The following is a 72,089-nucleotide window of genomic DNA, read 5'->3' on the forward strand; positions in this document are numbered from 1 at the left end:
TTAATTTACACTCAAAAAATGAAGTATTGGGTAAGGCTGTGAAGTAAACTCATAATTCAGTTTGAAATATCTGCACCTACAAGAAGTCAATTTACCTTTACCTAACAGTTATAGAGAAATATCTACAAGCTGCAGTTATTATTTGAAGTTTATGTAATTTGAAGCAATATTTATGGCTCTATGGGTGTTTTAAAAGAATGGAAATTGCGATTTGTGCTTTTTGGATTCTCTCGACACAAACTGTAACTCCTGAAATATTTCTACTCACGTGTATTGCAAGCTCTAAATTTAATATTGATAAAGAAAGAGTGAGATGCCATTTCATTCATTATTCCAGTGCATGTTCCAGTTTATTTATTACATTATTTACAGGCAGAGAGAGAAAGAAAAAGTGACTCTTTATATACCTCCGTTGCTGCGGTCTGTTCTGTTTATTACACTCGTAAAAGTCCTTGGAATGACAGCAGAGTTGTTCCGCCACACAAATGTCGTGAAGTAGACATTACTTCTCATTAGTGTTGTGGAGAGTTAATAAGTGCTGAGGTCTTCATGTGCGCTTAGTGTTACCCAGGAGAACAACCTGACTCACATAGTTACTTACAAGAGAAAGAAGCTATACCAGAATGAAAAAAGAAACCAGTTACTCTTTGTTGGACCTAGCCGTTCACCTCCTGAGTAAATCTGAGGGGAAATTTGAGTGAAATTTCATGATAAAGACATTTAAATCTGTCGCTGAGAGATCTAATGTTCTCTGTTTATCTGCTGAGTGAACCGAGGAGACAGGCTGCTGTTAGGACACAAAAAGAAAGAAGAAAAACAGATGAAACCTTGGCAGTCGGTGACCACAAAAGAAAAACCTGAAATAGCATTTCTGATCTTTATGTGATGGGCCTCAGCACGGCTCCTTGCGGATGTGTCGCAGCATAAACATCTGTGTTCGTCATACTGTGAGCTCGTATAGGGCGTGATCGTCACTCTGCTTTGCTGCTGCTGGCTAACAGGTTGTGGTTTGCAAACATCCCAGCATCTTTGACCACAATGCAGCATCTTGCCACACACTGGCATGAACAAGAAACTATGTCCTCTGTTTTTCAAAATACAGGGAATCATTCGTGGTCTTTTGTTGTGAGCCAACGTAGCTCCTCTGATTGGTGGAAAAAAAGTACACATTGTTTGTAAAATCTTTAACTGCTGAACTTTAACATTACCTCTTTGAAAAAAAAATCCTGCAGTCTGACTTCAAATTCACATCATTGTATCATTTTAAGTCAACTTAAAGCTTCCAAATGCAGTTTAACTACTTGTGGTTTATGAGGCAACATTACATCATCGTCAGCGAAGAAATGCACATTTTGATCGTTGTGCTTCTTTCTTTCTTTCTTTGCTGCATGATAAATCAGTCCAGAAAAAATATGCATCTCATTTCTTAATAATGACTGAAACCTTCAGACAAGAATATAATTTTTGTTTTAACCATGTGTACCTTTAGTCCGGGTCATTTAAGCCTGATAGTGCACACCGTCACATACCCCACAGCTTAAAACAAACAGATTTGTATCTGCAAAATGTAGTTGGATATTAGTTGACTAGAGGTTGTACCACTACGTAGTGAGTAGAAGACTAAAGGTGTAGGGTAGTACTTGTATATAATTCATACGTAGTGTGGTAGTGGGTATATATATACTGATTTACAGACACTCCAATTTGAAGTTGTTGAATAATAGAGTACACGTTGCATTAGCCTGACACACTTGCAAAATACCTGTCTGTACACAACTTTAAATATTTTTTTACACAGAGTGATAAAGGAACATACATACAGTATAGAATAATTGGGAGTCTTTAAAGCTCTCTTTAATTTAATAGTTAAGTATCTCTGCACTGCCTTCAAAGTTTTTATTGTACACCTCAGAATGTAGCTCTTTAAAGGCCCATTTCAGCTTATTTCAGTTTGGTTCTATCAGTGACAATAATCACCAAGTTGATTGCTTTTTTTTTTGCAAAACAAAACCTGCAGGCACAACAGATTGATCAATTGAGCAGGAATTTAGATTATTATGCAACACACATGTTTTTCAGACTAATCTGAACTTATTTCTTGTGAAACAGTTTTCAGGGTTTCCCCAGGACGTGGTTTAGTGGAGGTGCTAGGTGCATTTCCCTTTTCTAAAAATTCAGAAGGTTTTTTTCAAATTTGCCAACACCGACCTGAATCCGACAAATCCTGTCGCATCTCGTCTTGTGATCAATCGAGTTACTACGTAGGCTCACTCCTTAAAGCTAGGGTTGGCATTACATTTTAGAAAAATTGAGAAAAAAGTGCAATATTTTCTTCTGACGTTAGCGAGTCTATACTTCAGGCGAGGCAAGGCGCTTCTACTGTAAAGTGACTGAAATTAAATGTTCTAAAGGTCTGGTTGCGCCAGCATTAAATTCTTTATGAAGGAATGGAAAGCCAGAAAATCCAAAATGGAGAAAGCTATCGTAGCTTATTAGCTGTGTTACAGATTTATTTTAATTCAACCGTCTCTGTGAAACAGGCCAGCTAGCTAACATGTTAGCAATTAGCTCATCAGCATCAACAGTTAAGCAATTCGTCTGGCTTCTTTTTTTAGAGACGTTAGTGCTCTCCTAGATCTTAGCGATCAACAAGGTGAGCACAATGTTATCATCACCAACAGAACCAATGTCTGAACCCCAATAAAATAAGACCCAGGTGGTAATAAACCTTTAAAACGGTGTTCCTTGACCCCCCCCCTAAACCTTCATAGGGATAGGCTTGTAGGGATTCAGTGTGTTGCTCAAGAGTACTTCAGTGGGACTTGAAACCAATGTCCTACATCCTCCTGCTGCCACAATCACTGCCCTATGTGCTCTAATCTACCGCATTTCACCTCTTCAGTGACTTCCAACCAGTTTAAATGCATGGGTGGGTGCGGAGGGACGTCCCCTACAGTACATTAGAAACTGCACATGGAACTGAAAGCCTCAGATTAGCTGACATCAGTGTAACTTTGTTGTTGTTGTTTTTTTAACCTTTTTTTTTTTTCAAAAAGAAGTTCACGTCCCACAAAGCAGATCGTGAGTTAAGATTCCACTCATGATAAAAATGAAACCCACGTATCAAAAGAAGAAAGAAGAGTGGTGTCGTTGCTGAAACCCTGCAGAGATAACTTTGCTGATTGGAGATGAAGTTTCTGGTATCAGATCTCCCGAGATAGAAATACAGCACACTTAAAAATCAGGTCTTGGTCTCATGCAGCCGGCTGTGTGTCGTCTTCTTTTTTTTTTGTTGGGTGGTCTGGGCAGTCGTGACATCAAACTGTTTTGTTTTGTTCAGATCTTTAGGAAGACCGAGAAGAATCCCAGTTGTTCATTTCAAAATCTTTGTACAGAAAAGTCTCCCATGCGGTGGGACTTTTACTCTCAACTGCTCTATATAGTGTGCGAGCACATGGGAGGAACACCAACATCAGACATGTCAACATTTGCAAAAATATATCTTCATATTTTTTTTGCCATACAGATAGTCAATATAAATAGTAAATTATACGTGGAAAATATACAGTATATGGGGACCGAACACGGATACATCGTATAGGCTGTGCCAACTTAAAGTGCTAACATACTTAGATTTTTGAACAAGCCGCAAGCATTAAGGTATATTCTGACTCCACTTGTAGAGAAGGCGCTTCAACAGCAGTGCCCCGCCCTGCAGGGCATCATCTTCATCATCACTCGCTTGAGGGATAAAACCAAACACACTTTCACATTCGTATTCTCCAGCTTGATTTGTCAGCAGATGAAATGTGAGACTGGAATGGTTTATACTTTCCTAACTGCCACGGAAACCTTGTTTTCAGAGAAGTGAAAGTGAGCCGGCATCAGTTAGAAATCCTTAACGTTCTCTCCTCACTTCAGCATCACTCTGACGACTCATCATTTATCTGTCAGATCGTTTCAACAAGCTTTTTACCAGATCACTGTCCTCTGCAGAGAAATGTACTGTTCGTGTGTGAGATAGAAAATGTCCAACAAGGTGAACAGTATTTAAAGCTAAGTGTTGAGAGTACTCTGACGCCTTTAGATCTCCCTGATCATTCACGGATGAACACTAACTTTTTGACATGCAGAGCCCCCTGAACCTGCCAGCGCGCCTCTCATACCTCGTACTTTGCTAAATCAACGTGTACAACACTGTGAAGCGGAAAAAAACAACACGATACCTGAAAACCGGCTGAAACCACACGACAAGACTCATTACAAAACAGCAGCAACCAGAGCCGGTGATGATACGGGCAGAGCTGTCTGGAGGGCGATCCAGTAAGGGACTCTGCATGTGGACTCAGGAGTCCAAGAGAGACCCGTGTTTTTAAGTGCTTCCCGAATATAACCGGGCCCCTGCGCTCATTTTGCATCCCTAACCTATAGATTATCACGCATTGGTCGTTCCGCGTTCTGACTCCCCGTCCTGTGACGTAATCTATAAGAGGAGAGCGCTGATGTGTGCGGGCTGGTTGCCGATCAGATCTTGCTGTTCTCCAGGTGGGAGTCGATGTGCTTGATGAGGGCATCGTCAGGGTAACCCATGGGGAAGATCAGCTGGCAGAGAGGGCAGCTCCGCATGTCGCTCTCCTCCGTCTCCATCCAGAGCTGTGGGGGCGACACACACACACACACACACACACACACACAGGTATTAGACAGCAGGATACATCACATGCAGGCACAAACTTCACTGGATAGTATTAGTCATCGTGTGGGAGGCAACACAATTACTACTTGGTGAGTGATCGTCACTTCAGACTTTTGAAATAGACCGACTCGTAGTAAATCCAGGTGGAAACTCTCCTCCAAGCTCAGATTCATTGTTCAGTTTCGAGAGAAGACTAGTTTCATGTCCCTGCCTCATTCGGCATTGCTCACCAGAATGAGAGATATAAGTGTTTAAAGTATCATTAGTCAGTGCCCTCCAAAACAAAAATAAAGTTTTAATGTTATTATTTGGTTACGTTTAGGAACAAAAGCAACTTCATTAGAACGAGGTAAAGATCCTGGTTTGGGTTGAATGAAGTACTTTGTAAAGGTTAGTGAACCTTCATCAATATGGATTTAAGAAACCAACATAGTTGGTAGAAAATGGGAAACTGGTCTTTTATTTCAAAGTTCAACATCTTGTTGAACCATCCATCCACTCCGACCTTCTCCGATGGACAGCAGTCATATAGCTTGTCAACAATATTGGAGCATCAATTAATATTGATTCTATGTATTTAAAACCGTTTCTACTACTCAGATACCAGCTGCGTTTTCTGCTCTCTTCTCTCTGACAGTGAGTTGAAACACTCATATTTTATGCCCGCAATGTGTCAGTTTTTTATTCCTTAGTGTCAAAAATGGTTTCAAATACTGTAATTTTTCAAAGTATTGTAGCAAAGTTAGAAATTCCAGCTGCTGGAGGGCTTTTCCACCAACATAAACATGTTACATAAGCTCATGTCGGGATCAGATATTTGCTGAAAACAACTGATGCTGCATTTTTCTTGCGAGGATAATCATGCTTAGCTTTTAAAAAACCTTAAAGCAAAAGAATCGGCAAATATTAGATGGAGCTAATGTTTGCCACAAGTTTAAGAATGCTCCCCTCAAGCCGTTTTATCGACATGATGTGTCTTGTTTGTTGAAGTTGGAGTTATTTCTTGACAAACAACCGGTAATCCGTACATCCTGTGCTTCTGTGTGCCGTCTCCTGCTCCAGCGTGGGTTGCCAGATTTGGTCAACGAGTACAATTTCTGGTTTCGGTCTAAAGCGAACCTTGCAAACCTTAATTTGAAGAAGCTGTGCACAATAATGTTTGTCAAGAAATAGTTCTGACCGACTCACTTGAAAAAGAAGATTATTGTTATTACAGTTCTTTCTTTTACAAGATATAACATGTGAATTAATGAGCTTCAGAGATGTTGATGTATAGATTGTGTTACCTGCGCACAGAGCCGTGCGAGCTGCAAGGCAAAACACACTCGATCGATATCTAACTTCTCATCTCAAGCTCAGAAAGGATGCAAGTGACTGTATTTCTGTTAAGTATTTACTTTAAAGGAAGTGGAGACATGATGGAGACAGAGGATTGTGACATTCAGAGGGAACAAGACTCATTGGCAAGCGTCTTGGTGTTAAAGAACAGTCATTTTCTGTGAACCAGCTCAGGAACTACAGTTGTGACAAAGTGACACTTTTTAAAAACTGTACACTGCTGCAACTTTGTGGTTTCAGAGCCACTCATATGGTATCCATGCAAGCTCATTTACATGTTGTTATCGTGTTTTACACTTTGTTTGAACTCACATTGATTGAAGGCCAGGACTGAGCGTGCTCTGCTGACATGTACCCCGGCTGCGGGTGGCAGCTGAGGGTGTTGGACCTCTGAGGGATGGGGAAGACTGAGCAGGACGCCGGGCCTCTCATGACGCCACCGGGCACCGCGGAGGAGAGCACGCCCAGCGTCCGCGGGGGGCTGATGGGATGCGGGCAGTTCCACTCCTCCTCATCTTCGGAGGACTGTGGGGGCTGGGGGGCCGGTGTGGAAGGCGGAGGGGGTTCAAAATGCAGGTGGCCCACCTCCGACAGTGGGAATGGCATCTCTCTCGAGTGGCGCATGGAGCTCTCCCCGAGGCCCCCGTCTCCTCCGGGGCCACCTTTATGGTGGGACGGGGAGCCTCTGTGCTGCAGTCCCCCATGAGGAGAGCCCACGTGTTGGGGCTGCTGTTTCGCGTAGCCGTCAATGTAGGGCCGAGGCTTAGGCAGGGTGGCGACGGGGTCCAGGGAGAAGCGGGGAGGGCACTGGTAAGCGGAGGGGTCGGCCACCTCGGAGTAACTGCGGCGGCCCTGGAAGCTGGCCCTCAGGTGCTGGCTGGGAGGGCGGCAGGAGTAAGAGGCCGGCCCGTCGTTGACGTCTAGCAGTGGGGAGCGGCGGTGCATGTCCGGGGAGAGGCGCTGCAGCACCGGGGAGCGTCTCTGTTGGATCGGGGAGTGGTGTGAGGGGGGCGGGACCGGAGAGTGCCGCTGCGAGATGGGCGAGTGGCGCTGAGACACCGGAGAGTGGCGCTGGTGGTGGATGGGAGAGTGACGCTGGACTGAGGGAAGAAAAATAAACAGTTTGCTGAATATGAACATGGATGAAACATTGTTGGGGATTTTGTCTGTTATTATTTTTGATGGAATATCTGAAACCTTTTTAGAAAGTGTTAGTTTATGGTGTTGTGTGTCCTTTTATCCTTTTTTTGTTTATTTCTTTCATATTATTTACATTAGTTATATGTCTCGATGCTGCCTGACATCTTGGAAAATAAAGTTATAAGAAACAGAAAAAAAGACATTTTTGCACCAAAACAGTGAGTTAATATATACTTTATCAGGAGACATTCAGGGCAGTTTTTACAAACTAAACCTTCCTGCAGTAAAGGATTCAGTTAAAAGAAATGCACATTATGTCCCTGTGTGTATTCATGAAAAGATTTAGATCTGCACAGTTTAGTGTATTTACAAGACATGTCGATGACTCAGTCCCCCTTCTAGTCACCACTTCCCATATCAAAGAGGAAACATCATTTATTGCCGGTCGGTTGAGGTGTTAAAGAGGGCGGAGGTGTTTGTGCTCTGAAGCACTCTGAAAACCTCCGAGATGGAAACAGTCGAATGGGACTCTTCAGCTCACGCTCACTCTTACACTGTAACGCCCAGGAGAGCGTTCAGGGCTCAACACAAACCCCCTCTCCTCTGCTCCTCTGGTTACTTCAACAATTCACAAGAACCAAATATTTGTTTTGTTATCAAAAAAGAGCCAAGAGGCAATCGCATCGCCTGCACCATCCTGTAACTAAGCAGACGTGGCGTTCAAGTCCCATTTCCTATATTGATGTGACAAAACACGACCTTAGGGAAACCTTTAACGGGGGTTCTGTGTTCCCCCCACTTGTTAGCCGCGTTAAAATGCACACTTATTCATTGATTTATGCAGCGTCATCTTACAGTTTGTACAAATCGACTGCTCAATGAAGGCGATGCACGCGGGGCCTTTTGGTTTGTGGGTTAGTAGCTGCACAGTTGTGAGACGTTGGATATGTGTGTGACTGCGTGCAGGAAGGGAAAGGTGTTGCTACTGTTCAACACTCTACAACGTGTCTGTTAGTGTCTGTCTTTTACTCTTAAGTGAGAAAAACTGAAGCAACAAATCACAACCGGAAGTTATTTGTTATTCCATTAGACAGCAGAGGTAAACGTGCAGAGACCTACAGGCAGAGATGGGCAGTATTTCTATTACTTGTATTTGAAATACGTATTTCAATTACTTTCAAGTATTTTGTAATTTGTATTTGATAGGGCCGATAAAAATCGAACGTAATTTGTAACAAAATACTTTAGAGTGGAGTAATTTTGTATTTAAAATACTCAAAATACTTTCTCCACGAATCAAAAAACAGTTCACGAGTTCAGTCTTCAGATCTTCAAGTTCTACGGATTGTCTGTCAAGGTAAATATTTTAGTGTGACAGACCAAAAAATTATTTTGGTGATGTCATTAAATTAAACTATTGTTTCTCACATGGACAAGTTATTTATAACTCTAACATGCTACATATGTGCGTGCGTTCTGGTTTTTTCTCCCCCTTCAAATTACAATCCAATAGCCTATCATCATACTTAACGATATAAAGTTGACACTGTCGGGTCCATTCTCCATCCATTGTGTGCGGTCCCTTTAAGAATTAGGATTTGGTAGTGACGCGGATATTCTTTATTTGAGAAAAGTTCATATTTGTGTTGTCAAATTTCACTATGACCCTCAAATTCTGTCTCTTGTGTTATCATATACTGAATGCAAGCAAAACAACAGAGCAAAATCACACTCTTCACAATCTATGAACTGTCTGAATCAATGGATATCCACGGCCCCAAATGGGCCCCAAAACAAATTGCCGGCCGCTACGTGCGCAAACATGACGCTGCCCTTGGGGCTAAGCCCCCCCTTTCTTTGAATCCTAGAAACGCCCCTGGTGACAGATGTCAACTAGCTTGATGTATAATTGATGTCTGGGTCTGGCTACATAGCCTATTGTATACACATGGTGATGGTTATAATATCAAGCTAGCGATCGATGCTAACATGCTAATGACGCTAGCATGCTGTCTAGGCTAGTGCATAGCCAGTGTTTAGCAAGTTAACTTATCAGTGGAGTAGCTAGCTATTGGAAGAGGGAGATTGGGAGCTTGTATGTTCATGATAACTTTATCAAGAGACGTCTGACCATCTAATCTTGCACTGTATTACAAGTTATGCTGTATCTTCTCAATGTGAATGTCATAATGCCATATCAATTACTGGCAGATAATATAGTTCACAGTTAACCAGGCTGTGACAGTAGGTGTCCATTTGTTAAAAAAAAAAAAAAACATTAAATATCCAATTTATTTTATTTAAAAGGCATATTATGAAATTATTCTTAGTTTTATTATTTCATACATTCTACAGTTGGCCAGGTGGACAACATGTCTCAGCAAGATGATGTTCAAGAAGGACCATCAACAAGCACAGATGTGCTTATTACACTGACATTCTGTGACTGTTCTTCCTTTTTGTGGGCTTCACCAGAGCTTTGTGTACATTATATATAATTATATTATATTATAGAGCCCAAACCTGAATGCTCTGCTATACCAAATTGTGAGAAAACGGAAAATCCAGAAAAAAGTATTTCCTATATTTTGTTACATTTTCTGGCACCAGTATTTTGTATTTTATTTTGATACATTTATTTGAGGGGTATTTTGTATTTTGTATCAAAATACATTTTGATGTATTTTTGCCCATCTCTGCCTACAGGGATGTATTAATGTTATTTTGATTAAGTGACATTTCATTTTACAAAGGGCCAGCATCTGTCTAACAAGAAAATTTAACTATTTTGGTAAATTTACAAAATATGACGTATAGATTTGATTGGACTCAATAAATAGTATGAACAAATTTCAGTGTTTTATTTATTGTTCTGATAATTGTAATCTAAATAACATTAAATCTAACATGAAAGGATAGAGTTCATTCTCTTGAGCCTTAATGCATTTATTTGGTCTCATGTATAAAGTATTTTACATGTGTTTACACTGGATTAAACCGTCAACAGGATTTGTAATTGAATATTTGCTACGTTTACTCGGGTAAAATAACTGAGTGCTTCCTCCAGCACGGAGGCACTGAGGTGACGGTGCCACAGGTCGTTTTTCCCACAGTTTCGACACACCGTATTCTTGCTAACCTGGACTAGCCTGCTCCTGCGACGCTTTCCTCAGGATCTCCGTCTGCTTGGAGCTCAGCGCTTGGAGGCGTCCCAGCTCCTCCGTCAGCTCTGTGTAGGCCAGAGCCAAGTTCACCCTGGAGGGAGGGAGGCAATTATGTCATCATCTTAATAATTGTCATTATATCACAATGTTGGTGGAATGCAATTTACAAAATGTGTAAGTTAATCAGAGTCAGACGGGATGAAACTGCATCTTAAATCCACACACTGCAGCTGAATGAGCTCTGCAGCGCTGACGCGGCCTCGCTAATTGAGAGGCTTATCGGTTTATATTTTTAGAGTGCATGTCACGGCACATAATTTTGAAGTGCATAAAATCACACCGTTTCATGCAAAGATGTGTCATGAGTCTCTCAGGGGCAGCGCTGACGGAGCAACTCTATTTCAAGAAGAGTAAACAACAACGCTTGGCTTCCATGCGTCTCTTAAACCATGGCAACAGGCTGACTTTGAGTCAACTCATTAGCTCCAAACTGATCTGAGCCCCATCATTTAAATGACTGTCAGGCAGGTGTTACACAAGCAGATGTAAGGAATAATCTCTGTGCAACTTTAAGCATCTTCAGAGACTGATGTTAACTGTTTGGTTAAAAGAAGCAGCTGTAGTAGTCGCTGCCCTCAAATCTGATAACGCACGGCTTATCTCAGATGTCTAACCAATTTTTGTAAACTCCCCCAGTCTTGACCTGAAAGTCACTCACGCGCACCGACGGCGGTAGATTAGAAAGTTGATTGCCCGACTGGCGAGACGTGAAACCCTGAAATCTAACTTGTAATCTGTTGAGATAATCAGTTTATCCTGCCAGCCTGAGTCATCTGTGATTCAAAGGTTCGATTGGTTTCATGAATGCAAAAATAAAACGGAGCTGAGACAAACTTCCACCGGATATTTGTGACTTTGACACGCACGTTCAAATCAGTTACAAACTTTTATGTTCTGCATAACTTTGGTTTTGCATGTTTAGCAAAACTTAAAAAATTCTCCATGAACCATCTTGGGTTCCTGTATTTGTCTCTGTTTTCAGGACTTTAAAAGTTTCTATTTTTAATTAATGTTTATTTCTTTCTTTAAAAACATGTTTTTAATGAGTTACTTAAAGCACTTTAAATTGACTTTTGCGTGTGTGCAATTAGAATAAACTTGCGTAACTCTATTGTCACTTCTACTCCCAAGTTTTCTCTACTTAAAAGTTTCAAGAAAAACCGTCTCGTTGTAGCCGAGTGCCAGATCGTTGCTACTCTCAGATCTGATGAAGCATCTCCGAAAAAACAATGTTCAACCTCTCAATCAGAATTTGACTCAGCTCATTCCTCCAGAGATGGTGGCAGATAAACGTCTGCATAGATGGGAAAATATGTTAACTTCCACTGCAGCACCAAACAAGAGAAGAAAAACACTTATCCTGCCTTCACAGCAAATACAACACACTGTCAAATTAAAAGTATGTTCCCCAGCACACCCGCGCACTAACTTAATTAAGTCTTCTCACTGTGTGTGTGTGTGTGTGTGTGTGTGTGGGTTAAGCCTGCTACTAGAGTATGTATTAAAATAAACCCTGCATATTTATTTTATTAATAACAGCAGATTTTTTTTAACTCTGAGCTACGATTTTAATCTGCACCTCTTTACATTTTATCTGCACTGAAAAACGAGCTAGCTGTTTTTTTAGCACCACATACAAGTTTATCCCCCCGATATTATTTAAAATAAAGTCAGGCACCCCATTTCAGGGAAGCTCACAAGCTGGAGATAAGTCATAACTTCCACTGGTTAGTTGGCTTTTGCGAGTGGCCCACCTAGTTTTCCACCGACTCTGCTATGACTCAGACAGAGTGGGGTCTCAAACCCCCTCTTCACCCACCACCTTAGAACAAACAACATCCCTCATTTTTGGTTGAGGTTGTTGGAACCTGGTGCTGACATTGAGATGATTCAGGGTCATCTGAAGTCTCCTCCAAACCTTTCAACACCTTTAGTGCGTCAGTAGGAAAACAACAATCGAAAGGTTACTTACTGGCAACTTGCATGGTGGGTGGTGCATAAAGTATAATATTGATATCGCCAAAAACGACTTCTTTCAGGTGAATCTCAGCTCCAGTTCTGCTCGGACTTCTTCCTTTTCTAATCGGAGGTGTATACGGAATTTTTCGACAGTTTAGATGCATGCACCTCTTTCCTTTTCACACTTGTACTGGCTCACTTTTCAATTTTGCTGGTGTGTTTCGACAAACTGTGTCGGGGTAGGGCTGCGACACCTCTCACAGCGAAGCAGACGTGTGAACACCTGATGTCTTTGACATCAAGTTTGTTTTGGTCTCTGCATGTCTAACAATACTTTTAGACATTTTCCTGCATGCGCCTGTTCTTTTTGCATTTATTTTTGTTTCCTTTCTTTCTTTCGCTTGTTTGTGTGTAACCGCGCGAACGTACTGTACAATGTACAGTACAGCGCGTGGGAGGGGCTTGATGATTGCAGATGCAGCATTGATGGAAGATTGGCGCCTCTGAATCGATCAGATACAAGGGTGGATGTGTGTGTAGGAGATGAAGTGAGGAGCGTGTGGGCAGGAATCCGACCTCTGACCCGTTCAGACGTTTCAAAGAAAGAGCCGTCACTGCAGCTGCCTGCGAGATCGGAGCTCCTCTTTGTTGGCTTAGAGTAATAATAAACCTTCTTTTTCAAACCTTCTGCAGCTCAGTCGCTCACATCGAGGACGTGGCCTCGAGGGGGAACTAACGGTTGAATACTCTGTGATGTGGCCATAACAAATGCTCTCATAAACTTGTTGGTTTGGCAAAAGGAAGATATTCATGGTAGTGAATTTTGGCTGCATGCCTTCGGCCTCATAAGGGGACGTGTTAAAAAACGGAGGGGGCTTTTCACACTCGCATGAGGCACTTTCAGCCGAACACAGAGAGGTGTCAAACAGTCCTCACACTAAGTCACAGTGCACCAAACATCCAGAGTGACGGGCTTTGCTACCTGGTAACTGCAAGTGTTTTTTGGGGGGGGGATAGTTATCAATAAAAATGTTCAAAAAATGGATTTCCAGAAGCTAAACTTTGTGGTTTTTCAAAAGCCAGGCTCGAACGTTGTCACTCCTTCAGTGGTGTTTTGAATTTCCAACAAAATATAGGAAGAAATTAAAATCATGTCGTGACTTATTGGAAATAGTCTCACTTTCTGAAAGCTGAAGAGGGATTAGTCAGTCGCTCTGTTTACTGTAGTAAAGGGGGGGGGTGCGCAGTGTGGCTTGTGGTTGGTGAGGGCATCCCATTCACGTAATACTAGTTCTGAGTGATGCACACAAAAAAGTCATTTCATTTGACTGGTTGTAAGATTACAGCCACAAAGGAGAGGAAAGAAACATAACGAATGGAAGAGAACATTTGTTTTGCTTTTTAGAAGGTGAAAGGAATACTTTACCCCCGAAAATGACGATTCATATATGAAATACTGTGTTACTTTGAATTCTTAAAGAAACGGTTTTAGTGCCTCCACGGTGAACAGAGAATACAAAAGTGGAAAAAAAGTCTTGATGAATTGAAGTAAAGTAAAACCGCAAAACTAGATCAAAACGTCCGTTAACAAACTCTAAAACAACTCATTCCAATGCTCACTACTTCACAAACACATGCATCTTCACTAAAACCTCACTATTTAAATTGTAAATAGACTGGATACATTTCACCGCGGAGGCATGTGAGAAGAACAAAAGTTTTCTTCAAGAACTCAAGGTGAGTAACTGATGGTCATGTTGTGGGTGAAGTACACCTTTAAAATGCTGCTGATTATCAGGGCGAAGGTTGTGTGTTAATGTGCTCCACAGCACACGCAAAACCCTCCCTATCAATCTGTGCAGTTTACTCTAAATGAGCCCAATTACAAGAAAAAGCAGCAGGAAGCAGAGGAGAGGCACTGTAGGTTCTCAGTGGGAGTTAGTGATATTGTTGAGTAAAACCAAAAGGTGACCAAGGTCTGGAAAAAAGCAGTAGTCTTCCACCACACACTCAGTACCAACCTCTCTGTGCTGCCAGAGTTTACTTTCAGTTTGTCTCCCCATCGAAACACTTCTGGGGTTTCACTGTGTGGGAGTCATTTGCCCAACCTGCTGTGGTTTTGACTCTTCATCGTACCTGTAGCACCTCGTAAACAGCCACGCAAGATGGGGCAACTTTTATAAAGGCATGAACATGAGCTACTTTCTTTTCTCTCTCGTGTGCTGTAAGCGAGTGGAAACACTTGAATGCCCACTGTTGCTCTTTTGTGTGGTTTCACTTGTAAGAGAGAGGTGGATCGATGCCGTTATAGAGGAAGTGGTTCTGTGCTGTGCTTACACTGCCCCCTACTGCTCAGACTCATCTCTCCTCAGCAAATGTTGAATAAGAAACAATGGTGTTACAGTCGAATGCACTTAGTAAATGCGGCGTTTGTGCACAAAGAAGAACACTCCTTTTAATTAATGCTGGGTTTGAACCCAGTTGGCCAGCGATGGCGAGCTCGTCTTGTTTCTAATGAGGCCTCTGGAGGTCATGTCAGCGGGAGAATCAAGATACAGATGATGCTCAACCAATATCTCTCTCCTTCCTGACACCTTTCCTTCCATCGCTCCTGGTTTCATTTCTTCCCCTCCCTCCCCTCGCCCAGAGATCGGCTGTGGTCACTTACTGCTCATCTCCCACCTTCTTTATCCACTCCACATCACACTGCTTGCACGGAGAAGTCATTTCCTGCCGAAGTAGAGCATGAAATTAGATTAGCATGCAGGTGCTGGTAGAATATTGAACAAAATCTGACAGCAGGAGCGCATCGAGGCAACATGTCTGAAGGTAACATCGTCAGAAATAAAGAGGACGAGGATAATTATTATTCAAGCACTGTGTGTGTGTGTCATTGTGCTACGGTGGACCTTTTTATGGTTTTATGTGTGTAGGTGAAGTCATCCATGAAGCCCAAATATGTTCGCAATGTTGCTCCAACAAAGAGAGAACAACTGTATTGGAACTTAGCACAACGACTGGAAACCGGGTGAAACAGCTAGCCTCGCTCTGTAGCAAGGAAACAAAACCCACCAACCAGAACCAGGCGGCAACCTCCGGTTCTGAAGAGCGAAGCCAACTCTGAAGTGCCTTAAACCTGCATTATCTCTAATGTCCAGCAGGGGGCGACTCCTCTGGTTGTCTATGAGAAAATGACTCTACTTCTCTCTTGATTTATTACCTCAGTAAACATGAGTTTATAGTCCATAAACCAACGGGCTACGGTCACGGTTACTGTGTCTACTTCCTATTAGCAGTCTATGACCAGAACTGTTTATTCCATCCGCACAAAAGCTGTCTCCCCCCGTTTCCAGTCTTTGTGCAGAGCTAAGCTCATCGGTTGCTGGCGGTAGCTTCATATTTAATGTTGTATCGATCTTCACATCTCACTCGCGAACTGTTCCTTTATGTACAATATTGAGTGCAGCACTAGATATTTACACCCTCCGCCCCTGGTGCTTTAAAGCTGTTTGAATGATGTTGTTGTTATTGGATGACCACCACTGGGAATGTGCAGCCCAGAATCCCGGCAGCACCCAATTCACACCAACGTTCAAGGTAAAGAATCTGTGTCTTTAATAGTAATCCGGGGTAATGCAGGATCGTCCGATACATCTAATGTTCTGGGGATGGATTTGACATTTCTCTTAATACTTCTCACACATCACTCAGGACAAAACAAGGAATGTATCACAAGAACAGCACTGCTTCTCTGACAACATCAACACTGACCCGGTCCCTCTGGCTGTTCTGCAGCATCCTCATGTCCTCCTTCAGTCTCTCACACTCCCCCTTCAGCTCCTCTTCCCTCCGACACGCCCCCTGGGCCTCGTGCCGCGCCCCCTCCAGCTCAGCCTCCAGCCGCTGCAGCTTCAGGTCGGACAGGGCGTCCAGGCTACGGGAGCTCTGGAGGGTCAAAGCTGGACAGTCCAGCACTGGGAGCAAAAAGAGAGAGAGAGAGAAATGAAAATACTTAATTTTCACTGCTTTTGGCCCTGACTAATGCAGCGTTCTTTCTAATCTTCTGTCCACGGTTGTTGTACAATAGATGAGTATGAGAGAGCAGAGGAGCTGACTTCTTCCAAGGGCAGCGTCTTTCACTTTGTACCTGGGTGATGTGATGTGCGTGGGCATGTTAGTGATTCAGCTCTGCTCACAAAGACTCACACTCAGTCCTTGAGCCAGAAGACACTGGAGCGGCGCATCGTCTTTTATATCCCAGCTCCTCCTGCCTCCTCTTGTGCACACATACTGTACACGGATATCTTCCCACATTCATAGACGCACACGCCGCTCTTAATCAACAATAATACCTTGCAAGCTCTGACTCCTCACACACAAAATGAAGGCGAGACACTGCAGGCAAAAACATTGTTTATCATGCACTGATCGATTGTGGGAATCTTCTTTTAAGACTGGAGGAAAGAAAACATTCAAAATACACATTTATTTCACTACTTTGTCTATTTGTGTCTGTAGATTTCTCCTAAACTCACCAAAAGTTACCATTAGACAATGCCTCATTTGCATATTTGATTCAATTTGACAGCAGTTTAATAGTATAGATCTGATTCCAGAGAGGAGAGAAGTGACAGTGACGTAAAAATGCCTGATTCTTTATGTATGAGGGGGGGCATCTGTTGAGGTGGCGGTGACACATTTCTTCCAGTTTTCCATCAGCCACCCACGACGTCTAAAGTTTAGCACAATCTACTGGACTGCATGTTTTATCTTCTGTGCTGCAGTCTCAAAATGAGGGAATCTGCTGACTTGGTGAAGCTTTAGAAGAATTAAAGGTTTTATTCACATGCTTTTTAAAAAGAATGTATTGAAAAGCAGTGAAAGCAGTGTGAGTGACCTGCCTTTGTTTGCATCGTAATAATTTGACTTGTCTCGCAGGTTTTCCAGCATTTGGTGACACAGACTGATTACAATAGAGATCACTCGGCTGTACAGATGGAAGCAACGGGCTGAACGATACTGAGAAATCCTCCAAATATACCGCACCAGGCACTGACAAATGTTTGGATTTTGGAGGTCTCTATTCCTGCGGCTGTGATTGAGGAGCTGGAACAAAATGTCCAAGCTGGTTCTCTCCAACAGGCCGAGGATTAACTTGACCTCCGTGTTTTTTTCTGGCCAGATTTTGGGATTTGATGGCAGAGAAAAGATGAGCAGTGATTAACTGAGATGGTGTCTCGGCTGGTTAAATGTATTTTGTACTGATACTGTGCTGGTACTTTGTGCTGTATTTATCTTACAGTAACTAAAATGCGTTTTAGAGTTGAGTGGTGAATGTGTGTTGTTTGCTAAACACATTGAAGCTTGACATTGAAATACAACACGCTATTATCAACCACCTGCTCCCAGAATGCACCTGTGAAAACACCTGTAAGCAGTTAGATTATTTATTTTATTTTACAGAGAGAGTTAGAGGACTATAGCTGTAAGATACTGTATTTTTTATTTACAGTACAATACTGTAATGTTAATGTCATTTTCAGTTAAAGTAAATGTGTGTTTATAAGTATTGGGAACAAACATTTGTGTTTTAAGTCTATAGACTCAGATAATAGTGTTTGATAGCAGTTGTTGACAAAGCTATTTATTTGGTCACTTTTAGAAGAGTTTGAGATTAAAATCTCTTTTTCAAGGGAGACCTTGCTTTTGCAAGAGATGTGAGACAGTTTATATTTTGTGTTCGAGTTTCGATAAATAGAGGCCCCTGTTGCACAAATTATGTTTTAACAATTGCAACAACCAGTAAACACTACGGTTCTCTCTGAAAATGGCGATAACCTCAGTAATGATGGTAGCAGGAATCGTCGTTGGCTGTGTTGTAACCATCAGAACCTATTGACAGTAAAACCAGAATACCCACACATCTCAGCTACAGATTGAGGTGATGGAGGAGATGGAGGAGATGGAGGAGAGAGGCGACCGTCACTCACTGTGTGCGTCGGGGCCGGCGTGCAGCTGCAGGTACTGCATGTCTTTGCTGTGCAGCTGCATGTTGAGTTTCTGCAGCGAGTTGTCCCTCTGCCTCAGAGCCGACTCCAGGCCCAGGGTACGCTCCACGTGCTTCTCCACCAGGCCGGTCTGCAATCACACACATTCATTTTATTCTAATCCACCAATTGCATTACGACTACACAGGATCCAAACACGTACAGAGGTTATATACCAAACGTCTTTGATGGTGGGCCACAAACAGACACAATATAACTACAAGGAGTCAAGGGCCAAACTAAAGTAAATGTGTAGTTTTTAACCAGATACACTGCAAGAAGGTCTGCTTCTCAACCAGAAGACCCCGTGTGCCATGGACAATTACATCTTTATCAAAATAACTACGCTACAATACTAGAACAGGCAGAACTGGTGAATGAAAAAGAGGTTAAGACAGATAATTTCACAAAGTGTTTAAACTTGGATGTAGAAACGGTGGAATTTATTTAAAAAACAGCTCAAGAAATATTCTAGTTTATTTTTAAAAGTTCAATAAATGGCCGGCCCTGTTCCTTTGCCACTTCTGTCCTGCGACACACAGCCAGGCCACTTTGCTTCTTTGTAAACTGCTAAAAGCCAGTTTGATATTTGTGAATACTAGTGTTATCATATCAGCGCCAGGATATGAATGTATATTACAGATGCTGATATTTAGGATCCTTGAACATGTCAACAGTTTATCCTAAACTTTGTTCTTGGTGAAATGTTCTTTTTCTTAGTTCTTCCTTTTCATTATGCAAAATACACACACGATAAAATACATATTCATAACATACAAATATGATGCAGCTTAGTGAGTGAGTGCACTGCTGGAAGGCTAAAGGTCGAGCCACAGACTCGGGGTGACATTGAGACACTGTGGCAGCTCCAACATCGTTGGCGCACCTCGTCCCCGTCATCGCATAAAAACTGCTGAGGCTGCTCGGCGTGAGCTGCTCGACGGACTTCACTGTCATATGAGAGGGTTTATTATCACAGAGGGGTTCTGGGAAAGAGCAGCCAGCCAATCTGTTCAGTTGGAAGGCGTCTGCCTGGTCTGCAGCCACGTTGATTTGTAGCTCCGCCACAGAAATGTGTTCGTCCTCACAGTTTGAAATACGCACGTGTCTAAATGAAAGGAGTCGGAGCATGAAGCTAAAACACAAATCGGTGTATGTTTTTTTTAAATGATGGAAAGTTGCTGCATCTTGGACAACAAACAATAATTGAATCATTTAGAGATTTATGTGTCCTTCCAGTCGATCATGTGTCGTCTCTGAAAGGACTTTTCTCTCTGAAGGGCTGTTGACTCAGAATAAGAAGTGATGAAACGGGTTTGCTCAGAGGGCAATTACTCTGAAATGAGCAGTGTTGTCGAGAGTGCCGAGTTAAATGCACTTCATGAAGTGACTCTTTTCTTTTTGGTCGTACTATCAGAGGGACGAATGTAACAGTAGAGAGAAAAAGCAGATGTTTTGTTTTGAAGTTTGTTACAGAAATACAGAAGAATTTATCAAGAATCTGATGTTGTTTTTAGTTTCGTTTCTGTATGACTGCTATGACGGACAGATGCCCTTTAATTCAGTATCGCACTGGCATTAAGACTGGGGACTTGCAAGAGAGAGTCTTTTTTCTAAATCAAAGCAGCAGATGCAGAGAGATATCCTACATTTCCCATAGTGCAACTTGATTGCATCCTTCATTAGATCCCCTCCACCTGCCCGTGCAAACCTTTGTGACGCAGGTTTTCAGTTTTGAATCTGCTCGGCGGTTCACTTTAAATGTGTCGGATGGTTTCCAGCTCATGGCTCTGGATTTGTGCACGCTGGCTGAGAGAGCTGCAGGAATCCTAAAACCCGGAAGAGAGTCAGCAATTTGCTGTCCGACAGCAAGATAAAGCGGTGAGAATATTCTAAATATAGAGAACACGTAAACAGATATTTCCTTTAGGTGGCAAAATTTAGTTTTGCAGCTGCAAACTGCCGGTAACACTGTGACTATGGATAAATCCCTCATACAAGCCCTTTTAAAACATCTGAACTATCCCTTTACCAAAGAGTGGTGTTCATTTGTGAAGATTGTCTTGCTGAACAAAACGTGTAAGCGTCATAATCGTTTGAAGCACCACACTTTGGGAATCCCTGGTCTAGAACATTACTGCCATTGTGTAGCGTTAAGACTGAAGTAGAACCAAAACGTCACAAACATCTCTGCCCACACGTGTCCACACACTTCTGGCCACATGGTGCTAACTAAAATATGATCATCTCTCATGTTCATCGCCAGTACATCATGTCGTCCATGCCAGCGTTTACATTTCATATTCAGCAGAATGTGAAGCTGTAAGGATTTATTAATTAATGGGCCATATGGCTTCTGCACGCGGTGCAGCGGACCGAGTCACGTCTCTGACCATCTTGTCGAGGTCCCTCTGGAGGTTGCTCTTCTCCATGTGGATCTTCTCGTAGGCCTGGATCACGTCCTCCAGCTGCTCCTCTCTCTCCTTTCTCTTCTGGAGCTGAAGCAGCGAGGTACAGACGAACAAAAAGAACATCAACAATAACAAAGGCTTGACATACATTTACCTTTTGTTCCCTTCTTTGTCAGTTTTCAAACTTCCTCCCAAAAGAGAGCGAGGGAGAGGAAATAAAACTTCCATTTCCTCTTAGAAGCTGTTGTGTAACCAAGCAAATTTAGGACACGGAAATCCTGACACCTCAGCACGCACGCCTCCCCCATCTCGACAAACGGGCGAATGATGATTTCCACAACCATCTTCAGCACTGTTTTGAATAATGAATTTCTCGGTGTCTTGCTGATCCATCACGCTGTGGCTTAATGAGGGGGTGAATGTCGCGGGATGGCATAATCACATGCTCTCTGACAGGTCTGAGAGCGGCGGCGCGGCGCTCCGGGTTGAGTGAAAAGGGGGAGCTTTTTAAAGCAGAGCGAGGAAGTGTTGAAGAATACGGTCACTTTGGACAACTGAGTGAGAGGGAGATAAACAAGAGAGGACAAAGAGGGTCGCTGCTGTGTGCAGCATGTCTATAGTAACGTATGCTTGTAGGAAAAGCGGCACCGAGGTGTTGGAAGGCTTGTCAACAGCATCGTGACTGAGAGGAGGGAGATTGTAATACCCAAAGATGTTCTCGTTATCACGTCTTTACATTTTCACCTCAGTCTGGATTGGGTGTGTGGGAGGGGTTTGTTGTTTCAAACAGACCTCTTGGGTTCAAAGCTGGTTTTGTTCTAGTTTTCAGCTTAATTAGTTAGTTTGAAACAGTTGATTTGATTGCAGTGTGTGTTTTCATCACTGAGGCGATGGATTCAAGGTGCCAGTTTGAATGTTGTTGAGAGGAGAGTAAAGACGAGGAGGGTCGCTAAAACGGCTGATATAGTTTTCCTTATTTTCATCATTTCGGCCACTGTCTGTATATCAGTTGTGATAAAGTGATGTGAAAGTGAAGCGCTATGCTCTGAGAACACAGTGGCGTTCCAGGTTTCCATGCAAACGTAGTGCAAGTTTGAACCTGAATTTCCAGAGAATCTGCAAAACAAAATGCAAATTAATTTGCGTTTCCACCCACTACTGTTTGTGTCCACTTGTTGAGGGAAGACTGATGCAGTGAACTCTATTTGTTGTCACAAATGCGAAATACGTGGGGTCTCGAGGGGGGGTCCGAGACCCCTTGATGGGTACTTCAGAACCCCTGAAAGCTCTAAAAATCATAAGACAATTATTTGTCACTTGCAATCGTCACTTAAATGTCTTTCAAACGCCTTAATGCCCAGCAGGTTTCATTATTTAAACTGCAAAACATGTGGTCACAAATGCTGTGTGTGTGTGTGTGTGTGTGTGTGTGTGTGTGTGTGTGTGTGTGTGTGTGTGTGTGTGTGTGTGTGTGTGTGTGTGTGTGTGTGTGTGTCCTGTACCAACATGCTCAGCGTGGCACGTTTCCTCCCTCAGAACCATGTGACCTTGTGTGTCCCACGCTAATCTCTTCTGCTGCTCCCTTAAACCATTTCCTTCCTCTTTCTTGCTCTCTAGCTCTTTCTATTTTGTATTTTTCTTTACCGCTACCAGTTTTACCACTGCCTTCCTGTGTCGGTCGTTTCTCATTTCTATTTCCCCATGCTCTCATTCACACGGTCATAGAAAATAGAGTTGCAAGCGAGGCGAACGAGCAGTCCAAGTACATTAAGGGCGCTGCCATTCTCCGCTCTACACTCAAGTACAGAGTGGAAAAGTAGTAAAACGGATTCCTTTGGAGTACCGTCTGTGAGTAATGTGCACACATCTTGTTTTATATTTTAAATCAAGTGTATGAAGCAGGATGTAAAACCAATCAATTTCATTTATACTTAACTTTACTTTAACTTTACGACTATCAGTGTACAGCTAAAAGACGGATGTAAATCAAATCCTTCGCACTGCTAGAAAATGGACGGGCTCAGAGTTTAGCATGATACGGAGTTACAGAGGACTGTGGCTCCACACACACGCCTCCCTCATGGGTGGATTATGAGACGGTGGGACCCTGGTCACAGACATGCATTTTGTAGCCATTTTGAGTCTCTTTGTTGTTTTGTGTCTACTTGTAGTCATTTTCAGTCTCTTTGTAGGTGTTTTATGTTTCTTTGTGGTCATTTTGAGTTTCTTTTTAGTTGCTCTGTGTCTCTTTGCAGTTGCTTTATGTCTCACGTATTTTGTTTTTCTTCAAAGAAAAGATTAGAATTAGATTTTGCATGTATTGTTAAAAGACCGTGGCTGTGATCTAAAAGGGTTTTAAAGGCATTTTTCATTTCATCTCGACTCACACGGCGCTCACAATCAGCCCCCCCCCCCCCCCCCCCCCCCCCGTCCTCATCTCTCCTCTCACCTCGTGGGTCAGGACGTTGACTCTCTGCTGCAGGCTGCCATTTTCTGAGTGCAGCAGCGCCGTCTCCTTGCTCTCAAAGGAGCAGTAGGAGTTGGTGTCCTCCCCAAACTCATTGATCATGGGGAACTGCAGAAACAGAGAAGAAGTGAATCACATTAAAGAACCATAGAATTAGACGTGTTATGATCAGACTAAGAGTGTAGAGAACAAGGATGCAGTGCTTATTTATGCTTTTTTTGTTTTTCCTCCTGTTTTCTGCAATTTTTTATGATTTCACGCTGAGATCATGAAAGATTAATCTTGTATCAACTGCTTCTGTTTGGCCCAGATATCACTCAGAGGATCAGCGTCTTTTAACTCATGTCATGTTCTTTTTTTTCCAACATGAACTAGATTTTATTTTCCCCTTCTCCTAAAGTAATCTGTGAAGTTACAGCAAGTATTACATCTGGGACGGGCGTGTGACTCGGCTGCTGTTTGTCCGTCCATCAGTTACTTTGTTGTTCCTTCTGTTCATATTTCTGAAAAGATGAATACTTTTTCAAAATGAGAGTTGGTTCTCCAACTTTCTTTTTCTTAATTTTTTTTTGCCAATCACGATATCTCAGAAATTATACATCAGATTTTCTTAAATCAGTCCACTGTGTCATTTTCATAAATATACTGATTAGGCAAAAGGGAACAGCTGGCAATATTTTATGTTTAATTAGTGTCAACAAACCCAATTAAAAGACCAAAACCAACTATAAATGAGTTTGTCTCTGAATACATTCTGACTTCCTGTCGGTGGCTCGTTGGTTTCTACTGAAGATGTAAATCTTTATAAACAGCTCACAAACGTATAGTTAGATTTTTACAAAAGGCTCAGTAGTTTCATTAAACAGCTGGTCCCTGTAGTTTTTAACAAACGTTACTTACACAGAATGAAATAGCGCATTTGTTCGGGACTATTTTCAGCGGCGGATTAATTCACATTAGGTGTTCTAGTGAGTATTTGTGGCAGCAGGACTGTGTGTGTGTGTGTGTGATGGAGTCAGAATAAACTACAGCGTGTGTGTGGGTGTGATGGAGTCAGAATAAACTACAGTGTGTGTGTTCATGGTGATGAAGGAGCAACAGTGAAGCTCACTGATGTGTTTTTAATGGAGCTCTGTGGCTCGGAGGAGAGATATCAAGCTTTGATGCACTCACAATACATATTAGACACAAAGAATATTATCATTATGACTATCATTATTATTGTTAATGTCAGTGTTATTGTTTTTGTTGTCAATGTTAATATTATTATATATCATTTACATCTTATTGCTGCACCACTCATGATTCATGGGGGAAGAGATATTAACTGTTTTATATGAAATGAGGTATAGCTGTGATGCTGCAGCATTACAGATAAACATTTATATTATGCAGAAATAATTGCATTTTCATGCAGATACGATCGATTATGTAACCATAACTATGCATTTATGGGCTGTACCGCTGTTGTTTTACTTGTGAAGTGAGCGATGTGTCTAGTTATGGTGCTAAACTGTTGTCTGGTTGCAGACTCCTGTGATAGAAAACACACACGACAAGTTATATAACTGCAAGTGGTTCGACCTAAATGAACACATTTACATTTAGAGTGCCTGCCGTAAGCAGGGAGGGTTTCTCATTTTCCGTACGAAGTCGTTGCAGCTGATGCAATGTCTATTTGAGGAGCAAACAACCCTTTTCCATTTAGCAGAACACCTCTCTGCTCAGTTAACAGTAAATGTTCGCAACAAGGGCAAAACCCCCCCCAGGAGTTCCAAGACTCCTCGTACCGCAGAGCATCGGGAGCGCTAACGACCTCACTGCAACCCATGTTCAAAGTAGCAGGAAAGCACTTCCATCTGCGTCATTACAGCAGCTGTACTCGGGCATCTTGTGTGTGGAGAAAAGCCTGCAACAACACTTTCCTTTCCTTTAAAAAAAGGAAAAAGGATTTAGCCTTTTCAGGAGCCAATATGATGATTATATTGATTGATTTTCCAAATTAAAAAAGGCACTTGCTATATTTACAGAGTCACAGGTGTGACCGCTCCGACGCCAAACAGCCAACATCTGCACCTGCTCGCCCCCAAACACCAACACCTGTCTCTTTGGGAATGGGCCCGAACAAACTGCCGCCTGCGAGTAAGTCAACAGCGATGTGGCAGCTTGCAGCCCTCAGTAACAGCTGCTCACTAACAGGACGCAGGATTTCTGCTCTGACACGTACGTCAGGAGAGGGAAGACAAAGTCAAACTGCATTTCCATCAATTTCTTAACTGGAAAAACTGGATTTACCTTCCGCCAACCTGTCACGTTGCAGTTTACATCCATGTCTGTCCTAAAATGTCATCACTTCACCATTTTATCCTGTTAAACATTTGTGTGACATTATCATAATTAGCTTATGAATTCTTGAGTTATGGCCAAGAACATGATTTGTGAAGTCACGGCGTTGCTGAATTATCACGTTCACGACAGAGTAGCCGACAAAAACACAATGCCTCCGACCACAGCTGCTGCCGGTGAGGAGGCATAAAACAATAAATCAATCATAAATACATTAGAAGCATCAGCACTAATCCTCCGCTGTTTGAATTCAACTCAAACATCACAGATGATTTAGTTTCCCCTTCCGACCTTATCGCTCGTAGACCAAGATGCAGCAACAGCTTGCATCTTTTTGGGAATTCCTCAGCATCTCAAGTACAGCAGCCTCTCTGACGACTTTTTGTCATTTGAAGCTTTTCGTTCTCTTTCCTCTCAGACAAGAAACGAGTGCTTCTCATACTCATCCTCTCTCTCTCTCTCTGTCTGTCTCCGTCTCTCTCTCTCTGTCTCTCTCTCTCGCTCCGTCTCTCTCTCTATCTGTCTGTCTCTGTCTCTCTCTCTCTGTATGTCTGTCTGTCTCTATGTGTCCGTCTCTCTCTCAGTCTGTCTCTCTCTCCCCCTCTCTCTCTCTCTCTCCGTCTCTCTCTCTGTCTCGCTGTCTGTCTGTCTCTCTCTGTCTCTGTCTGTCTCTGTCTCTCTCTCCCTCTCTCTCTGTCTGTCTCTCCCTCTCTGTCTGTCTCTCTCTCTCTCCGTCCCTCTCTCTGTCTGTCTGTCTCTCTCTCTATCTGTCTGTCTCTGTGAACAGCACAGCTTGTTAAAAGTTCTCATGAACCTGAAGTAAAGGCAGCACTAGCAGAAGGCAGAGTGGGTACATTACATCATATCATTCCTAGAAAAAGGGAAACACCACACACTCGTATTAATATGAAGAACATCCATTATTTTTTTTCGGTAATCCTCCTTTGTTCTTAATTTCAGTAATGTATCTCTCCCTTGCTCTCTGCATCGTTATCTCCTTTTACTCCCTCGTTCCTCTTCATCTCTCCGTGTCTTACGCTGCATCTTTCCGCTCGTTTAACTCCTTCTTTCCACTTATTTTTTTCCGCTTTTCCTCACTTTCTGTCCTCCCACGCTATTCCTTGACGCTACCTTCCCCCCACTGTATATGTGTCCGTTGGCTCAGCAACTGCTAAGAGGTGGATTTCTGCCTCACCTGCTTTCTCATCCAACCGGAGAAAAAGTGCTCTGGTTTCCGCCACCAGGCAATCAGGCAATCAGGCCTGGCTTTGCTGAAATGTTACTTTACTGAAATGTTATCTAAAATGACATCCAGAGTAACGTTGTGAAGAGTGAGATAAGACTTGTGCAGCTCATTTTCTCTGCTCCCTCATGACGCTCTGGATGAGCTCTGGACTCCCTTTGACGAGAGCATTCTTCATAAACACGTAGCTATTTCCCCGCTGAATCCATTTCACCGACAATCTTTGTTTTACTTTATTAATAAAACCAATATTGGATTGTCTGAAATTATAACAGGCACTTGTCACAGTTTTCTGCCATTTTATAGACTAAATAAATTGATGAACCAAGAACAAAAAGTGTATTATAATCGGACGACTGTGGCTAAGTGGATAGCAGGGCCGTCTTTCAATCAGAGGGTCGGCGGTTCAATCCCCGTCTCCGCTAGTCGCATGTCGATGTGTCCTTGAGCAAGACACTTAACCCCAAAATTGCTCCCGTAGTTGTGCCTACGGTGTAGAAATGTGATAGAATCTGAATTGTAAGTCGCTTTGGATAAAAGCGTCTGCTAAATGACTGTAATGTAATAATCGATAATGTGAATAGTTGCAGCCGTAATATCGACGCGTTGCCTTCATGCTGTCTCAAGCAAACCCAAGAAAAATCTACACACAACCACGTCTTCCCTTAACACTTCTTATATTCTGACTCTGTGTGTGTGTATATATATATATATAGTTCCTCCACATTAAGCCTACATACTACATTCCTGTCTACATTCAGCTTGTACATTTTACAATCACTGTACACCCGTACACTGGACACCTGTATTTGATGTCTTATATTATCTTTTTGTATCGTATCTTTTGTGTGATTTTCTTTATGTAGATATTTAAGAGGATTGTTGGAGGGAGCCTGAGATTTGCTTCTCTGTAATTGTTGTGCACATGACAATGAATAACTTGAAGAGCCCGTTCAGCAGCGCCGCTCTACGACCCGGGACGGGTTTGTTGACCAATCCGCCGGCTCTGCCGACTCAGTTTGCATACCGAGGTCCAATTACAATGTGGATGAAATCAGTTAAATCCAAAACCTTCAGACCTTTCCTCAATATCTATATTTCCATGTACAGATTGCATGTTATTACCAGGTGTAAGTGGGGTCCATGGTCTGTGTTTGCTCCTGTGAGCGACTAATTCAGTGTCAACGAGAGCTTATGTGTGCAGAACTCTTTTTATAGCTGCTCCGTTTGCTCCGTTGGCTCCCAGTGCTCCTCACGGTTGTTGCTCTATATTATTTTTTACTTAAACATGAGTTCTTTCTCCTGTTTGTTCCCCGCTGGTCCCGGATCAAAGCCCACCAAAGCGTGCTCGCCTTTTATCTTTGTGTACAATCTCCCTGCCTCCATCATGCTTTCAGGGTGGACGGCTAACTCCAATTTTTAAAAGACTAATAAATCAAAAAAACAAGCTGGCCTCATCCTTGTCTGCACTGGGACAACATTATTAACGGTTAATAGAAATGCTGATATTTGACTTTGTGAGCATTGAAGTGACAGCTCTTCACCTTGATCTCGTAGATCTTGAGCTTCCTCTTGTTGCTGGTGTTCTCGCGCTCCAGCAGGGCCAGCCTCGTCTTGATCTCCTGGTAGGCGCTGATGAGGGCGAAGTGGGAGGCCGAGTAGACGTCGTCGGGGGACGAGGAGTGCCACGCCACGCCGCCGCAGCCGTCGTCCTTCAGGCCCCCGGCATCGCCGCCGCCGCCTCCTCCCAGGAGCCCCAGCTCCCCTCCGCCGAACAGAGACTGCATCGCTCAGGGCCTCAACCTGGAGACAGACGGTTATTTACTCGTGAATTATTAAATCACCAGATTGCTTCCATTCAATTTAATGTACCTGCCAAGAAATAAAAACACCATTTCATAATCTCGGCATGGGTCAACTGTCGGTGCCACTGCAGCAGCGCTGACGACATCAAGCAGGCGGCTACTCGGAAACAAACAAAGCAGAACAAAGCAGTCGGTCGGATTTCTGGCACACACAGTGTGAAATATTCAAAAGCAGAGTGAGTACAGAGAGAAAGAGACGGGAGGCAGGCGCTGTTATTCCATGAGAAATTTAAAAATGACTCAGTGAATAATTGTACATTCATCAGACAAGGCCCTGAGTCACATTATCACATTGAGTTTGTTTGTGTGCACAGGTTTGATTTGGGATATTTACATTGAAACAAAGAGATTCATTCATCTCCCTGTTTCATCAGGTTGTTGTTCAGACTTTAGAAGGCGGCGTGGCGGCGCATCAAGTCGGTGCAAAGATGGACGGCAGTGGACGCGAATAGATGGAGATTTGTCCAAAAAAGCGAAGTGAAGACACCATGTGAACATGTTTTGTAATGCTTCGGCTTCATGACTCCAAACCAGGAATGTTCAGAACGACAGAGAAAAGGAGGACAATAACAGAAAGAGCTGGAGTCCTTGGAAAGTTCTGAGATCAGTCACGATGCTGAGCTGACACACACACACACACACACACACACACACACACACACACACATGTTGCCACCTATAGCAAATATCAAGTTATCACATTGTCGTCAATAAACAGTCTATCGCTGTGGTTCCCAAATATTTTTCAAACCACAGCACCCCTCCACACAGTTTATTTTTTTAATGGCACTTAGCTTTCAGAGAACACTTCTTTGTCTCTTGAGGACTGAGATGTATCAGCGTTGCTTTGAGTCTATTTACAGCCGCAGGTCGCTATCTCCTACTGTTGTGGGTCTAGAACACTCTGAGTGAGTGAGTGAGTGAGTGAGTGAGTGAGTGAGTGGCCACGAAAGACCAACGAACCACAACAAGTTAAACGGAACAAAAGAAGTGAAAGTGCAGGCGGACAGCTGAACAAAGACCTGAAGCTCTGTATGAGCCGAGGACTCCGGTGATAATTATCTGTAGGTGAGATTATAAAGTATTACAATTATGGGAATTATAAAACACTAGGATCCTTGAGAAAACAAAAGTCAGCGAGTGACATAGCAATTATCAAGTATTACTACATACTTGATAATTACTACAGGTGCATGAGTAACAGTGCATGTACGTAAGAGTCTGGTTCGTGCTCTTGTTCCATTTAACAGCACTTAAAGCAACATGAGCAGTGAAAGCCTGCGCTCCTTGAGTGGCGTGATAAATGAACTGGGTACTTAGCATGGTACCCCCCCCCCCCCCCCCTAAAGACTGCTGTCAAAAGTGATGAATGGTGCCTGTGATGTCCCCGCCCTCTTTTTTTATGCAGCCACAAAAGGGGACATTTGCACAAAAGTCGTAGTAGACGATGTAGCTGTGGAACACGGAGAGCGCTTTTCATTTACGGGTGCTGATGGAGTTACACAACAGTGATTTGATGCATACTGGAATGGATGCCTTTCTGACTCCCAGCACTGCCTTGTGAGTCAGCGATTGCCTACTGAGCTATTTTCATCTGCTCCCTTCCTCCACGGTTGCTATTTTCCTTGTGTTTTAAGAGAGAGGGGGATAAAGCCTCAGCCAATCTACGGCTCTTTTTCTTGCTGGTCTAACAGGATGATCCAAAAGCACTCCCACGAGCGCACAAACACACGTCTGTGCACATGCTGCCCAAAAATAAAAATGCACAGAGGAACAGTCGCACAAAGACAAAATGGAAGCAAAAGAAACGGTGTGCCGGTCTCTGTGCCGGTCACCTGCAGCTGCATGGAGACAGGCGTTTACACTGGGATGACATGGTATCATAAAAAAACAACAGAAACGGTGCTGCTGACTTTCCTCACTAGAAGAAAAAACCCAGTAATGGAACATGTATATTAAAAGGCTGAGCTTTCACCTTGCTGTTATGTAGTGACCACACATTAAAAAATCCTACGGACGCGGCGTTCGCCATCCGCCTACGTTCAGGCTCGAGGACATAATCATCCATACACCACAAATCTGATGAAATCGCCAAGTGGATGTTATTATTCAATTGCGTGTGGAGCACCTTTTCACAGGCTGCTTGATAATAACAGACTCATTTCCATAAAACAGCGTTTCCCAAACTTCTTTTTACAAAGTACAAACCATCCAAACCTCACAATTAGAAATGCTCCGATACTGATGTTGAATATTGGCCTGATGCAGATTAAAGTAGCAGCATACAGAAGATATCTCCTACTACATCGACCAGGTCACAACGCTTAAAAAAGGTGCACTGGTCCCTGATAGATGGCTAAATGTGGCCTCTGACTGGATGAAATAAAGGACCGGGACACGGGAACATCCATTTTGTCTGAGCTCCTCTCAGTGGCAGCACAGAAATGAGGCATTTATCTCTCACACACACACACACACACACACACACACACACACACACACACACACACACACACACACACCTCCGACTAAGCTCCCCTTTCTCGATCCCTCTCTTGCTCTCTGCTCCTCTACCCAAAATATCCCTCATCCGGCTCCTCCTCCGTCTCCATCACAAACCATCCACTCCATCTCCTGGACCTCTGGGCTCATTTGCTGAGGCCCCCCCCCCCCCCCCCGAGACTGTAGAAGTGAACGCGTATACGCTTCGCTCCCAGCCAGCTCCCTGCTTCATTACAGCGATTACCTAAAGAAGTCGTACATTACCCGAGGCCCACATGGCATACGTTGTCCCACCTAGACTACCACTAGTGGACCTGGAAAGGCTGCAGCCGTGAACTGAGCGCGTGACTCTGAGGAGCGATTGTGTTCGTTACCTACATGTGGCGGCAAATTTAACACAAAATATCTATTATTAAATCAATATTTCGGTACTGTATCGAAATTCAAAATTGTATTTTCATCCTTACTTGTTTACCTGACAGTCTGTTCAGTTCTCCAAACATTTAGCAATAGTTTATTAATATTTGGAAATAGTATTATTCTTTGAACTGAACTTCAGAAGAGAAGTTGTAACATTGATGTACCCTCGATTAAACGAGACGTACAGCAGCTGGAGTATCCAGCGCGGTACCAAGAGTTGAACAGAACAAGACTCATCCATTTAGAAACATTCTTAACCCAATCAAATCCCAGAGCTGGTGCTCTCTGTAAATAATGCAAGTCACAGTTTTATAATCCTTTGAGGAGATGAAGCAACATGATTCTTCCTTCTGTCTGTGTGGGCCAGTTAGTAATGGAGGCCAGCTGTGGACCATAATGGAGCAAATCTCTTCCTACAGATGTTAATATTGATGCTTTCTGTTCTGGCTCCTGCTTTATGGAACGACCCTTTAATGGGTTACAAGCTACATAATCATACGTTATTTATTTAGCTTGTGTATATTCAAGGTTCTGTGAATAGAGAGATGCAGGGATGACGTATTTTTGTTGTTTATTTTCCATTGGATTTTTGATTATTGAAGAAAATAAACTCTGTGGCAGATGAACGTTTATGATACTTACACGTTTTGTTCATCAAGATAATCTTCACGAATGAACACCTCTTTTATGATGTTTGAAGCGTGAACACAATCAGCAGCAGTAAGAAGCTAACGTTAGGCTATGAACTCCACCACGGTCACATGACTTCACGTCTCCTCCACTAGGCTAAAGGAGGACTAGTGTTCTAGTGAGGACGCTTAGTCGTCTCATTTACACTCTTTTTTAAGACACGTAAAAGCTTCTAAACTCACCAGAGGGGTGTTTACTGACCTATTTTAAATCAGAGAACTCAACTTTAAAATCTCTCTATCTTGTGTTAAACACAGACCTTATTTTAGACATATAACCAAACACACATTCACATTGAAGTCGAGACGTAGGAACTAGAAGTGCAAAAATGCTGATTTATTTTTGGGTTTTAGGACTCGTTCCTGCAGCACTCTGTCGTTCACACGACGAGCGACAAAGCAAAAGGCTACAAGTCATCGTCGATGGAAGTCAGCGCCTTAGAAACGAGCGACAATATATATCCGCCACGCTTGGCCGTTTTGTAGCTTTGTGGCTTCTTGTGTGAACATAGCATATTTATTTCTGTGTCTCTTTTGCATCCCAGAGCATAAATATATGAGCGCAGCAGAAATCCTGCCAGCTGGGTCGGGGCTGGGTTTTGCTGTGATAACAGAACCAGGACCAAAGAGGAAGCCGGGGAGAGAGTCTGCACAGTGTGTGATTTTAATGTTGGATCTTGTATAAGGGAGATGCAACCACTCTCTGGCTCAAAATGTTTGTCTCTCTTTCACCATCGAACCTCTAGGTACCTTTTTTTTCTCCCTTTTCGTCCCGCCCTTCCTCTGTCCCCTCCTTTCATTTCCTCCCTCCTCCCTGTCTGGCACTGTAACACAGTCCAGCTCTTCTCAAAGCCACCCTGTGATCCCCACGGGCTGAACATTTGGCACCTCTGACTCAGACAGTATGTCTGTGAATGGAGAGTCCAGGGCAGAGAGGGGGGTGTGCCCCCCCAATGCTTCCATAATGCCGAGCTTTGCTCCGCTGCACCGGTTTACTCTGCAAAAGCCTCGTGCTCACGGAGCTGGACGGTCCAACACACACACTGAGAACCTTTTAACATGCCAGCAGGTACCGATGATCCACCTCTTTGCCCATTTTTAGAGGGAGGCTTTGTCGTCACTGCCGAGATGCCACTTTGAGCTGATCGGTGACGTCACGGAGACTACGTTAATATTTTATACAGTTTTAATTTCAGTTTCAAATCTGTAGACAGCAAACCAATGAGTGATGTCACGGCTACTACAGTCACAGTCCGTGGTTTAGCATTGGCCATAGTTAGCTCGTCATATCTAATCCAATCACGGGACGAGATTCGTCAAGACTACCACCTAGAAGACACCGTGTACTCTTAAAACACATACTGTACTATACACACAGCTCAGCTCAGCAGCCACGTGCCACTGCTGTCCATAACCACACACACACACACACACACACACACACACACACACACACTATACAAAGCCTGTCAGTACAGGAGAAAAAAAACCACCTCTAACAAATACCTCGCTGCGCGCCATGATTCATCACTAGGGGAATCAGCCGTGTAGGCAGGCGGACATTGTGTGTGTGTGTGTGTGTGTGTGTGTGTGTGTGTGTGTGTGTGTGTGTGTGTGTGTGTGTGTGTGTGTGACAGTAAGGCAGCTGCCGTTCAGGAGATTGATGGCAGGGGCAGAATGGAAAAAATGAGCTGTGTTGCTGTATTTTTTTTGTCGCCCGTTTTCTGTCTCCTTCCTCTCTTCGTCCCTCACGTTTCTTTCCACCAGAGCTGTATCGAACCGTCAATCCCTTCCTTGCCTTTTCTCACCCCCTCTTCCCTTCATCTTTCTCCCTGTCATTCATCCTTCTTGGTATTCTACAGCAAAGTTTATCACAGCCCTGCTGAGTGCAGGGAGAGAAAAAAAACCTCTATCTTGACTTTGAATGAGAACTTTCTCCACAAAAGACATTATTCTCCTCATTATTACTACAACCAATCCAATACTTGGATTCCCTCCCTCTGACATCTGAGTCAAAGTCGAGCTAAGCTGCAGCCCAGAGGCAAAGAGCAGAGAGAGAAGGACGGAGAGGACCAGATAAGAAGCCCACCCTCCTCCTCCCAACCTCACTTAGCCTCCATAATTAACCGCGGCCACATAAGCGGTCCTGAACACACGCTGAGTACATGCAATACACACATACATGCTGACAGGGTGAGTGAGTTGGATGACTCACGAGCACTACTGTGTTTCCCCAGAGAAACTAAGCCTGTAATTTGGTCTCAGCTGTTCAAAAGCGCATCAAGAAAGAGAGTGTGAGGTGCTTTCTCACAATGCACCAGCAGGACGGCGTGAAAGATGGCTGCTCGGGACACAAGAGACGCACGTTGTTGTGAGAAGGGAACGTGAGAGAGCTCAGCTCAACGTATCCTCAAACAACGGTTTGTGTGTTATCCTACGAAAAAAGTTACTCCTCATTGTTTGTGCGTTTACCACTGAAAGTCCAGCAACACGTGTCAACTTCTGCTCGTTACATTTATACGGTCTTTTTAAAATAAACTTCCGTTTTCACAGGAAACTCAGTCAGGTTTAGGCAACAAAACTACTTAGTTTGACGAGACAAAAGATCGGTCAAGATTACGTGGATAACATACAAAGAAATGTCACGGGAGATCTATGAATTACAGCGCTGTATTTGTGTAGGTGTTGCTAGGAACGCTGCATGAGAGCAGCCTGAGTTAGCTGTAGAGCTGGAGACCTGGTGGACAAAGTGGATCATTTAGCAGCTAAAGAGCCGTATCAGGAGTCAGTGGTGACAATAGACTGTATATAGAAAGTGGACGTGGTCACGGTGATGTTGTTTTGTGGACTACGATTTTGAAACATTTTTGCCGTCACCATCTTGTTTTTTTGCAAGTGAAAAGAGAGGTTGAGCTAAAAAAACCTAAAACACTTTTTTCTATCTTTATAACTTTTTAATTGTTGGTTCAACAGAACGAGGTCTTTAATGACGTCTTTTTTGGGTTCTGGACATTTCAAAGACTACACAATTCATTGATTCATGTGAAAAATAACCAACACGTCAATAATGAAAAGACTGCCGCCATAATGTAGAGCTGAAGCTTTGTGATGCAATATGTAGCCTTCTGAGCAAAGGGGAGGCTCCGATCCTCTGTGGGGTGTGATGGGTCTTATGGTTTATTTATCAGTGGTTGCTGATTATTAATCTCGGGGCAGTGTGGTTCTAGGTTGGTGGTTTGGTTTAGTGATGCAGCGGTCGTTGTCGGCCGAGTTTTCATAAGCTGCTGCGATGGAGGATCAGTTGGTGAGGACGAAGATCTAATGCAAAGCGTTACAGCGTGCCATGACTTCACAACCTTAACGTGGAAAGTGGTATCAATCAGATCCCATCACACACACACACACACACACACACACTTTGGTGGGCCCCCCGCCTCACAGTAAATTCACACATTAATGCGAGCCGGAGACCTTGACAGCAGGAGCAGCTCGAATCATTCCAGCGCCAGTGGCCCCGACTCGTACTCGGCTCTCACTCTTGTCTTGTTCCCCCGGCATCTAAAGGCCTGCGTGCCTCACAGGACATCACATCCTCCTCCAAAGTGTCTGTTCCGCTGTCATGCACTGACTACAGGACTGATAGTCAAACATACAGGGTTGACACACACACACACACACACACACACGGCTATGAATGACCAAAATAATGGTACCAAAGATGCATGAAATGACAATTAATAAATATAGAGCGTGTAGAAACACAGTTGTTACTCTATCAAAATATTTAAAAAAACACATTATGTATTCATTTATTCTAAGATTTCAATTTCATCCCTATTCAAAGCATTTGAATTGCTCTCCAGAGGAAATTTCCTGAAGACACCAGATGCATGCAAAGCGCACACAAGAAAAGCATACGTAACAGACATACGCACACAGAAGCGTCATTAAATGCAAAGCATAACGTGGTTTTATGAGGACAAGGGCTCCTCCAAAGACAGCTGGAACCCATCACAATACAAAAAATCAATCTTTATCTCAATCTTTATATAACAAATTCAAATCCAATCTCATCCGATAAGAATTATAAAATATACTGTGCATGAAGCTGCAATAAACTGAGGGTCTGGCCTCTATTATTATAAGAATAAAGATCTATGAGAACCTGCTTAAGAGAGAAGTGCTTAATTGGCTCCCAGTGCTGATGTGACAGTCTGTGTGTGCTGATTAATTAATGCTGCTGCTGCTTCTTGTTGGACGAGTCCAGAGACGAGATGATGTGTGAGGGGGGGGAGGGGAACGAGAGCACTGGCTTGGATCAGAAGGAATATATGATCAACGTGAGCATTGCATTGTGGGAGCAAAGCGTGTGTGCTCCCGATGTGTGACATCATCTGTGCACAAAGGCTGCACCTCGGTTCATCCAGGTGACCTCTGAATGAGTGTGTGTGTGTGTGTGTGTGTGTGTGTGTGTGCGCGCGCTCTTCTTTGTGGAGGCTTTAGCACATCACTTTAATGCAGTCAGTGTCCTTTGCAAAGGACACAACCGTCCTCTTCCCCCCTGTCCTCACACACACACACACACACGCACACATTTTACTCAAGTACTGTACGTACTTGTACTTGACTTGAATATATTAATTTCCTGCTACTTTATACATTATGTAAAAAATGTTCTACATTTATTTGATACCTTTCGTTACTTTGTGGATTCAGATTTACAACATAAATTGTGATTTAGTATGATGGATACAGTTAAATGAAACTCACAAGCTACCTGGCAGTATATACAGTAAACATTAAAGTGATGTATATGTGCATCAATAACTATAATTCAATCATATAATGGATATTATTCTGAAATGGATATATTTTGATGCTACAGTGCAACAGTATATAAACTTAAAATAAGAACAAACTTCTCCAGCAGTAAAATGCTGAATGCAGCTTTTACTTGTAGTGGAGTACTTTTACATAAGTAAAGAGTCTGAATACTTCTTCTACCAGCAGTCACCAACACTATCTGACTGCTGAGAAGATTCATATGCTGCTGCCAGCAGAGAGAGAGAGAGAGAGAGAGAGAGAGAGAGAGAGAGAGAGAGAGAGAGAGAGAGAGAGAGAGAGAGAGAGAGAGAGATAATGACAGCAGAGTGAGAGAGAGAGAGAGAGAGAGAGAATAATGACAGCAGAGTGAGAGAGAGAGAGAGAGAGAATAATGACAGCAGAGTGAGAGAGAGAGAGAGAGAATAATGACAGCAGAGTGAGAGAGAGAGAGAGAGAGAATAATGACAGCAGAGTGAGAGAGGCGTGCAACACTTGTTGAGGATAAAGCAAACAACTACAGTAGATTACAGCACAGCTGATATGCCGAACAAAGATAGAAGAGGAGGATGAGGGGAGGAAAGAGAAGGAGGGATGAATGAGAGGTTTCACAGGCTTTCTGTTAATAGGGACATGTAGAAGGGATGCGTTCCACAGCCAATTATTACAACACAGACGCAAGCCACAACAACAGACTTGTCAGGGCATTGAACCCCATATGTTCCAGTTCACCTGTCTCCGCACACTTCACACGTATAGACCTCACCATTAACGGGAGGAACACCATTCATCCACCACACAGAGGAAAAGGCTCCCAGCTTGTTCTTTGTCAGAACATAGTAAGCTTCTGCACACATGTAACACCTCTCTATCTTTGAATCGTCTGGTGTGCAATAAAAGATGCACGGGGACGTGCTGAAAAGAGGTCTTTGAACGTAACATCAACCACACAATAAAAGAAGGTGATACGTGAACGGATCGGGGGAGTGCTACATGAGACAAAATGATGAGGAGAGTATGGAGATGTATGCTGGTGATTTATCGATATCATTGTATTGATTTGCACAGGGAATGATTGTCTGCCTCCTTTGTGTGCAGTTCATCTGGTTATTGGCTTTCAGCACTACGGACAGCAGCCCACACAAGCAGCAACACTACAAAGGCTTTTCTGCAGGAGACACAAAGTGCTTGTACACATTCTTGGACCCTGAATAGATGTGATATTGTTTTAATGAGACAGAAAAGTCTATCAAGTCTGGACTCACCAAGTTTTTCAAGTCAAAATGTTCACATTTTCATGACATTAACGTGGATGTTTCGTTAATCTTGAATGTTCCACTGGCCAGCCGTACCTGTCGATACATTTCTTGGCGTGGCTGCCACGATTGGTCAGTGGAAGAGTGTGAAACTGGTGAAAAGGCATAGCTTGCATGCTAAACACGTTTGCATTACTGCACCCTGCAGTCAGCTGGAAAAAACGCCAGAAAACAATGTTGGAATTGTACGTTTCTGCAACCACGGGACACGTTGAATGTCGACCTTTCTGAACCAAAAATAAGTTCATATCAGCCTCGTATAACTCTTGCAGAAACGCACAATATAAAGTGGTTAATGTTGAGAAACGATTGGTTAGGTTTAGTCACAAAACTACTTGGTTAAGGTTGGACAACGTAGCCTAACAAGGTAGCGTAACAAGGTAGCGTAACAAGGTAGCGTAACAAGGTAGCGTAACAAGGTAGCGTAACGTTTTTGTTGTGCAAAAACCTTTACATTCAACGTATCCGTGGTTTGCAGATACGTACAATTCCGTAATTTCTTCCTGGCGACAGGGCTAGCTGAAATGTGTATCATGTCACACACGTGTGCACAAATGTGTCCTCCTGTTATTAGAAGATAATATATAAACTAAACAGGGACTCGGTCAACATCGCACAACAGCGCCCCAAGTGGCCGAAAATCCCACAGGTCACCTTTAAACTTTGCTGAAGTCAAAGATAACCTTGATATGTATGTCCTCCTCACCTGCACTTGCAAACTAACAAGCAGTTTTCTTCCTGTTTGTCTGCCAGCGACAAGCGAGTCCTCAGTGTTTGTCCGACAAAAACACACCATCAAAGTCCAGGAGGTTGTGAATACAAAGCAGCTGGTCCTCTTTAGTCACTGAAGTAAGTCCACCTCTCTGCTCTGCAAACTAGCTCCAGCACACAGAATACAAACTACTACTCGCTGCCTCCTCTCAGTCTCGCTCAGTACTTGTCTCTCTCTCTCTCTGGCGCCAGCTGTATTTCAGCTACATATTTGTTGGAAATCTATGTGCTGTGCCCAGGTCCTGCTGCAAACACAGTGATTATCCCACACATGAAATTATTCTGTGTGGCCTTTGAGTCAATTTGACGGCAGTTTAATTGTAAGGTCTGATTCCAGGCAGGAAAGATTTGACAGTGTCGTCAATATGCCTCATTCTTTGTGTATGTATCCTCTTTACGAGGAGACATTGTTTTTCATGCATGGGTAGATTCTGAGATTTTGGTATATTTTGCTTCCATAACATGTCTTGTTTCAGACTAGTGGAAAGAAAACATCCAAAATACACATTTAGGTGTTTATTTAACTGACTGCAAATTTCTAAATTCACTAAAAGTAACCATTACATAATGCCTCATTTGCATATTTAAACATAACATTTCGGAAAACTTGTAATACAAAAAACAATTGTCTTAATGTCAATAATCAACTGGGGAAGTTTAATGCTGATATTTGTTAGTTATTTTATTTTTTACCATATTCACCTGCTGAGGATTTATGTTAAGGCTTCAAAATAACAAAAATGTTCCCACAAAAACACCGTCGGGGCATTTCAGACTGTGATATCTTTAGGTGCACCAGAGGGAGTTTAGGCAGTCGAGTGACAAGCAAGTGGGTAACCTGGTTTTTCTGAGACACAAAAAGAATCGTGTGAATCCCCAGCGGGCATGAAGACAAAACGGAATTTCTACTTCTTTCTGGAAGCAGAATATCTCCAGTGTTTCACACACACGAGGTCCTTTCTAGAGGCCATTTCCCTCTCTTTTTACTACAACTCTCTGTGGGTACTTTAGAGCCCTTCTTTCACACACACACACACACACACACACACATAGAGAGAGACGTACGGTGCCTTTTACTCCACATTATGCCTCCACGGTCGGGCACAGAGCCTCGCGTGGGCCGAGAGAGTGAGTGGTCACATTACACTGCAGTTACATCACATTCCTTCAGTCTCCTAAGCAACCAGGTGTCCCTCCAACAACAAAAGCAACTATATAACTGGGTTATGTCACCCCGAGCAGTTGTCGCACAATGTTCACACACAAAAAAAAAACACGTCATCGCGATCCTGCTGTGCGAAAAGGCGGCGGTGGTGTTTGGTGCAGTCGGTGGGGTAAAAACAAGCCGGGACAGGCCAGTGGGAGGTGTGAGTTTGTTGCTTATGAGAGCAGCAAAGCAGAGTTTGGGAAGAGGTGAGGCTTTCTTCCCTGAGAGAGAGAGAGAGAGAGAGAGAGAGAGAGAGAGAGAGAGAGAGAGAGAGAGAGAGAGAGAGAGAATGGCAAAGTGACTCATCTGAAGCCAAAACTCTGATGGAGAGAGGAGAGCCTTGATGAAGGTGGGCCGCCCATGACTTTTCTCAGAAGCAAGAGAAAAGAAAGAGTCAGTGGTCACTGCCTTGGCTCACAGATATTACAACACAGTTATGTAAAAAAAGGAAAAGACAAACCGAGTGGAGGCAAAGCGGGTGATGAAGAATGAGCATGTCACCATATTCTTTCACCGTGTGTTCAGGCAGAAATGAAAGCCTGGTCTGATTGCATACAAAGGCAATGCGTCAACCTTTTATAACCCGTTATTAAAGTTGCAGGTATCTTCGGTCTTCTAGCCTCCCTCTCTCATTCCTTCCACCACCTCCTTGTCGAGGTCAGGCGTTGCGATATTTGTGCATATCCAAAAACCTGTTTATATTCAAGTCTTTCATTATATTTAAAAGTAGGAGTGTTTCTCCTTCCGACCAGAAATGCAGGCTTTCCTTTTTGGGCATGCATCTCTGCAAACTGTTGGTAGTTATTTTGTTTATAACCACTGTACAACGCACAGAAATAGCCTGTATCGGCATATCCCACATGTCTTAAATGGCAATAAGGCCTAATTTTAAAAATCCAGCATGCTGTTTACATGACCCATTTTAAATTCGCAATTTTGTCATAATCTGAATAATAGTGGAATATTAGTGTGCATGTAAAAGTAATTGAAGTTATCAATAATTCATAGTTTTACAGGAAAACTGCACACAATTAGATATTAATTTCCCCTTTGTTTAACCTGCATATTTGTTATAATGTTAACCTCAGATTTTCTGACTACATTTATTTTTTTTGGCCACGTTGGACTTCTTCTTGCCGCCGTGTTCTTAGCAATTTTAACTTTGCACTCAAGCAGCAGAATTCACACTGGATGGCGGGAGCGACAAAGAGAAGAGTATGCAGTGAAATGCAAGAAGAGGGGGGAGCATGTGAGCTGTGTGCTTGTGAGTGCACCCCCGCCTCCAGGGGTTTCAACCTTGTGGCCTCCTGTAGGTGATGGAAAAGGATTCCTTCAGAGGCTTCGTTTCCTGGAAATATCAAAAGCTTTGATTTGGCACAGAAACGTCCTTCAGGTGTAACCGGTCTGGCAGCGTTTTGCTCTGTGCCGTGAAGCAGATTAGTCCATCTGGATGGACTTTACCTCCGTGCTCCAACAGCTGGCTGTCTGTCACTGGCTAGACTTTGGCTGCTGTTTGCTTCTGTTATTTGGGGGATTAAAAAATGAGATGAGATTAACTCACTTTTGTCAAGCACACTTCAAAAGGAGACTCTTGTCTCTCTTTTCATGCCGGCGAGCCGGAGGACAAATTATGTTTAATTGGATTTCAGTACTTCCTGTATAGCAATTAAATAACAGTCAACAGTCGTGACTCATTAGCATCTTTTGGAATTGGTCATTACTTCCTTATTGTCGCCCAGAATGATGATTTAAAAATTATAATTTCATAGAAACCTGCAGCATCGATTTATGAAACAAAACATCTGATTAGTTGCAATCTTTTGACTTAGTCAAGAGCCGGGCCTCAATTTAAAAAAAATATCAATAGTCTCGTAAACAATAAGAACAGGATCACAGCAGGTCTTTGTTCTTACCGTCCGTCCCCCCCCCCCCCCCCCCCCCCCCCCATCTTTTACCCCCAGCGACCCTTGAAAGCCATCTATGAATATTCCATCAGCCGGCAGGGCCTCTGCTCGCCCTCTTCATTTAGTGATTCGGTCTGCAAGAGGCTTACATAAAAGTCCGTAGTTATGTATATGAATGCAATCATAGCATAAGTGTGTTGCTGAGATAAAAGTCCATATTTATGGACATGAACCTAATCATAGCGTAATCGTGTAGATTCCCAGAGAGAGCAGAGCAGGAAACATTGAAAATGAGTGTGAAAAAGTAGCACAGACATTGGAGGGAAATGGAATAGGTTTTGCATAAATTAGCACTATGTGAATTATGTCAGCACTGTTTCTAAGCAGGACACTTCCTCAGTGTGTGTGTGTGTGTGTGTATCTGGTCTAATATACTGCCTACCGGTGAAGAGCCTGCAGAGAGAGATAAATGACCTCATATTCTCATGTCTGAGCCCGGCTCTCTGGTGCTCTCCGTGGGAACTACAGCATCATGTAGCCGCAGAGTTATTAATGCAACTTCAGAGCACAACATTAACTGTAAAGTGTATTCTAAATGACCTTAAGCTTGTTTCGGGGTAAAAGTTATTACATTTTTCCAGGGATAAAAGATGGGTTGTAGCATCACAACAAGCTTAACAAGCAGCCTGTCGGCGGGTTAGTCGTCACAAACTTTGTTCAAACACACAGAACTTCATTTCTAGTGGAGGAGCCCAACAGTCATTAGCAATACGAGTCCTGCAGGAATCCTAAAACCCGAAAATGAGTCAGCATGTTTGCACTTCCTGTTCACTCATCTCAAAGTCAATGTGTTTTTGGTTAGATGTCTGATTTAAGCTCTGTGGTTAACACAAGCTGAACAGATTTGAACGTTTTGTTCTCTGATATGACATCGGTCAGTAAACACCCTTCTGTTGAGTTAAGAAGCTTTTACGTGTCTTTAAAAAGAGTGTAAATGAGACGACTAAAGTTCCTCACTAGAACACTAGTCCTCCTTTAGCTTAGTGGAGGAGACGTGAAGTCACGTGACCGTGGTGGAGTTCCTTTATCGACTAACGTTAGCTTTATACTTCTGCTGATTCTATTCTAAAATCATCAAAAAGTGGTGTTCATTTGTGAAGATTATCTTGATAAACAAACACTCTAATTATCATAAATGTTTGTTTGCCACAGAGATTATCTTCTGCAATAATCCCGTTGGCTTTTTGTCGAGGGAACCAGTGTCAAGTTTCACTTTCTGTACAGTTTCCCGTCGGAAAGGTCTGCGTGACAGCAAGATAAAGTAGTGAATATGTTCTAAATATAGAGCACACTTAAACAGATATGGATATGGAAGTTTTGGAGCAGCAAACTGCCGGTAACACTGTGACTATGGATAACATCCGAACTATCCCTTTACCACCATCGGTCAAGGAAACAGACAATGCAGCTGATGAGCAGTAAACTCAGCGGAGACAGGAAACACACGTTTTTCGTGGTATTTCAAATCCAATCTTACTTTGAAGGCCAGTTTGAAAAACACTTAAGTCGAGCAGCTCTTCATTCATAGAGCTGAAAAGCCGGAGCTTTCACCAAATACCAAAAGAAATTAAAAATCCAGCCTCTTTGCTTTGGCAGAATCCTTTTCACCCTTTTTCTGAAAGAAAGCGACACATCTGATAGATTGGTATTATGGTCTGTCCTTTGTTCCGTTGATTGGCTTCAGCTTTTTGGGAATGTTTCAGTGCATTATTATGTCAGCGCTGCCTCTAAAAGGACCTTTTTTAAATGAAAGAAGATGAATACAGTGATGTTTAGTAAAACATGCTTTTACATCATGTTGCTCTCAACAAGTTGGCAGCTCTAATTGTGTCAAAGAGGACGTTCAGATTCAGGGAGGGAATCAACAGAGAGTGCTCGTCCAGACTAGAAGCGTCGCAATACACCGGTATTGACATTTACTGTTATATTTAAAGCTACGATGACATTGTATTGATGGCAGACTTTAGGTTTTGTGTATTATATTTACACACTTGACAGAATTTAATGTGTAATTTGCAGAAAGAAATGCAAAGTGTGCCACTTTCTAAACCCAATAATCGGCTGCTTTTCTTGACTTTGCGATGCTGAGGCAACACTTTGCAAATGCTTCCTTTTTGAATAAGGGTTGAAAGGATTTTGGTCAAATTATCTCTCGTCTCTACTGTGCAATTTTGTTCTTTTAAATAAGATCCACATGGTTTCATGTACGTATTTGATTTTCCAGATTCAGCAGCAGTATCCACAACATCGAACAAGTCGCTCTAACGGCGGCCGTTCCAGCTGTGATTTATTTGCTTCTGCGAGTTCATTCATTCAATAGAGAGAGAAAAACATCTCCTATTCAATCGAAGGTGCCAATGTTCTCAGTCTGATTGCGTCAATACACAACACGCACCCCCCACCCTGAACATGAAGGTATGCACACACAAACGCACCCTCTTTGGACACTTTGCAGGAGTTGTTTCAGAACATCGTTCCTCAAGGTCAGCTGGAACAAAGCAGCTCCAAAGAACACTCTAATTAAACGAAACCAACACTTGCCGGCTGTGTCTCCGATTATGAAGCATCCATGATAACGAAGCCGAACACAACCTGCTGGAACATTCACGCGGTCTCCTGTCAAGTGTCCTGATACCATCAAACACAAATATGAGGTATAATGTATTGGACAGAGTCCTCGGTATAATCTAATACCTTTTCAAACTAAATCACACCGAAAGGCCATTTCCTCCTGAGAATAAGTTCACTGGCATACTCATAACCTCACTTCACAGCGCATCATGTTTCACTCAAAAAAATGCATCAGCAACACTCATCAGCAGATAACAAAGCACATTAACAGCTCCAAGCATGGAGGAGCTCGCTGGGATCCAATTTAAAAGTGCGGGATAAAGAATAAAAAACAAGATTAACGAGGTCGAAAATGCAGAAAAGCAAGCCCAGACCCATGAGACACTGTGGAGCAGTACGGCGGCTGTGTGATTGGTGATTAGCAGGTAGGCTACAGCCATGATTCACTCCCTTAAATTAGCTCCTTTGGACACGACGCCACAGGAACTGACGAGAAGGGAGGGGCTGAATGCTTAAAATGAAGCGGTGGGAATCAAGTGAAGTGAGGAGCGTTAAGATCAGGCTCTGAGTTCTTATTGTAGCCTGACCCCTCTTTAAGGCCACTGCAGTGACTGTGACTGACAGACGTTGGCTTGGAGCTGATTATCATCAGGCCTGTATGAGTGTGTGATTCAGAGATCTGAATGCCAACAGCATGAGTAAGTAGTCAGCGCTCCTCTTTCATGGCCAGAAGTTATCAGCCCTCCATGTTTCTCTAAGAGACCAGCGTGGTGCTGCATTTCAGCACCACGTCGCTGTCCGCTCGTAATCCACTCCAGGCTTTCTTTGAGGACAGAAACAGGCCTCCTTCAAGCCTCACTGCAGGCCACAAACCCTGTGTGGTTGTGATAAAAGCAGGACTTCAGATTTGTCACAGTGTAATCTGATATAGTTCCGAGACAGAAATTATTTTTTTATCATTATGGCTTTTAGCCACGTTAATGGATTGCTATGAAATTCTGCACAGAAATACCCAAAAACACCAAACTTTCACCGGGGATACTGCTAGTGTGTCCCGCATTAAACCAGAAGTCCAAGTTGACTTATTTGCAGCATAACTTCCGTACTTCAGTAGTTATTTTAACCCAAATGTTATCTTATTTGTCCAAAAACGTTGGTACTTGAGTATTGTTGCTGCCGTAGTTATTTGAACCCAAACATTGACTTATTTGCCACTTATTTGAACTCAAACCACGATCTTTCCCTGAACCTAACCACGTAGTTTCCTGTGAAGACGGAGGTTTATTATGAAAAGACTGTATGGATGTAACGAGCGTTGTCATTGTCAACACCAGTTGCTGGACATTCGTAGGAGAACGCACAAAAAATGAGCAATATCTTTTGTTAAGATATAATACGAACCGTTGTATGAAGAGAGAATCCCTTAACTGTCCCTGTAGCGCCACCGTGAGGTTGACATGTTTGGTTTTAAGGGAAATGCCTTGACAACTTTTGGATAGACTGCCATGAAATTTGGCAGAGATTTCACATGCCCCCTCATACTATTTTTGGTATTATCACATTGATATTATAATTTCCGAGGGTGACACACAGCGTAAATTAAGCTGTGATGCCTGTATAGAGTCTTTTATAAATAATAATTTAAAACACTATCATGCAGATGTCCAGTAGTTGAATCCACATGCAAGTTTCCTATTATAGGAGCAAGCATTGCATCTCTTGCTGCTCTTGCATTCGTCTAAAGCCAGTTGTGAAGACAGTGTTTGTATTTCCAGGACAGACGGGTCCAACAGCCCACGAGCACCTTTACCTTCATTTTTTGTTTTGTTTTAAATAAATATAGATACAGTTTCAGAATAAAAAACAACCACTGGCCTTAACGTTCCTAAACATTCTCACAGGGTCTGAAATGATAATCCGAGGGAGTTCAGCTGTGATGTCTTTATAAAGGCTGAGAGCTGTTAACTCTACCGTACAAGATAATCTCACACATCATCATTCAGATATTCAGGACATCTACATTTGCGTGTAAGCTTTTTTAGCATAAGGAGAAAAGATGAGCGGCGTATGAGTCTATATTTAGTGTGTTAACAGTGGTTGTATTTCCAAGACAAAATGTTCCAACAGCCCTGTGAGCACCTCCTTTCCTTTTCCTCTGCTAACCTATTGTTTCACAGGAGAAATTAGATAACAACCAAGTTTCACTGAAGAATAAATAGGCTGAAGAATAAATAGGCTATATATATATACATATATATATATATATATATATACATATTTATATAATTGCAGTGTGGACATAACCTGATTCGTTTTTGGCTATACGATACATTTTATTAAGCGTGTCTCTCCAGTTTCTTCCTTTTCTCACATGATAACATGCATTGATAAAAAACAAGGCCAGAGAACAACCAGCGGCAGATGTGGGCTCCTTCTCGCTGACCGCCTTCCACCAGCTCTGAGCTGAAGTTGAAGGCTGCCCGCGGCCGTGGCATCATCGCTCTGTGTGTGTGCGTGCGTGCGCGTGTGCGTGTGCGTGTGATGCTGATGTTGCCAAAGCGCCAAAGCGCCGCGCGGCTCCTTTAAGGAGATGTACGCATCAGCTGTGGCCGCTGCAAAAATATTGCGCGTGCGATAAATAAACACAGCAAGATGATTTTTTATTATTTCATCTTTTACATCCCTCGTGTCAAAACGAGGCTGCCGGGTGGCGATGGCTAAACCCTGGCTGTGACATCAGTCTGCTCTGTTGTCTCCAGCACGCATTGTGTCCGTCACATGAAAGACACTGCACGGGAGATTGTGTATAAAGAGGGATAACTCACGCGCTCCCGTTGATCGATCCGTAAATGCCATCGCTCGGGAGTGTAGGAGGCTGGGGAAGAGCAACACCCCCCTCCCCCCCTCCAAAATGAAAAGGCGCTCTGTTTCCCGGCGTGTCCGGTGCTCGGTAAAAAAAAGAGGAAGCAGCCTGCTGATCCGGTACCTGCGCTCCTGTGGCGGAGACTAGCGCGCCTTCCGTAGCTGCTACCGTGCAGGACTGAGCATCACACCGCACACCGTGGAGCCCTCACTAGTGTGGGATGATGATGTCGCGGGAATACGAGCGTCAGTCTCTCCTTTTTAACGAGAACATCTATGTCTCCTGCTTGACTCACCCCGCATGTGAAGAGGCAGAGCCAATGGCAACGGGGAAAAACTCCTGTATGTGGTATTCTGAAATGAGATATGTGCCCCCCGCCCCCGGAAATTCAGATTATAGGAGCCAAGCCCCAGAGAGTCCTCACACGGCTAACAGGAGAGGGAACAAGGATGCATGGCACAGGCGAAACGCAGACAGTCCAACAGCTTACATTTAAAGCCGCATGGCTCCACCAGTGGCCGTATCCTCCATACATGAACACTTCACACCTTCTGTTTTACAGACTGTGAGGAATAAAGTGTCTGTAGTGTCTGAAATTGGCAAACCGCATGAAGTGTGAGGGAGACACCGTTTAAAATGGTCTGTGCTGGACTCCTCTGTCTCTTTCGTCCTTGACCCTGTGGGTTAATGCCCCACTTCTGTGGTGCACAGAGCCACGTGCCACTGATGAGATACTGTTCACTGATATGCCTTCATTAGATATTTAATTAACTCTATTTGATTTAGTTTTGATGCTCACACTCTCACCTTTACTTTGTAACTTTGTGAGGGATATGACTGATCTTTTTTTCAAACATTGAAAATGATGTGTAACATGCTGTGTGTCCCAGCTGGATGACTTCTTTGTTTTTTATAGTATTTGTCTCTCATGAATTATAACCATAAGTTGCATGCGTTAACATGACCTCATAGCTCTTTATAATTATAGTAAGGCACTCAAAATATGCATTATGCTTTATAACAATAGTTTTTTTGCAAGGATCTAGTGTATTGTAATTGTAGTTGTAATACATTATAATCTTTTGATAATGCATTGTAATCACTATTATAATTCTGAGTTACTTTAAGTGGTCATAGTTTGCTGAAAGTGAAGCAAAAATTAATTTGACAACGTTTTTGTGTGCATAGATTTTGTGTTTATGCATAGATTTAATTATATTTGTTCACTTTAAATGCACGCATGCATTGAGTGTCGACATACTTTTGGCCATATCGTGTAAATATCTGTTATTGTTATACTTTGTGACCCAGCTGAGCAGTTGCCCTGAATACACACGTACAGCATACAAGTACACTTACAGTTTACAGTCCTCTGCAGTCTGGACATCTTACGTCATCATGCAGTGACCCCGGAGCCTTTCGTTCCACATATTGCTCTTCCCCATACGACCTTTATTCTCACAGCTTAGATGCATGAAAGATTATTTCAACCAAGATGAACTAAACCAGAGCCTGACGAACAAGGGGATATTATGAGTTATGTTATAACTTATCATATGCACGGTGTTGCTCAGCTCCTATAATCTCACAGGAGATATAAACTGCACAGGACTTTACTGATGCTCTTCAGGAATGTGCAGCTCCATGAAGCTGCCTCTGAAAGAAACTCAGTTTTTACTGAAATCAGGAACAAAAGTTTCCTTGATGATGGATAACCAGGCTTCACCTTGGGGAGATGGTTCTTATCACACCATTTCACAACTCTTCTCTTACACTGATAGCTGCGTCGTCATCTGAGAGTCTGATGATGACACAATGATCAGGTTTCATGCTTCTGCAGGCCTGTATGAGACTCCAACAGGGCAGGAGAGCAAACACTGACAGCTACATGCCAGAGAGAAGGATAAGAAGTATACCAATATTCTATTTGATATTGCATTATATTATTTATATCACAATATAACAGTATTTTGTTTATACTATAAGACATTATCATTATTACATTATATGCTATATCATAGTATTCTCTTCTACTTCGATCACTTATTTTAGTTAAGTTTAGTCTGTTGTGTTTTCTTACCTTTCAGTCTGTCTCAGCTGTAACAGCAGATCAATAAAGCTTTATCTCAGAACAACATACTGACCAATACAATTACCTGACAGGGATAAATGTTCCCAGGCACTGTACCTTATTATGTTTATGTGTATATGTACTTATGTTAACTGGGCAAAATGTTGTACCAACGTTAACACCTCGTCCACATGTCAATAAAGTGATTGTTAAAAGGCCTCTTTATGTTCAGCTGGAGGCTAAAAGGGGAAAAACAGTTCAATGTTATTGATGCAACACTGCTGTTTTTATCTGACTACCAATGCCGTCGTATTTATTAATGAAATTAAACATAAATAAATAGATTCTTGTCTGTATTGAAATATGTTTGTTTGTCAAAGCATCAAGACGTGAATTTGCACTGATGGGGAAATACTTTTTAAACTATGGAATTGTTCATATGGCTTTTGTTTCTTCCTGAGACGTCTTACGGCGTTAAACAGAGAAGATGAGCGCAAGAAACGAAGCTTCCAGATCAACTTCAGGGATATTAAAGTGATCTGCTTCCATCATTTGTATCCTGGGGCCATACGCCATCACATAAATAACATGCTTGTAGGTGTTTCTTATATAACGTACATTCATTTTCATGTTGTGATGAATCTACTGATTCATTCATTTTATTTCACTGCCGTTTATTCATTCTCTCTCACAGCGGATTGAAGCCAATCCAGCACACAGCGGGCAGAAAGACAACTGTTGACACGACGCCATTCATCCTCTATGGAACATTTTTGATGTCTACTTTAAAAGAAACTTAGCAAAGAAGCAGCCCATCAGTAAAGGAATAATAATCATTCTACAAGTCTTCTTTAAGAAAAATTCCCAAACAAAAAACATTTCAATTGGTGTTTCTGGGTCAAAGGTTATGAGAGGTTATATTTAAGTCATTTATTATTCATGTCACTGACTTGTTAAAACATGGTAGGTTGCATGCTACAGTTCGATGCCACATCTGCAGGAGTATCTTAAATTCAAATAAACAATCGTATTATTTTCAGGTCCTCAATGTTTTATTACAGTATGGACGTTTTGTTCCACTGGAAATCAAATCTAAAAGATAATGTAAGTCGATACAAAACTGTACGATAAATATCAGAAGCATGCCCTCTGTTACACGCTTCACACATGTACGGTTCATCTACCTCTCCAATAACCAGCAACTGACGCGCGTTCTTTCAGACGTTCTTTCAGACGTTCTTTCAGACGTTCTTTCAGACGTTCTTTCAGATGTTCTTTCACCTTTGATTCATTATTCATCCTGATGTCAAATCATTCACGTCTCTCTTTTGACGTTCTCTTAATGTTGTTTTGAAGGAGGCGGATCGAAGGCATCTTTGGCAAAAGGAAGAGCTGAATATGCGTCATGGGTCCAGTGTGTCGTTGGGTTTTGTCAACAGAAGCTCTTTGGTTCAGTTTAGGGAACGATTGTGATTTTTGGTTAATAAAGCCAACATACAGTACCGTCTGTCATGTTTCTAGTCAGTGTTTACTTTTATCAATATTTAACCAAGAAGATCATCTTTCCCAACATTTACTAAGTGCCTTAACATCAACTTAAAACAGTTCAATCATGTTTTGTGAAACGTCGTTAGGTTTTGTGAAATATGTGTTCTGAAATGTTATTGGGTTGTATTAAATGTCGTGTTTTGTGAAATTGTCTGCCAACCAACAACACAACACATTTGTTGAAATGTAGTTCTCTGCTCTGCGACCTTTGAAAGATTGTTAAATCCAGCCTTTACTTTACTTTTCTTTATTTCATCGTTCTCAGTCAGCAGTTCCTTTCAAAATGATTACAATGACCCTCTGAAAGCTTCATTCATATGCTTGATTAGAGGAACGTCTTCTCTAATTCACATTGATGCAGCGCTGCCATTATCAGTTGTTTCATGAATAGGAACTAAACACGCTGTGAATGTTGGAATGATTACGCCGACCAGACAAATTAAGGATTGGATGTGATTCAACCTTTAATCAGAGGAAATCTTTTGTTATGAAGGAATCGTGGTATTTCAAAGTTTCTAACTGAAGTGACACCGGTTCTGCCTCGTGGGCCATCAACCGCTCCATCCGGCCTGCAACCAGAGGAAATTTCCACTGGAGCTGTTGTTGTCCAGTCACAGACTCTTCAACCGGCACGGCACCGACCGAATGCCCAAACATTCTCGCCTGACATGCCCGGCTGTTTGTTGACAAAGGGGAATAGCAGCTGACTGCTGGCAGGAATGTAGGCTGATGGAGAGCGGAAAAGTACCGGGTGCAGCCTAACAACTACTCCCCCCCCCGACCAGTTAAGCACCCCCCTCTAGATGTGTCTCCAGGGCCAGTTTTGAACAAGGGCAGCCGGCAGCTTCAGGCTTCAACTGAATCAAATCAGACTTATAGGCTGGAAAGAGTTCAGATCTGTCGTAGGGTTCATAAAAAAAAAGTATGTGCTGCCAGTCTTAGCGGCAATTAAAGCCATAATGACGAGAAAAAACCTACCCAGTGGTTTCAGCAAAATGTGCTTTAAGTATCAAAAGCAAAATTGCTCATTATGGAACCCTGGAAACGGACCCTTGTGACTTTTATCTGAATGTATCAATCAGCCCTTCTCTCTCCCGGTACTTGACACTCTAACAGTGCTCTCTTTTCCCCACATTTAAAATCTGTATTCCTCAATGGATCCAATTTAATGGATGTAACTGATATTGATATTGAAGAAATTAATTAATGTGGATCCGTCACCTTAACTGATATTGTTTCTATAAGATTGTCATTGTTGGTACTGGTGCATTTGTGTGTACGTAGTGTTTTGATGTTGTTGTTTGTCGAGGTGGAACTAGCTTTTAGTTGAATCTATAATGATGCGTCATATTTTAAGGGCTCATCATATGTTTTAAGTTTTTAATCTGCAAAGTAACTTGTATCTATAGCTGTCCAATAATTGAATAAGGATGAATAAGGATATTATAAAACATAATTGTTTGAAATGCAGCCATTACAACTCCTTCTAATTAGTGACAAAGATGGCCCACTTAGCAGATATGAAATGAACTTGCCTAAAAAAGCCACGTTTCTTTTTTACATTACTCGATTTCCCTGTTTGTCGAACTCAAATAAATCTCCACAGGTAATGTATCTACTGCTGACTAAGGCCTTTTCCTTCCCCTGCAGCAGCTCTCTCTATGACGGACACATTTTGGCCGTCCGTGCTCTCTTTCAAGGGACACATCTGCCTGAAGGACGACGATATTTTGCTGTGACTGGCAGATTTAAAAGTGCTACGTGACAAGTGACATGTTCCGCTGCGAACTCTGAGGTGTTTAAATCCGGACATTACTGCAAACAAAACATAAAGAATAAAAAACACCTGGAGGCAGAAGATGCTGATATATGAAAACACCCTGAAACAGTTGTAGCTGATATAGTAGAACAGCTACTAGGAAGCCAGACAGCTGACATTTAAAGAGAATATGACTAATACCTGTTTGGATATTATCTAGCAGGGATCAGCGTTATTATCTGCTGTGAGTGGAGCTGAAATGAGCCGTGTTATTCCATAATATTACTTTCAGGTTGTTATTGCCTCCCACATGCGAGTACAAGTGGTGTATGTTTTGATGGAGAGGCGGGACAGACTGGCTTTATAGAGGACAATCCGGACTGTCGCTTATGTAATGGGAGATTTGATCAGGACACTGTGCTCCCTGACAAAGGCATTCCTGTTCAAAACCATGGGTGGCAAGCCTCCAGCCAACCGCTTCACGGAGGGTGAACTTCTGCCCAGCAGGAGAGGAGGACGCAAACAAGGAGCAGAGGGCATCCGACTGCGTGGTCGTCACATTGACGATGGAGGTGAAAGGAATTCCCCTGAACTTCAAGCTGCAGCACCTCCTTAGCTTCTGTTTGTGAAAAGTGACTCCTGATCACCACTTTATTGAATTGGCCTCTTGTGTGTGCTTTCATAAATTCAATAATATAATAACAATAATAATAAAACTGGTAAAGCAGTCTGTTTGACCCACATAAAACCTGGTCGTAACCATGTCGGATAGTGGTTCAAAGTAGACTCTGTAATCACACTTTTATACAAGTTTCCATTGGTCCAATTAAATAAATCATAAAGCTGCAGACATTTTAGACAGTTCAGTGCTTCCGACTTTGCTTCTTGGGGACAAGAAAGTAAGTGAATCTTTTTATATGCATATAACGTGACAGATAGTTAAATCATAACCCTAAACCAAAATATTCACTGCTGTCATTATAGGTTATAATTGAACAGGTTTTAATGCAAACATTTAATGTTTAAATACATTATAGACATCATACATACACTGTAACCAATTGCTGTTAATTTACAGCCAATTTCTAACAGTAATCAACTGTATTAATGTAATACGGTTTTGTACTGTAGTCTGCAATGCATTGTGGGCTGGCCCATTTGAAGCAACTGCACAAAGGCCCTAAACAGTATCCTAATGTTTTAAATTACAGTACACTACAGTATTTTTTGGAAATCTGCAGTTTTTCCAGAGGAGGACTGACTTCAGAGGACATGTGCTACACATCAACAAGACGTCCTGCTTCATCTGCATCAATCCAGTTGTGTCTCTACAAATTAGACGGTAATTAAAAACAATATTATTTTCCTCTCAGTATGTTATTCATACAGGTAACGTAGCATTACCGAAAATAAGGTTTGAAATCAAACTGATGCTCTGCAAGCTGTCTAGCTAGCCAGTCTATGATTCTAAAATGTCACTTATCAATGAGGTTGAGATTTGAATAGCTCAAACATTTGTATTCACATGCATTTTAGAGTCACCGTTTAATCAAATGCTAACCGTTTAATTTCTTAAGACTGGTAGCAGTTGTTGCTAGCTAGCTAGCTGATAGCCTTTTGTCCCTTGTTAATAGCTTCAAATGCCACAAAGAAACAAAGAAACTTGAAGGTGGGAATGGTTAGGGGATCATTTAAAGTAGAAAGGTGGTTTATTTTCCTCCTTAAAAACCATATGGTATTCATAATATGGGTGTCTTTGTCTGTTCCCTACAGATGTCTGCCACCACAGCTGATGTTGAGACAACCCTCACTCTACCTGCAAGTCCTCGCCTGATACTGCCTGGTATGCATGTCATTGGTAGACATATTACACATTAGATTGGCCATTGTTTTTTGAATTTACAGATGTTTACTCAAGGTGAGAGGCATTCTGATGTTGCTATTACTTGAAGTTTCAGGTGGAACAGGGCAAGTCACTACTGGACGCTGGATGATCACCCTTGAGGGCCGTGTTATAGCTGAGAGCATCACACCAACTTTCTTGACGGGACTTGCTGCTGTGTTTGTGATTTACTATACATTCAACCTTCAATACCAAGAAGAGGCGGCCTGTACTCTAGAATTCATTCAGAGGTAAGACTCATTTAATTTCCTTGTCGTCATTATAGTATTTTTTTGGACAATTACTATTCTTGAAACCTTAATAGCCACAAATCATTACTTTGCACAGTTAAAAAGATAGTTTGGATTCTTTAGCAGAAGATGGTATTAGTTACTTACCGGTATTTACACAGACATTAACTCAGCAGAAGATTGGTCAGGTACCAAAAACATTTCAAGCCACAACACACACAAAAAAAACATGAAGCATTCATACCTATATTAAGATAATTCTGCTGCTTGATGCTCCTGTCCGATCTCTCTGTATCTTAAAAATATTTTCTTTGTTGAATTACGTCAGATTATTACTATGCAGTGGAGCCAATTCTCATATCACGCTGCCTATGAGCTTTATTAGAGGCGTAATATGTGAACTGGCTCCAGTGCGAAGTAATACTGCCAGTCACTGGCAATTTTCAACAAATAATATAGTTCCAAGATATAGAAAGGTCTAATACGAAAATCCAGCACCGGAATTACACAAAATACCTCATGACATCAGAACTGGTTAGTAACTCATACCACCTTATGTTAGAAAATTGAAACTACCCCTTTAAGACTACAAAGTGTTCCTAATAGTTTTTCATTCCGTCTCTGATTTTACACTATTGTGATTTTAGGCGCTTCATTGGTATTAATCCAGAGAGAGGAACAAAGGCCATTCGGGGCAAGGTTGTCTCCAAGAAGACGGGTGTGATCGTCCAGAAGAAGTCTACCACCGTCAATACACACGTCTCCTCACTACTGAAGAACCTCCTGGACTTTGAATGGGACTTCATATAGGTCAGTAAACTCTCTCTCGTCTCTCACTCTCTCACTCCATATGTTGTTTTGACATACTGACACTTTGGTATTATCAGCTACATAAGCGTTGATTGGACGTTGTTATTGTACATTCCTGACTCTAGAGTTATTTTGATTAATTATTTTGTTTGTTGTTGTTTTACAGTGGCAACACTGGAATGTATCTATGGAGACGAACAACCACCAGCAAGGTGATGGCCATTTCTACCTGACCCAGAAGATTCCTCTATAAATAAGGACTGTCCACAACCACCCAGACTTTTCTTCATGCACCTACCTCACAGGACTCTTAAGAGGTAAAGCACAAGCCTACCTTCACTTTATTTTTTTCAAGATGTTGATATTGATGTATATTTTCTAAATGGTCTTAATGCTAATTTTCAAAATGTCCTGACTGATTAACTTTTAAAATGTTGTTCATAGTATAGTTAGTATAGTTTACAAATGTTGCTGATTATGCATATCTTCGAAATGTTCTTACTGATGTATATTTTACAGACAGTAGAGAATGCATTGCAGTACATTTAGATATTGTCACTATTTGAAACTACTTTTTGAGAGAACATCAACGTATCTCAAATTATTCTTTATAGGTTATTTATTTTGTATTAGTTACCTTGGTATTCAACTATTTAATTTAAAACTTATGTCTCAATTGTTTTCAAGTCGTTGCCATTGTTTCAGGCAGACATGGCAGTTTTTAATTTGCTACTAAAAAATCTCTTTGGCTTGTTTCGCTGCCAAACAAGCTGGGTCGTCCAAGTGTTTTATTTTGGTTATTATTATTTTTTACACCAGCGATATTTATGTTGACACTGTCCTGTTAAATAAAAGTTTGTTTGATTTATATCCTTTCTAAGTCGTTTATTGCTTATGTTGCATAATTTACATGATAATGCAGATGTCTGTTGCCCACAGAAAAATAAAGTTGTAATGTTAATTGCATTGCAGATTGATATTTTAGATATTCTAAGCTGTTAAATTGAGTTATTGTATTATCAATGTTGCCAGTATACAGTAAACACTGAGAATTTAAAGTAATATAACTCCTTAATCAGAATGTTACTTCAAATAATCACTGAAAAATACTGCATTTTTACTGTAATAGACTGAAATATTTCAACAGTATGACTACTGTAGAATTACAGTATGTTCCTGGCGTCTCTGCTGCCAGCATTTTACTGTAAATTGAAAAAAATACAGAAACACACTGTATTATAATTTTACAGTAATAGGCTGTTAAGTATTTCACGGTATGAATACTGTAGAATTACAGTACATTGCTGGCATCTCTGCTGCCAGTATTATACTGTAGATTGAAAAAATACAGAAATATACTGTATTCTACTTTTACAGTACTATGCTGTTATGCCATTTCACGGTATGAGTACTGTAGAATAACAGTAAAGAGCTGGCGTCTCTGCTGCCAGCACTTTACTGTTATTTAACAGAGAAATTTGTTACAGTGTAGTCATCCAGTCCGTGTATGTCCATTCAGTATTCATTTCTTTGCACTATTTGTATTGTTTACAACTTACAAACCACTTAACTTTACTTTGTATGTTATATTTCATTGGTGCATCTTTACTTTTATTTATCTAATCTTGATACAAACAATTTTTTTTCACTACTTGTGTTCATAACAGTTCTATTCTTTACCTTTATTTATCCAGCTTCTTTGTCGTTGTTCCTATAGCTGTTATTTCTATTTCTGTGTAAGTAATTTAATGCTGTGTGTAATTACACAATGAGAATGTATGCCGTAGTGTCCCCTTTTACTCTTTCTTTATATATTTTTAATGCTTTTATTTCTGTCTATCTTTCCTTATGTTCTACGTTAGTTTGAATGTATGTATTTTGCTGTCTCTTATTGACAATCTGTGAATTGTACTGAAATAAAGAAATACTTCCCTGTCCTCCACAGAGCTCTGATGAACTCAACACCTCTGGGATGAACCGGACCGCCGACTGTGAGCCACGTTCCGCTCAGTCACGTGGTTGTTTGTTCGACGACTGATTAGTTAATCACCTATTTATGTCATCGAAGGAGAAGCTGCCTCTGTGAGCATCGACCCTTCACTAGCCCCGCCCTCCAGGGACTTCCCATTGGCCAGCCCGGAACGTAAATAAAAAAATCCCGGCCTCCCTATTGGCTGAAGCTGTTCCTCGGTCGCCTCTCTCGTCCGGCCGTCAGTTTCGGGGATTCCTAGCTTAGCATCGGACCTTTGTGGACACAGAACCCCTCCACAGCTGCAGAAATGAAGTTCGTTAGGTTCATCATGAAAAACGCCGCTTTGGCCAGCGTGCCCAAACACATCGAGCATTTCTCCAAATTCTCCCCCTCACCGCTCTCCATGAAGCAGTTCCTCGATTTCGGTGAGTATTGATCCGCGATCGGAGCGATGTGCAGACGCGATTCTCCAACGGTGCATGTTAGCGGAGTCACCGTCTGCTCTGCAGAGGGTCTGAAGCAGCATAGTGCTGACGGTGCAGTGTTGCATCATATCTCTGCACTGTTTGGGCCCTGTGACAAAAACAGTTGCTCCTTCTAATGATCAGCATACTGATAGTTTGTTTAATAAAGTCTCTCAGCAGATTGTAAATGAACTATCGTGCAAATTGTGCAGTATTTTTTTTTAATTAATCAAATAGTCGTGTGATTGAAATGTCAGATAATATTTAAAATGCATATATATTTCAGTACCCAAATTCACAATCACAAAATCAAGAGTGCTCCATGTTTTAATATCGATGAAGTTGGGAGCAACTTATTATCACATTCACTCTTGATTCATTTCCAATTTTTCTTCGTCAATGTAAAAGATACTTTTTGGAGTGTCCAAGTTGGTTGGAAACTCTGAAAAGTATTTCTAAAAATCCAAATATGTTAAATTTACTATAGTTTAAGTTGTAGAAAAAGCAGAAAATCTTCACATTTTAGACATTTTCCTTGTTAAATGATGATCAGCTGATCAATATGTGGCCTCAGCTCTGCTTCTTGTTTTTCTCTCTGTGCTGACTCAGGTTCCATCAACGCCTGTGAGAAGACGAGCTTTGTCTTCCTGAGACAGGAGCTGCCAGTGAGACTCTCCAACATTATGAAGGAAATCAACCTGCTGCCCAACAGACTGCTCACCACCCCGTCTGTGCAGATGGTGCAGAGCTGGTACGTGAACCGGGGCGGTGGGTTTCTGTGTTGTTGTGATGTGAAGTTACACGACGTCTCCACTGTGGCACATTGTGCCAAAACAAAAGAGCAGACTGAGTCTCTCTCAGTAACTCATTAAAACGTGTTTGAAACCAGATTCCCCCTGACGAGTGAGACGTTTACAGACACAGCTGTTGACTCTCTTTATGGTCATGTAGTAGGTCATGTAGTTGGCCAAGTTGAACTGTTTCCAACTCGCCCTGTGAAGGGGAAAGGCTCTCAGCTGTGAACTTTACCCTAGTTTCTCCTCTTCTGTCACGTGACCTTGTTTTCAGGAGCTGCTTTGCTTTGCTTTGTGACGAATGAACTACAGCAAATACCCCTGCAAATATTTGAAAAACACATGTTTTAAACCAGGAACTTTCACAAGTAAACCTCCTGCAGGACTCAGTCAACTGTTTGTCTTGCATTTTACTACAAATGTGTTTGTGTTTTTTTTATATCAGGTACATCCAGAGTTTAATGGAGATCCTTGAATTCCTAGACAAGAATCCTGATAACTTCAAAGTCCTGGGAGAGTGAGTTCCTCATTTTGTTCGACAATCTCACATTTGTTTATTAGCGGCTCACCCTTTATATTTAAAGCTTCTGTGAGGAACTTTTAACTGGTTATGAAACAGTCAGTTTAATACTGATGCCTCGATGTGACCTATAAAAGTAAGGAATGGGAGAACCAGGACCAGGACTGAGAGCTGCAGACTGTCAGACCCTGCTGCAGTAAAATGAGGTTTTCTAAAGGGACTCTGGTGCTCGGATACACTACCACTTTTGTCTACAGGGGCCGCCAAAATCAACACAAAATGAAAGTTCCTCTAAGTAGCTTTAAATGAAGCCTGAAGTTGCTGTTTTTCATGTCACATCATTGGGAAAATGCTATTTTAATGCTTTTTAATGCTCATTCATTTGCTTACTGTCCTCCTGCTTTCCCCAGGTTTGTTGACGCCTTAGTGACCATCAGAAACCGGCACAACGATGTCGTGCCGACTATGGCCCAGGGTATCATCGAATATAAAGAGACCTTCCCCCAGGACCCAGTGACCAACCAGAACATCCAGTACTTCCTGGACCGCTTCTACATGAGCCGCATCTCCATTCGCATGCTCATCAACCAGCACAGTGAGGAACATTCCATCATTTACATTTCTTTGGATTGCCGGTATGCGATCAGATATGAGCTCTAAAAACGTTCCAAACACGTAAAGCCTCTATCTGGTTTAGTCAAAAGTTAGTTTTTACTCTTCTTTGTTGTGTCTGTAATGAATATTTTCACACCAGGCTGTGTGACATTATTATCTTACTCCCTCTGCTCGCTGTCACTCTCTCGACACCCAGAGGGAAAAACACGTCTCTCCACTCTGGAATAATCTTTAAAAAAACAAAAGTGTCGTCTCACAAACGTTTTTTAATTTATTGTCACATCCATTATAGATTTTCACGAGGGTTGTTTTTGTTCGCCTGGGGAACGGTTTGAGCCGAGTCAGGCTTCATCATATAGTTCATAGATAAACATGCAACATTTTTGTTTCTCCTTCTTTCTTTAGTCAACACTTTAGATGTCCCGTCCTCATGTCAAAGTGTCCTTGTGTAAGACACTAAACCCCAGATCTCAAATTTAATCCACCAAATGAATGTATTACAACATTTTAAAGGTACAGTGTGCATCATTTAAAGGGATCTATTGGCAGAAATGGACCGTAATATTAATAAGTATGTTTTCTTTAGTGTATAATTATCTGAATCGTTGTCTTTTCGTTACCTTAGAATAAACCGTTTATACCTGCATACGGAGCAGGTCCTCTTCACAGAGACTGCCACCATGTTTCTACAGGAGCCCAGAACGGACAAACCAAACACTGGCTCTAGAGAGGGACATTCGTGTTTTTCCGACACACTGGCCCTTTAACTGGCGAATATCTGATTTGGCTTAAACTACACACTTGATTGTCTTCTTCTTTCCTTTTACGCATTGATTCCAGTTTTTTTGATATCATAACTTAAGACTACACTATTTGAACTGCTGATTTCCTGCTCTGTGATGACAACAACATGCTGTTCAGAGTCGTGTTTAGCATCGTGAGCTCGTAGAGTTCTCGTCATCGGTCATGTGGAACAAAGATTGTTGATGCTTATCGTGTTGATAAAGTGTAATCTACGACCGCAGCATGAAGGGGAAACCATCACGCCTTCAAGAATTTACAGTAGCAGCTGATATTTGTCTGACGCCGTGTTTTGGCTTCTATGTTTTCTAAGTACTTGTTGTGTTATTGGTGTTACTGGTCTGGGTATCAACATACTTCAATACTTTCTGGGTACCAAAGTATCATAAGGTGGAACGCAAGATTGGCTTATTTTGTCTTATAGAAAAATAGTTTTGTAGAATAAGCTGTATATTCTTCATAAAGAAAAGTATGATCTTGGCATCAGTACCAAAGCTTTTCCTGATGTTGTGGTTCACTGTCGATGATTACAGATGCCACACGCTGTGCTTTCTGTACTTAACTCGGTTCTTTTGTTCTCCGCAGCTCTTATTTTTGATGGAACCCTCAACCCGGTCCATCCAAACACCATTGGGAGCATTGACCCCCACTGTGAAATCGCAGATGTCGTCCAGGGTAAATATGAATTATGTTTGGAGATAAAAGCATTAGATGAGCTGTGTCAAATATAATCTGACTTCTAAAGAACAATAGCTTTGATGAGCTACAATGATGTGTCTTTCTCAGCTATTCATTCTATTGATTACTACTTAAACATTAACATTGAACAGGTTTTTTTTGTATTGTGATCATATTTTCTGACTTTTATCCTTTTTTATTGTTTTGGGTCAGATGCTTTCCACAGTGCCAAGATGCTGTGTGACCAGTACTACCTCCGCTCCCCTGATCTGATTCTCCAGGAGATGTGCAGTAAGCTTACATTCATTTAATCTGGCAGATTAAGTACAAACCCGATTTCACTCTTAATGCCGACACCCCAAAGGGCAAAAGTCCTCGTCGTTCAGTCAAGAGATTTAAAAAAAGGACAAATGGAGCCGAGTCCTCTGTGTGTACACACAGCATGAGTGTTTGTATGTGAATTAGCGTTCAGCCAGATGGACCTGAGAGGCCTCTAATTATAGCATTGAAGCTCAAGTAAAAGGCTGACTGCATCAGACAATATTGACACGCAGACCCTCAGACAGTAAAACCAGAGCTTAGCAGAATAATTGCCACCGATAATGCATTTTAAATAAAGCGGAATGAATTAAGAAGCCGTTTGTCTTTTGTGCAGGCAAGAAGAAGAAGAACCTTCCCATGAGCATCGTGTACGTTCCCTCTCACCTCTATCACATGCTGTTTGAGCTCTTCAAGGTGCGACACATCCTGTTGATTTTAATTACAGACGAATGAATGATATTACAATGAAAAAAATACATTTAAAACTACTTCAAGATGTCTGTTATTATGCTATATGTTCCTTTTTTTTTTTGTAGAATGCCATGAGGGCCACAATAGAGACTCACGACAACAGCAACACGCTCCCACCCATCCAAGTCATGGTGTCTCTGGGAGACGAGGACATGTCAATCAAGGTGGGTTGCACGTTCAAAGTACAGCTTCTTGAAATACACAAATAAAACTTTGGGATATTTTGGTGAAAGCGTGAAGAACAAAGAGGGACTCCGTTCTCCCAGGAGTCACTTATTAATAGCGGGTGAATTGGAGTTTTTAAACTGTCTGTGGGCGTGTTTTTATGTTTGTAAGCTCTGTGTGAACCAGCAGGTTTTTAACGAGTTTAATGAAGTCTGTAAAGATGTAAACATTTTCACTAAGTTAATATTTTACACTGTTCAAATCAGTTTAGTATTAAATGAATTCATTTACCGGCCCTATTGAACACAATGCCTTTGCTTTCAAAGCTAAGGGAGTCACCTCTCTTTGTTGTTGCCACCAGAATCCTTCTCTAAACCTGTTATGCAACGACTTCACCCTCAGTTAATCACAGTGCCGATCGGAAAACAGAGCTACTGAGCTCTGAGAAGATTAACTGCACGGGCGATCATAGCGCGTGTTAATGCCCATGTTGTTACCAGGACGTGTTCCCGCTTGTTGTGACTCATTCATAAAGTCAGTGATGAACCACACAATAAGACGTATATCAAAATACTTGAAGCTGCACTTTTTTTCTTCGATGTACCTCCTCTACCAGTTGACCATTTGCACGTTTACCATGAAATATGTGCATTACACGGTGAGAGGGCCACTTAGCTTTCACCGTTGAGTTGAGGCCATGTGTTCAGGACAGGCGGCTCCACCTCTTTATGGCTCAGCGCTGTTCAAGGACCTCACGTCATTCTCTGTGACGGCCCGTCTCACCTCCCTGTGACGGCCCGTCTCGCCTCCCTGTGTCGGCCCGTCTCACCTCTCTGTTTCTGACCCCCATCTGCAGGTGAGCGACAAGGGTGGCGGTGTCCCCTTTCGGAGGATCGAGAACCTCTTCAGCTACATGTTCTCCACTGCTCCGGCTCCACAGATAGGAGAGCGCACTCGGCCTCCACTGGTACGTAGAGATGCAGGCGGTGGGGTGTTATCTACTCGTTTTCACTCCTACATTTATTGAAAAAAAATTCTACGTTACACAAAGCATACTTGTTCCATGGAGGAGCGCTGCTGCTCGCAGTGTGACTGAGAACAAAGCCTTCATAAACCCTTAATTCCCCCCCCCCCTCTCCCTCTCTGAACAGGCTGGCTTCGGCTACGGTCTGCCCATCTCCCGTCTCTACGCCCAGTACTTCCAGGGGGACCTGCAGCTCTACTCCATGGAGGGCCACGGCACTGACGCCGTCATCTACCTGAAGGTGAGCCAGACGTGGTGATCGTGCACGAAACTGTGACGAGACGCCAGAAGAGTTTGAAAGTAGAGAGAAGGACTGTCTTGTGGCAACACCTCTGCAGACCTGTGAAGCAGGTATCACAGGGTATTTGTAATTACAAGTCGTCCCTCCTGTCCCCCCCCAGGCGCTGTCCACAGACTCCATCGAGAGGCTGCCGGTGTACAACAAAACCGCTCTGAAGAACTACAAAGTGAGCCAAGAGGCCGACGACTGGTGCATACCCAGTAAAGAGCCTCTAGATCTGAGCATCTATAAGGTTCCCAAGTGAAAGTGGCCCGGTGCTTCGAGCCTACACACCACGAAGCCTTCACAGTTTCTGTCTTCACCACGTCGTCGTCTGTGTGGCAGATGTGTGCACCGGACCTTTTGTTTCTGATGAGAGGTCATCTCCAGACTGAACTTATCTTTTTAGTCAGGTTTTAGCAATCTTCATGTTGCTTTTAGTCCCAGTTGTCCTTTCGGGTTCTTCATAGGAAAATAGAAAACAGCTACTAACCGATAGGACTTTGAGAGATGCTGCTCCAGTGTTGCATCGTGTGCAGGTAGAGACGGAGCAGGTTACAGGTTTGGTGTTTAGGCTAAAAAAAAAAGTGTGAGTATGAGAGGACCGATGCAGAGGAGGGTTTATAATATTCCAGTTTTACGACACCACACATGCTGCAGATGTTTGAGCAGCCACTAATGGAGGTATTGAACCTCATCCTGTAAGGTCACCCAAGCCTTATAGTAGCAACTTCACCCAAAGGCTCATTTCATTGAAATACTGAAGTATCTGAGATAATACTCCTGTTGCACCGTGTTCATTTTGAGAGTACTGTAATACTGTTGGATCCGTAGATTTGAACAAATGTACGACTGTTACATTGATCTGTTGTTGTGCTTTCTGTGTGGATATTCATCGGAGCTTTTGATATTTCCCACTCTAAATCACAGTATTCGCGTTGACTGATAAGATACGGCGTTATCTTAGCATCAGTTTTTTTCTGGATCGGGATGAATGTAATCCACTCTTCTTCTGCGCATTCATTTGCATTCATTACGGAGACTGAGAGTGGATTGATAGAGCAGCTATAGGACCCATGTGCTCTGTGATATAGCAGGCTTTTAGAGCCAGCCACCAGAGGATCTGCTACACTTTTGTTTGTGTGGTTTAAGCCGAGTTCACTAGAGGCCAGTGTTATTAAAACCCCAGGAGGCAGTGTATGCCATGTTTGAGTTCTCTGTGATCCAATGAAGCAAGGCCAGTCTCAGAATGTCTTTTCACACTGTGCCATACGAGGAGAAAGATGTTCCCGGGTCCATATGTGTGGAAAATGCACAGATTTCTTTTGTATTAAATTAATCTTAAATCATACAGTAAGTTAAAGGTTATTTTTATAGCTACGTGACTGAAAAGATTGTATATAGTGTGAATACAGCCCACATAATAAACTTAAGTACTAAATGCTTCTCTTGTGCTGTTTTATCCGGGTGTGAGTGTGAGTGAGTGGACGACAGTTTATTAGGAACAGCCGATTGATTATATCGACCAGTGGAGGATCCCCGCGGTGTTGTCTTTTCTGTGTGGGACGAGAAGAGGGAAACTAAAGGTGGTTTGTTTTTACCTCTGTGTCACTGGATCTGTTCTGGATCGGGTGGTGAGATCAAGTTCAGCAACTCTACCCTGCAGCCATTCCAGCTCCAGACCCTCGGGCACAAAAAAAATAGATCTTACCACCACGGAAAGATGTATGTCGGTAGAAGTTTCCAGCCCCGCTGGTGCTCCTCTGCCTGTGGGGACAAAGAGTGACGCGCTGGATCACACTTCTAAAAGCCAGGCCCAGAGCCCAGTAAGACAGAGGTCATGATGGGGAAACGGACGGGTCACTGTCCTCTGCTTGTTTGGGAATGTGAACCTAAAGGGAGTTCTAATAATAGATCATGAGCTTCTTTGCACTGAAAATAGATGGAGGTTAGTGTGTCATGCGTTAGTCATGGCAGGAGTGAAAAATAACTGCACGTTTATGTTTTTAGAAGAAGAGAAAGAAAAATCAGGAGGCACGTTTTTGTCTTAGGTCAACTGGCTTTAATATTTATATTCATAACAATTTACAAGTAGTTTTGACGAAGCAGTCTGACACATTTTATAGGGATGCCTTTTTTTGTTGATGAATGGAAGATCCTGCAGGGGACAGATGTCAAGAGAGGCTCATTTTACAGGCCGACCGGCCAACAGCAGCAGCAGCAGCAGCTGATCTATATGCGGCCAGAGCACCAGAATGTTTACCTCTAGGCCACCACCGCTCCACGGAGTGGAAAGAATCCAACAGCGCCCTTCTCCTTATCTCATTCAAACAACAGGCTGACAGACTCTGCATAGCAACAGGGACCGCTGCAGTACAGCGACAGGAACATCCTGTCCAATATCTGCACGGTCGTGTGTAACTACCGTAAAACACGAGGGGAGCAATAAATGAATATGTCTCTTATGTAAGGTTGTATTTTAAAGAGTGATCTACTCTGCACTTCTCATGTGGAGAACAGAGTCTGTTCAGCACGAGTTGCAGCCTTTATTAATAATAAATACAAAACCAAGCTCAGAAATCACAACTATAAAACTCCACCTACATTAAGTTAACAAACGCACAAACCCTGTTATAAGAAAAGTAAGAATTAACCAGAATGAATAACTAATAATTTGTTCTCATTACAGTGACATTGTGAACTTCTCTGCTGTAATTCATGCAGTAAAATCAGGCATTTGTACGTTCCTCACAACAATGCTGCTGTCCTGCTGTGATCTAATGATTAGTGATTATACAATAAGTAAGTGAGAAACCATCTTACATAACCGCTGAGCCGCTGTTGTTGTCCCCAGATGGTTGTCTTAGCTGAGGCTTCGTTTGTAACTTCTTCATCTTGTGCAGTTGGCGGCGAGTCTGTGAGTTCGAGCTTTGCTCTCCGATGTTACGAAGCCTGAAGGCAGACGGAGCTTAAGATTCATACATTATGCAACTAAAGTTTTGTTTTTTTCCCTTTCCCCAGATGTTGCTCTGCACAGACAGAACTGTGCTGAGCTTTTGTCACACTGAGCCTATAAAGAGAATAGAACATTCATTATATTAAAGGCAATTACTTACAAAGCCGTGTGACAGACTCAAGTTCTGGTCGACACAGCTTTTTATTTCAGGCTGAGCTGAAGCTTTTTGTGCAAGTAAAACTCTATGTACATGTACAAGTACAAGTGATTAGTCAATAGACAGAAAGTTAATCTTAGTTAATCAAACTTTCTCTGCCTCCAGCTTCTGAAATGTGTGTCTTTTCTTTGTCTTTGTGTCCAGAAGCTTAACATCTTTCAGTTTTTGGCCTTTCCATTTGAAGACTTAAAGAAATTGCCACTCTACTCAAATCTGTGTTTCTCTGATATTTAGTAATTTTATAGACCAACGATTATAGATTAATAGAGAGAATAATCGTCAGATTAATCGATAATAGAAAAAGTTGTTAACTGCAGCCATAACGGATGGTATGAAAATGATTCTTTTTTATGAGGCACATCCGGCCTTCACACCCACATCACCTCCGACCAACAATTCCAATTTTCCATTTAATTCATTCCTTCAACCTTTAAATTATATTTTCCCTTCATAATGGTCTTAATGTTGTTTTAAAACAGTTCGTATTTTAATTTAATCTTTTCAGCTTTTTTGTCCTAAAAACAGTCCAATTATATCATATTCTCGTCCTTATGCCTTTCCAGAAATACAAAAGTCCTTCCTCTGTCTGCTCTGGACTCAACATGAGCTGCAACATTTATATGTTAATCCTTAAATATTATAAATCTGCAGCGTTTCAAATCTAAGCTAAAAGAAGAAAAGTACTGACTCTGCTGCTTTGCAGGAGATGGAGAATCTCAGGTGTGAACAAACAACACTTCAGCAGATCTGACTCAGGTCCTCTACAGTCTGTCTCCATCAGCACATCAGCTATGAATGTCAAATGATATTCAATCACAGAAGCATTTACGCCGTCAGAAAAGAGTCCAGAGGGAAAAACAACGTTCTTTACGTAAAATAGAAGATTCTTTATGTGCTGCATCACTCTGTCCTCTGTGGACTTCATCCTGACTGCTATAAACGCAAACCTTATGGTTGAAATGATGACGAGCCAGATTGTTCTGTAATATACTTTAATGTGATGATGACAAATGTGGGTCTTTCTTTTCTTAAACTGTCATGGTCGTATGTCCATGATCTATCCATCCATCCATCCATCCATCCATCTATCCATCCATCTATCTATCCATCCATCCGTCTCTCTACAGGTACCTCCCTGTGTTACCACCAGGTGGCGCACTAACACCAGTGTGATGATGCTGGTGGAGACCTGGATGTACCAGTGTCTGTTCTTGGTGTTCAGCTTCTCGTCCGGGAGCTTTTTCAGACAGGAGGCCTCATTCAGAGCCACCACAGACCGGAGGAACCGACTCAGACCTGATCGGTCGGTCGATAACGGTTCAAAGTCAGCAGGTTGAATGGAGAAAGCTGCACACTCTCAAACATGAACCATATTCCTCTCATTCATATCCAATTGACAATAATTGTGATGAGCAGTCATTCTTCCTTTTATGGTAACAGAGGGCATCACACAGTCGGTGCGTTTTCTCCCTGCGACTGTTTTACAACTTAGAGGAGGCCCCGTCATCACCGAACTATGTACCAGGAGCCGTGGAGCTGTGGTCTCCAGAACTATTTGGCCAGTCCGACCAGCACCTCTCACCACCGCAGGGCGGGGGGCGGGGTTACGAAGAGGCGGCTTCAATCCGATTGGTGGAGGTGTCGGCCCGGGGGACGACAGGAGAGAGAAACTCCAGGAAAACGGACGGAGCTCTCGCGCACGATGTAACGGGAAGGTTACTTTTTTTTGTTTGTTGCGTAAAGAGGAAACTTTGGACGGACATGAGGATATTCTGGGATACTACACGACTTCAAATATAGAAAAGCCGGACTCGTTTGGGGGAAATAGTTATTTCACGATTTAAAGCCACACGGAATAAAAACAACCAAACATTTCGAGCGTCATCAAACTGAAATTCCAGTTTGACGGATGAAAACGTGTCCACGGAGGAGAGGAGGCGTGCACAGGAGCCCGCCAGTGCTCACCTTTAGTCGACACTTCAGAGCAACTTGTTGTTAAAACTTTATTTTTTCCACGCGCTTAAAAACAACAACAACACACAGGTATCAGCATGGCAGAGCACGAGAGCCTGGAGTATGGGAAAGCGGACTTCGTGCTTTTGGACAACGTGTCTATGGAGGAGTTCATGACGAACCTCAAACTCAGGTAAGCGGCCATTCACCTTTTTGTAAATCCACGCATGCTCCGCAGAATAACGAGAGAAAAGACACACACACAGACACACACACACACTCTCTGTTCTGAGGGCGAACTTTGTGTCATTTCTAGCATCACTTTATCTGGATATGTGTCCGGTTGTAACAGGTGCTACACGAGTGTTTTCACGCGCATTGTTGGACATCGATACGTGAATGAGCACAACTTGCGGAACAACCCAGCGGGACGTTGTCATTGTCCGCACCTGCAGCCACACCGTAGTACGGCTGCTGGAGCGATGCCACCGCATTCATGTGGTCACAGCTTTCGATCAAACCGGTATTTCAGTTTGGAAACATGTTGACTCCACCCAACCTACACACACACACACACACACACACACACACACACACACACACACACACTGTTCTGCAGGCCGGTTTCTATCAGCTGTGTAGTTAGTGGCTCTGTGTCAAGCATGTTGTTTTTTGTGAATGAACAGAGCAGTTGTGGTTCATACGTTCAGATCGGCCTCACCTCTGACTTCTGTGAGAGAGTCACTGATCCCTGACGTCATGGGGAGAGTGTGAGGTGGAGGTGGACAGTGATGGTGCAGTGGAGGGTTGTGTGGGTTTCTACTGGAGGAAACTCCTCTGCCTTCATACTGCGGTGGGTCTTTGACAGCACAGCAGATGATAGAGCAGTATCTGACTCTAGAACAAGTTGTGGTGTAATATTAACACGATTAAAGGTGAGATATTGTCCAAGTTTAACAGGAAAATGGTCTGAAATTGTCCCGTCAAAGCATTTGAGGACATGTGTGCATAGAAAATGAAAATATGTCCCTGAATTATTTTCTAGAAGCCAAATACTTCTCAGGAGCTGAGCTGTTGTTGCTTTGTGGGAGTTGAACTTATTGTTTGAATATTCTGGAATGTTTGTTTCATTTTGATTTGTTTCAAGTTTGATAACTTTGTCTCAAAAGCCTGGCGTAGAAGGCTTGGAAGATTTACTATTGAATTAATCATTACCTTTTATTTTTATAGGTTACAATTATGCTTTGTTAATAATCTATAAGATAATAAGTTATTGACTCCCTGAGGGAGAGATTCTCATGTTACCACAGTACAAGACACCGTGATAGGAAACCGATAACAAGCTGTAAAAAACCCAGTAAAATATGACAAGCTATAAACATCATATAAAGGTACATCACAATATTTAGGCCGAATAGTGGTGTAAATCACAAGTTTCATTACGATACTGTAGGATAAATACCTGTGGGATAAATATTTGGAGGGTTTGAAGGATGCATGTTTTCCCTTCTATGGCTAGAAGAGTGAGCTCCAGGACCTCCTTTATACTAACGAGGGAATGTCCTCCACATCAAAATGTTTCCGTTTCCTTTTCTACCATCAGGGTTTTTTCATCTGCTCGTTCTAATCGAGTGTGATGCATGCTGGTAGTTTCTTTGCCCTTGGTTCCTCCTGCCTCTAGAAACTTTGTGTTACTTTAATTTGGGTTAAGCACGTTTATCGTGGTGTGTTTGAGGTTTAATTCATGCTTAGGAATGTAGAACATCTAGGTGAGGGCAGCCTGTGTGCACATTCTGTCTTTAACCGTAGAAATGTGAAGCTGAACATGTCCGGTTAAGAGAGTCCAGTGTGCATGTTTCCTGGAGGTTACGGCCGTTCTGGTCAGCTGTGTTTTTGTATCCAAACCTCTTGAATAGGATGAGTTTCGGTGGTGTAAACAGAAGCTCCAGCAGCCCGACAAGAAGTCCAGAGAGCAGCCAGACGGCACCAGCCCTCCTCTCCCTGTTTGTTTTCCCTCCAGCTAGCCGGTCCCGGAGCTGGCGTGTGCAGATTGTTATTTGTAGAGGGTGTGACCGGTCAGGAGCGCCTCCTTTTTCTTTTTTGCTCTTTTCCCCCTCTAGTCCGAGGGCGTGTGTGTGTGTGTTGCCGGGGTGGGAGTGGACCACTTGAAGGAGGGATCCAGAGGCCAAGAGGCCTCTAATGGTCTCCATTTGTCCTGGAACAGTTATCTCAAAGCCTGCAGGGCCAAAAGCACGTCTGCACATCTCTCCTGGGTGTATTTTACGCTACACTGCATTGTGGGAAATGGCTGCACACTAAAAGCTCGGTTTTAAAAATACTTAACAAAATGCTCCGTCACTGCAGGCCTCATTGAGCGACTCTCCCGCTGCTGAGTTTGACGAGCATTTCTTCTGGTGCCGTTAGGAGCCGGCCACGTTGAGTTGTGGTAGGCAGTAGAAGTGGCAGCATTTGGACCAGAGTGCTCTCTCTCACTCTCTCTCACTCTCTCACTCTCTCTCACTCTCACTCTCTCACTCTCACTCTCTCTGTCACTCTCTCTGTCTCTCTCACTCTCTCTGTCTCTCTCACTCTCTCTGTCACTCTGTCTCTCTCACTCTCTCTGTCACTCTCTCTGTCTCTCTCACTCTCTCTGTCTCTCTCACTCTCTTTCACTCTC

The 72,089-nt window shown here is 42.5% G+C and overlaps 3 protein-coding genes and 1 long non-coding RNA gene across 4 annotated transcripts in view; 3 read left to right on the plus strand and 1 right to left on the minus strand.

Moving 5' to 3' along the window:
* Positions 1 to 332: 332 nt before the first annotated feature.
* On the minus strand, positions 333 to 28,671 carry tbkbp1 (TBK1 binding protein 1). The gene is made up of 9 exons (XM_076094131.1): positions 28,416 to 28,671; positions 23,265 to 23,390; positions 20,798 to 20,902; positions 18,348 to 18,495; positions 16,129 to 16,331; positions 15,026 to 15,087; positions 10,314 to 10,429; positions 6,347 to 7,134; positions 333 to 4,653 (listed from the first exon to the last, which is right to left on the minus strand). The coding sequence occupies exons 1-9, from the start codon at positions 28,656 to 28,658 to the stop codon at positions 4,525 to 4,527; spliced, it is 1,920 nt and encodes a 639-aa protein (XP_075950246.1). The 5' UTR covers positions 28,659 to 28,671; the 3' UTR covers positions 333 to 4,524.
* A 26,613-nt stretch (positions 28,672 to 55,284) lies between these two features.
* Positions 55,285 to 56,676, plus strand: LOC142952112 (uncharacterized). Its single transcript, XR_012954646.1, has 3 exons — positions 55,285 to 55,371; positions 56,019 to 56,181; positions 56,348 to 56,676. It is a non-coding gene; the product is annotated as an uncharacterized LOC142952112 (long non-coding RNA).
* Positions 56,677 to 58,384: 1,708 nt separating this feature from the next.
* On the plus strand, positions 58,385 to 65,731 carry pdk2a (pyruvate dehydrogenase kinase 2a). The gene is made up of 11 exons (XM_076094133.1): positions 58,385 to 58,578; positions 59,227 to 59,368; positions 59,857 to 59,928; positions 60,342 to 60,526; positions 61,933 to 62,022; positions 62,239 to 62,316; positions 62,681 to 62,760; positions 62,883 to 62,981; positions 63,839 to 63,949; positions 64,134 to 64,247; positions 64,408 to 65,731. The coding sequence occupies exons 1-11, from the start codon at positions 58,461 to 58,463 to the stop codon at positions 64,549 to 64,551; spliced, it is 1,233 nt and encodes a 410-aa protein (XP_075950248.1). The 5' UTR covers positions 58,385 to 58,460; the 3' UTR covers positions 64,552 to 65,731.
* Positions 65,732 to 69,078: 3,347 nt separating this feature from the next.
* Positions 69,079 to 72,089, plus strand: part of myo1d (myosin 1D) — a 79,525-nt gene continuing 76,514 nt past the window's right edge. Inside the window, exon 1 of the mRNA XM_076094135.1 lies at positions 69,079 to 69,605. Within this exon, the coding sequence (XP_075950250.1) occupies positions 69,511 to 69,605 (95 nt within the window). The 5' untranslated portion in view covers positions 69,079 to 69,510. The remainder of the gene's footprint in view (positions 69,606 to 72,089) is intronic.

The sequence above is a fragment of the Anarhichas minor genome, unplaced genomic scaffold, assembly GCF_050575085.1.
Source record: "Anarhichas minor isolate MPS153535 unplaced genomic scaffold, ASM5057508v1 ptg000017l, whole genome shotgun sequence".
Lineage (NCBI taxonomy): Eukaryota > Metazoa > Chordata > Actinopteri > Perciformes > Anarhichadidae > Anarhichas > Anarhichas minor.

What these genes read in the sequence shown, in the direction of transcription:
- pdk2a (XM_076094133.1), top strand. Translation starts at nt 58,461, where the DNA reads ATGAAGTTCGTTAGGTTCATCATGAAAAACGCCGCTTTGGCCAGCGTG. An exon ending in CATGCTCATCAACCAGCACA is followed by an intron (nt 60,527 to 61,932) that starts GTGAGGAACATT and finishes TGTTCTCCGCAG; the next exon opens with CTCTTATTTTTGATGGAACC. An exon ending in TGCTGTTTGAGCTCTTCAAG is followed by an intron (nt 62,761 to 62,882) that starts GTGCGACACATC and finishes TTTTTTTTGTAG; the next exon opens with AATGCCATGAGGGCCACAAT.
- tbkbp1 (XM_076094131.1), bottom strand. Translation starts at nt 28,658, where the DNA reads ATGCAGTCTCTGTTCGGCGGAGGGGAGCTGGGGCTCCTGGGAGGAGGC. An exon ending in AGAGGGACCTCGACAAGATG is followed by an intron (nt 18,496 to 20,797) that starts GTCAGAGACGTG and finishes GTGTGATTGCAG; the next exon opens with ACCGGCCTGGTGGAGAAGCA. An exon ending in AAGAAGGTGGGAGATGAGCA is followed by an intron (nt 10,430 to 15,025) that starts GTAAGTGACCAC and finishes CCCTCCCTCCAG; the next exon opens with GGTGAACTTGGCTCTGGCCT.